General features: G+C 30.7%; 4 protein-coding genes and 1 pseudogene across 5 annotated transcripts; 1 reads left to right on the top strand and 4 right to left on the bottom strand.

Annotated features, from left to right (window-relative positions):
* Positions 1 to 1,429: 1,429 nt before the first annotated feature.
* LOC129290908 (uncharacterized) lies at positions 1,430 to 18,929 on the bottom strand. The gene is made up of 13 exons (XM_054927976.1): positions 18,634 to 18,929; positions 16,554 to 16,842; positions 16,331 to 16,446; positions 16,221 to 16,250; positions 15,980 to 16,116; positions 15,451 to 15,627; positions 14,410 to 14,473; positions 14,176 to 14,283; positions 7,973 to 8,126; positions 5,791 to 5,880; positions 5,370 to 5,425; positions 3,739 to 3,796; positions 1,430 to 1,977 (listed from the first exon to the last, which is right to left on the bottom strand). The coding sequence occupies exons 2-13, from the start codon at positions 16,633 to 16,635 to the stop codon at positions 1,784 to 1,786; spliced, it is 1,266 nt and encodes a 421-aa protein (XP_054783951.1). The 5' UTR covers positions 16,636 to 16,842; positions 18,634 to 18,929; the 3' UTR covers positions 1,430 to 1,783.
* Positions 18,930 to 19,108: 179 nt separating this feature from the next.
* On the top strand, positions 19,109 to 20,710 carry LOC129290909 (probable ribosomal protein S11, mitochondrial; annotated as a pseudogene).
* Positions 20,711 to 21,098: 388 nt separating this feature from the next.
* On the bottom strand, positions 21,099 to 25,383 carry LOC129291481 (quinone-oxidoreductase homolog, chloroplastic-like). Its single transcript, XM_054928851.1, has 4 exons — positions 25,271 to 25,383; positions 24,074 to 24,215; positions 22,680 to 22,771; positions 21,099 to 22,011 (listed from the first exon to the last, which is right to left on the bottom strand). Exons 1-4 carry the CDS (start codon positions 25,331 to 25,333, stop codon positions 21,322 to 21,324), a joined length of 987 nt encoding a protein of 328 aa, XP_054784826.1. The 5' UTR covers positions 25,334 to 25,383; the 3' UTR covers positions 21,099 to 21,321.
* An 8,408-nt stretch (positions 25,384 to 33,791) lies between these two features.
* On the bottom strand, positions 33,792 to 38,944 carry LOC129291394 (chloroplast envelope quinone oxidoreductase homolog). Of its 2 annotated transcripts, none has more exons than XM_054928703.1 (4): positions 38,814 to 38,944; positions 37,899 to 38,040; positions 37,180 to 37,271; positions 33,792 to 34,712 (listed from the first exon to the last, which is right to left on the bottom strand). In XM_054928703.1, the coding sequence occupies exons 1-4, from the start codon at positions 38,874 to 38,876 to the stop codon at positions 34,026 to 34,028; spliced, it is 984 nt and encodes a 327-aa protein (XP_054784678.1). In that variant the 5' UTR covers positions 38,877 to 38,944; the 3' UTR covers positions 33,792 to 34,025. The 2 variants fall into 2 exon arrangements, with proteins under 2 accessions (XP_054784678.1, XP_054784680.1); XM_054928705.1 differs by having other exon boundaries at positions 38,842 to 38,940.
* Positions 38,945 to 48,393: 9,449 nt separating this feature from the next.
* Positions 48,394 to 51,533, bottom strand: LOC129290404 (UV-B-induced protein At3g17800, chloroplastic-like). Its single transcript, XM_054927164.1, has 2 exons — positions 50,905 to 51,533; positions 48,394 to 49,404 (listed from the first exon to the last, which is right to left on the bottom strand). Exons 1-2 carry the CDS (start codon positions 51,315 to 51,317, stop codon positions 48,603 to 48,605), a joined length of 1,215 nt encoding a protein of 404 aa, XP_054783139.1. The 5' UTR covers positions 51,318 to 51,533; the 3' UTR covers positions 48,394 to 48,602.
* Positions 51,534 to 60,948: the final 9,415 nt, after the last annotated feature.

Raw genomic sequence — 60,948 nt, 5'->3', positions numbered from 1 at the left:
CTCTGTTGCTTGGCAAGAAACAAATTCAGAACTCTCAACTTGCAATTTTAAGGGGGAGAAAAAAAAAAATAAGAAGAACCGCCTAAACTACTTGAATTGGCGGTTCTTTCGATTCTAACGATTCAAAAGCAGTTCCCTCTTCCTCTGGTTTTATATCATTTTTAGATTGACTACCTGACCAGTTCTCAATCAAACGATTGATTCGGCTTAGTTCTAATAACCATGGCTTAGTTCTTTTTTTTTGATTGGTATGCAATGTTTGATGAAAACTTGATTTTATCCCATGCATTAGACAAGGAAAAGGGTGAGATATTTTAAGAAGTTTGATTTTTTTTTTGTGTTAACTTTTTTAAAAAAATTTAAATTGATTATTTTGCATCTCATTTGTATTTTTTAAATTCAATCAATTTGAAAGTTTGACCCCAATTTTTCATGTTTAAAATCAAATTTAATAATTTTTTCAAGTAATAATATGGAACAAAATAGTGTTGTAAGTTGCAAAATATAATTTTACCCTACGTTCCTTTGTATTAGAAGTTATTTTAAAAAACAAATTATTTTTTATAATTCGTTACTCTTATACATATTAAAAGTATGAAAATTTATTCTATTCTATAATTTATTATCTCGTTCTTACTAATAATAAAAACAAAAAAACATTTTATTTAGAATTTATTATCATGCGTTAAATTAATTTAACACTATTTTTTTTATAGGATTGCACCCGTATCTTTTTAATAAAATCTTTATAAATCAAATTTGGCATTTTAACGCTGGTTTCACACCTACTATTTTTAAAATATCCATCATCTAATTTTTTGTTGTTTGTCTTGTACATAGCTTTTTGACTGGGATTGATACGGGCATCTTCATTGGTCAACAAAAATATTTAGTAGCCAACTACCTGTGGGTCAGTGGTTGGAGTAAATTTGCATTCTTTTTTATAGTTTCAAGACAATATTATTTTAATAAAAAAATATAAAATACCAAACACCCCTCACCAAAAAGTTCGAAGACAATTTTATCTTTTAATCTTAAATATTTTTACCCTTATCTCTTTTATATGTGACGTAGTAAATGAAAATCACAATACTATCAAGTATCAACAAACGTTTGGACTTCATTACAAATTAGGAAATTTTTACACAATATTTTGGGATTCAAGAGTAAAATTACACCATATTTAAATGCTTTAGTAGCTGCTCAGATAATTCTTTACAAGTATCTTTATAAATTTATATCATAGGTCATATATATTATAAATTATAAATCATTGCTACGACCAAAACCCAAGACTCACTTTTAATTTTATTGAATTATTTATTCACGTATCATTTTCTGTGATAACATTCTACAGAAACTGCAATTGAAATGAAAAGCATAATGACCGCTATTTTCACCAGATCACGCAAAATAAGGACCGAAAAAAGAAGCGAATAATAAACCACATCTCTACTCGTGAGTCCAACAAAAATGTGCCCCTCTGAATACTTGGTCAGAAATACTTCAGGAGATATGATTTTACCTACCCTATGAAAAATAAATAAAAACATAATTACTTGTACACAAGCAATTCACAAAATTGAACTACATCATCAACTGGATGGTTTCTTTTCAAAATTCATCTTCAAGCTGGTCCGATTTCAGAATGACCAACTCTACTTTGATCTTGTTTTCAGATTTCCACGTGCCATCATGCAGAGGTTAATACATCTTAATCACAACCCTTCACCAGGAATTTCCAATTCTGACTAGCTTTTTTTTTTCTTGCATTTGACTTGCTTCATCTCGTGTCGCTTTGACTATCTTCTTTTGATTTCTTGTGATCTTTGATCTTCTTAGATTTCTTCTTTTTTCTATCTTTTGTGTCTGCAATGGTTTCCTTGCTTTCAGAATTCTTTCTTTTCAGAAGTAATGCATCGAATTGTTCACCACGCATGACATCATTAGTTTGCTCTTCGTTTGTGAGTTGGTTTTCTATTTTGCACATGAGAGACATTAACATTAGTGCTAGCATTAAATGTCAATCAACAACAGACACTGAGAAATGATGTCCCAATATATTATTATATTATAATCATAAAAAAAATTACTTAACCAGATTCATCAAATAAGAGAAACAAAAATATTAGGGACTCCACAAAGCAGGTTTTGGGAGCCTTACACAAAAACTAGGACCTTCGAAATGTCAATCTCGCATGGATCCCAAACAAAATGAAATCCTTCATGTTTAAATCCATACACTGTTGACCCAATGGTACCAAACTTCGCCTCAACTTCGTTAAGGTGGTAGAGGTTGGAGGTTCGAGTCTGGAGAGGTTCCAAAGACCCCCGTGAGGGTGGGGTGAGAAATAACCACTGTACCACCAGTGGGAAAGCCGGCAATCATGTGGTGACATGTGTGTTAAAAGACCTCGGAGAGGCGGGGTGACCCAGAGGGCTGTTATATAAAATCTCACCGTCACCTGAGGCGCTGGACACTCTCCCCCCAGACCCACAACAAGACGACCCCACCCCTTACGGTGAGCATCAGGAGACAAAGGCTTCCCCGCAGTAGTGTGCAGGATTATTCCCCTTGCAGAGAGCCTCTCCAGGTTCGATCCTCCAACCTCTCTTACATAACAAAGTTGAAGCTGAACCTAGTACCATTGAGTCAAGTTAATAAGGATTTGCCAATGTTAGGACTTTATTGGTAGGCAATCTATAATTAACTATATAAGCGCTCCTTGAAATTAGAAGTATGCCCTAATTCTGATGAATCCCAAGACCCAACTCATCTATGTTTTTCTTCTATTTAAAAAAAAAAAATTGAGAGACAACTTCCCTCGTTTTTTGCCACAAGAACCTATTGCTTTGGGTGTATCTTGCTCATCAAGTGCTCTAAGTCGCAATATTCCATAATGAAGGAAATTCCTACCCTATTTTTGGCTTAGGTACCAAAACCAACGCCCACTTCTTTTCTCACTGACAGTTCCCTTCACTGTTAAAAATGACAACTTGCTTTAGGAATCCATCAGGTGATATGAGAACCTCCCTTCAACTATTTACTTAATGGAAGTCAACTAGAAGTCAGAAGTCATAAAACAGGCTGATGAGTGGATGATTTGGAATCTAAACCTGCATGTCATGGCACACACTGGAGACTTGGCTTTGGCACCCTTTGAAGTTACATATAACTCATGAAGGTCCTATGAAGTTCTTCTGGGATAATTTGGCTACCATTGGAATTGTCAAAAATCCTATTCACCGTGATAGGACAAAACATATTGACATGGATAGACCTGTCATCAAGGAGAAGCTTGATGGCAAACATGTTGAAGTTAGATATACACCAAGGTTGCAGATTGCAAATATGCTCTACAGCCAAGCCCAAGTTTGAAAACTTAACAAGCAAGCTGGGAATAATTGACATCTATTCACCAGCTTGAGGGAGAGTGTTGGAAGCCATCACTATTTGGCTTAGGTCCATTATCCTTAATGGGTCTGATTAGGGCTTAAACAAATTTATTTTCTGCTATTATTATCAGCAGATTTTAGGGAATAAAATATGATTACAATCTGATTAGATTAGATTATATTCTATGGCATGTAACCCTAGTTTCAGCGCTATATGTACTCTTTATTATTCATCAAATAAACTAAAGCAGAGCAACAAATTACTCTGTCGAATTACATTCCTTGATATCAAAAGGACTTTAATTTGCAACATTAAAAAAAGAAAGCAAGAAACAGACAAACCTTCACTGATGAAGTTATAGTCAAAAACAGCATGCATAAGATGTTGCTTCAGGAAGACCTGCACGAAGAAAAGTTTTTCATGATGATAAAGTTCCTAGTTATTTGAAATTTTTCTAATTTAGTAAACCGATCATTATGATATGTAGATATAAAAAGAAAGAGGAAACCGGTCAGTAGTTTGTTAGCGACCATGAGAACAATAGGCTATAAAAAAGATACTTAGACATTTGTAATTCCGCTGTTGTAAATCAATGAGTGAATTCATTCAGTATCTCTCATCTCATCGCTTTTTGCCTTCCTTCTCTTCCCCCTCCCCCCTCTTCCTCTCTCTACTATCTCTTCTCTTTTCTATCTTTTCCTCATACAATTCAGTATCACAATATGATCAGTAAATTCTACAAAGAGTTTGGACAATCAATCACTAAGTAACCTGCCTAGTTCAAGTTAAGAAATGATGCTTTTTAAAAGGTAACAATACAACAGGTAGTTTCAAAATAAAACATTATTAACCATAACCAGTATTGAAATTGTCATGCGATCCAAAAATGCCATCATATTTCTTGATTATCAAAATTGCAATTATTCTTCATCAGATCCTCTGACAAATAATTACTTCTAAGGAAGTTAGCCCCATATAAATGGACTCTCAGTGAATACGTAATCTAAAAGAGGATCTGGATTTTAGCTAATAGGTTTTTAATGGGGATCCAGAATCAACTCTTACATTTATTTCCCTATATCTTTGATGTTTTATTTTCTGTTTTAGAAGGACCAAGATGCACCTGTGATGAAATTATCTCTAGAAAATTGTCATATTAAAAGAAAAAAAAAAGTCAATTTTTACATAAAAATTTGCCTGACCCGCTCTGATATGAGCTGTTCTTTTATTTTTTAATTTTTTTTAATAATCTGAAATGAGCCGCTTTTGCTTTAGAGATGTATAGTTTTATTCAGTGAAAATTATAAATTAACATATATAAGCAACTCCTTGGCTGAAATATTAAAAGCGTGTCACATTCAATCAATAAAAGGGAGGTGTACTAAAGGGAATAAGAGGTCATGGAGAATGCTTTAGACCCAATTCAATGGCAAGAAAGGACACCAATGGATCAAAGGGGAAGTGAGCTTCATCCTATGGATTTTACCTTTCAAAGATTTTTCATAACTTCCTAGAATTTTAGAGCAAAAATTTGGATTTTGATGTGCAATAAGTAGCAAGTTCCAAATCCTTATAATTTCAAGAATCAGTGCATTAAGCAAAACATTTGTAAATGCATTATTGCAGCTTCAAAAAATAAAAGTTAACATATAATTTTTCATAGAAGAGGAGATACACAAGGCAACATTCTCTGCAGGAGAAATATTGGAGCACTTCACACATTCTTGATAAAATAATAGGATATGGAGAGAGAACAGCAATCTTCCCTTGTTTTAAATAAAGGCACATTGAGGGTTTTGATGAAAAAATAATTACATCAAATTGCTGAATAAGAACAGTAAATAAGGTCAAAATATTATCCACTTCTTTTACATTGTAGTGGCATAGATACCCCTAAACATTTTAACATGATTTGAAACACATGGTCCATTGCCAATACCATAATGATAATTAAGACAAGGGTTAAGCATACCGCAGAAAGGAGCTGCCTGGTCTTTGTATCCCAAATACGAAGATAAGCATCCAGTCCTAAAAATTATTGTGAGATGAGCTTTAATGATGAATATGGAGATTTATAAATGTCATTATGATAGTATAAAAGCTGAAATGTTCTTATCAGAGCCAAAAAATGTGAAGTCAGCAAACTACAGACCAGTGCTTCTTCAATTGATTATGAGCTTGAGCAACAATCATTTAGAAGGAAGAAAAGGACGACAAAAACCTATGAATAATAGCACAAATGATAAGACCGACAACTAAATAATTTTCACTGACAAGAAGACCGCACATAGCACACTATAATTAAAAACAAGCAACATAGATATAAAAAGACAGACCAAACTCTAATAAACTACCTGCTCTGCAGGTTTTCACAAAAAAGAAAGCTCACTAACCACATGAAGCTATAATAGGTAGCTCAGGGTGCCGAACAATGGATCTGATGCTTCCAGAGCATTTGCCAATAAAACATCCTAGCAACTTTCCTGTAACAAATTGTGTATATTGATTAACATGATAAATTGAAAATAACTCATGCAAAGAGATCAACTCAAAGACAGGAGATGCAAGAAGATATCATATAAGAATATGTATAGCGGCTTAAACTCAATGCAATTAGATCTGATAACTACAAAGTCAGAAAATCCAAGAAAAAATACCAATACAAATTGCGGTTATCAAAATTCTCAACTTATAAAGAAAACAAATGTAAGCAAGTCCCAAGAATTCTCTCTTTATTACATTTATTTAAAAAAACAAATCAAGTACTGCAACAACGGAACTGATTAGAACCCAGCTCCTAATCCATGTGATTCAGAGTCGTTCACAAGCTTAAACAATTGTGAAGGCATTTTCATAAAGTCTAAAAATGGACCTTAGGCCCGCATTGAATGCCTTCTCATGCAAATAGCAAACAGTTGCTTGGGAAATGTGAATGAGTAGTTACTGCACAGAAAGCACAGCAAAAGGTCTAGGAAATTATGCATACAAAGAAAATGTCACATCAAATGTTAAACATAAAATGCAAGCAATGCAAAAAGGTCTAAGAAATCCCCTTCCATTAAGGAAGGAAGCTTTAATGAAGTAAACTGCTATATTGAATCCAAAAATAGGTTGCTTATCATCCCCAAGATTAAAGCTTCAAACTCAAACTTTCTCCTTTTGTCATTTCAACTCTTCAACCACAATGTATACAGCTCAAAACCCCAACATGTCCTTGAGACCTTTACATTTTCATCTTCGCCATAACCCTCTCCTTTGTTCCACATAACAAGGTGCTACATGTTTTAGGTATAAGCATTCATAAATATCAAACATTTAAGCAGGATTTTTTCATAAGATATTTTTGTTTTCAATAGGAGAAATTTGTTGTATATGGTAAGGCAGAATACAATTCTGTAGGAGATAATATCAATAGAAAAAGGAGGGAAGAGAAAAAGCAGAGAACAGCAAGAAAACAACATAATCTCAAATATACAACTAGGAAGACTGACCTCTGCAAATAAGAATAGGAAGTTACATGTAACCACTCACGCTGATATTGAAAGCAAAGTCAGCAAAACTACTTTTTTCCTCAGCAAATGAAGCTCCAACCAAATAAACCATAGAACTTTGAACATTCCACGTTGCAAAAGAAGTTAAAATTTATTTTGACACAAGCATTGGTATTTAATAAATTGCCCAATGAAACTTATTTTACTTAGAATGCCCATAAGCCCATTCCATGAATGTCAACCATATGAAACAACTACACCAACCAATCATCTCTATAACCAAAAGATACAGATCATAAAAACTACAATGAAACTTCTAATACTAAAGGGTTGAAATTAGAGGTTGCATCAAAATCCTACTTATGGCCAACCCAGGCTTGTTTACAAAGTATGAATTACTTTTTCTTAAGAGGAGAGGGCACATTTAGGATCATCCTGCATCTGTCCCTGCATGCCAATACTAATATGAAATATTCCACAGTCACAGATTTACTCATCCATAGTTCTTAATAGAGAAATTTCAAGTTGTAACAAGAAAAGATCATAAATGGTTACTAATGTAAATATTAAGCTGTAGACTGGCACTAAAATATTTGGAATCCCAAAGTTGATTTTTCCATTAAATGTTACAATACGGCACCTTACCCTCTCAAGTATAAGGTGCAGTTTTAGCCACAAAACAATTGACAACAACGAGCCAATTTATATCATTGCCTAAAATCAAATAAATTACCCTAGCAAATTTAGTCTTGGAAGTAGAGTCCAGATAATTTAGTTATGGAACGAAGAAATTGATAATCTATAGAAATAAACGATAAGGGAGAAGAGAAGAAATAAATAAATAAGGTGAGAGCAGGAACTGAATTCACTTTCTGATTATGTCAAAAGCTAAGCTACAAACTACCAAGGTCATCTATATATAGCTAACAGCTTCATATCACTACTAACGACCCTAAGCATCTCTCTTCTTCATACAATTATAATTCTTGGATCATAATCACTTCAAGTGACAGTTAAAATGGAAGCACAATGAACAAAGCCTTCATAAACTTAAATAACTATATACTGAAAGGTTTGCACATACCTGTACGTATATCAACAGAAGCAAGGTCACCAGACCCATTCCCTATAAAGACTGAATAACCATCTATATCCTCAGCCACTGCTTTAATTGGTGTCTCACGAAAATCAAATGACATAACAGGCCTTCGCTGAGCAGAGATGTCATATAAACGAACCTGTTTGAAAGTCAATCTATTACATGAAGAGTGATTGAATGCATTCAAAATTAAGTAGCTTCAAATGGGAGTAGATAATAGAACCAATGTGATATGTAAATAATAGATAACATAAGAATTAGTTAAATACAAGGGTCTAGTCGTTAATTAGGTACTGTTACTGCTATTAGTACTTAAGAGTCAGTCTATAAATATCCCTAAGTCCAGTTGTGTTGCTGTTGGCTCATTAATAATAAAGCATACTATCCAGAAAATCTCCTTTGTTCCCTGTTTCTCTCTCCTACCTGCTCTCTTCTTCTCTCTTCATCTCTTTCAACCATAATAGTGGTATCCAAAGCCATTCTTTCCTCCCTCATATGCCCACCACCCACTCCCAATCAGTGTCACAGAAGATGGCTGACCAAACCAATACAAGACTCCATGATGTTGAAAACCATATTGAAGCACTTACAGCACAAATAGCACAGCTTGTTCGCACCATTGATGAGTCTCACAATAATCATGAGATAGGCTCCAATGGAGGGGAAGGGAACCATTGACAAAGACCAGAAAGGGAGTACCAACCTCCTACTAGATTCACCAAGATGGAATTCCCAAGATTTTAGAATGAGGATGTTCTTCGGTGGCTTATGAAGTGTGAGCAGTATTTTTAGATTGATGACACCCTTGACGCATGGAAGGTCATGATGGCCAGTATTCATCTTGATGAGAAGGCCTTCCAATGGCATCAAGCCCTAACAATTGCGAGAAGAAGGCGTGCGATAGGGTGGGAAGAATATTCATAAGCTATGAAGAAGAGATTCAGACCTACCTATGAAGCACCTATGGCAGAAATCATGCGACTATGATAAACAGGGAGCTTAGGAGATTATAATGATTCTTCCGATGAAATTGTGTGTAAACTCAACTTAACTAAAGAATATTCATAATCTTCATTCGCACCAAGCACAGCATCTAACGCAACCAAAAACTCATCTTCTTCTTGCCAATTTATTTTTGGGATTAAAATTCCCACAAAATTAACACCACAGGAAGAGGCAAAACACAGAGCCCAAAACCTACATTTTTATTGTCATAAATTTTTTTCTAGATGTCACAATTGCTCTCAGAGATGCAAGATGCAATTGCGATTAATAGAGCTTGATGAAAATCTTGATGAAGAAGAGCAGGAACACAAAGAGGCAGATTTAATGAGCAAGAAAATACTCCTGAATGCCATCAAATTTTAGTTCTATGAGACTTCAAGGGCATGTGGGAAGGAGACCCATTCAGATTCTCATAGATCATAATGGAAGCAGCCACAATTTTCTTAACCATGACTTGGCAAAGAAGCTGGGTTGGAATGGAGAAGAAGATGGATAGGCTGATACAGTGGTTGCGGGTGCTGGAAAATTGAAAATATATGGAGTCTGGAAGGAATTTTAAAATGGATAATGCAAGGAGAAGATTTTTGCAGAGACCTCCTGATAATGAAAATATGCAATTATGATATTGTGTTGGGCTAGGAATGGCTTAAAAGCCTTCATTATGCTTTGTGGGATTATCTTTCTTCTACTATGTATTTCTGGAATAATGGAAAAATGCTTGTTTCGCAGGTACAACCTCCATCAAAGTGGCAAATGGTTGTTTCCAGCAAGTTAGAGATTAAAAAAAGGAGACGGGTGCCAAGTATTTCTACTCCAATTGGCTGAAAATAGTCAATCTCAGTCTCAAATCCTTGCTGTACAATCAGAAGAATCACTTCCATAAGCTGTTGGTGACCTTTTGGAAGACTTTAAAGGGCTTTTTGATGAATCCAAGGGTCTACCCCCTTTTAGAAAGGGCCATAATCACCCTTTTCTTTTGTAAGAAGTCACGGATCCTATTAATCTCAAGCCCAATCATTATTCTTCTGCACAAAAGGATCTTATTGAGAAAATGGTGGAAGAGTTGCTAGCTTCAGGTGTGATTCAAGAGAGTAGCTCCTTTTTTGCTGCACCTAGTGTGTTGGTAAAAAAGAAGGATGGCTCATAGCACATGTGTATCAATTACGATGAGCTTTAATAAGAAGACAATCAATAATAGATATCTTATTCCACTTGTGAAAGAATTATTGGATGAATTGAGGGAAGCTAAATGGTTCACTAGGCTGGATTTGAGAACCGGGTACCATCAAATTCGAATGGAGCCTCAAGGCACATTCAAAACAGCCTTCTGGTCTCACTCGGGTCATTATGAGTGGTTGGTTATGCCATTTACTTTAACCAATGCTCCAGCAACATTTTAGGGAGCAATGAACTCTATTTTTAGACCTTACTTGCGCTACTTTGTTCTTTTTTTTTTTTTAATGATATTTTAGTTTATAGCGCAGATTTGAATATGCATGTTCATCTAAGAGTAGTGTTTGAAATCTTGCAGAAAAACCACTATTTTATCAAGAGGAGCAAGTGCACATTTGCCAACAATAGAGTAGAATACTTAGGTCACATCAAATAGTGGTGGATTGGCTTACACCAACTACTGTTAAACAATCGAGGTCCTTTTTAAAGCTTGCAAGGTATCATAGAAGGTTTATCAAAAGGTATGGGCAAATAATCAAACCCTTGACAGACCTCTTGAAGAAAAATGCATTCACATTGCATGAACAGCTGCTGTAACATTCAGAAAGATGAAGCAAATACTTGTTTCAGCGCTTGTCTTAGCACTTCCAGATTTCAATGGAGTTTGTAGTAGAGACTGATGCTTGTGGGAAGGAAATTGGGGCTATTTTGCTTCAAAATAATCAGTCCATTGCATTTTTCAGCAAGGCTTTGGGCCCAAAACAGCTCCAGCCAGCAGTTTATGAGAAAGAACTATTGGCTGTAGTGCTAGCTATTGAGCATTGGCATCAATATCTAGAAAGAAGGAAGTTTATCATAAAAACAGATCAGCAAAACCTCAAACTTTTGCTTGGTCAGAAGTCGAAGACCCCTTTTCAAATGTATTGGGTCGCAAAGTTAATGGGTCATGATTGAGATTCATTACAAGAAGGGGAATGATAACACAGCAGCTGATGCTCTTTCTAGACTCTCAAGACCTCAGTTACTGCAGATTGCTTTAGACATACCATCACCAGAATTAGTACACAAGCTTGAGGAGAGTTGGGAGTTGGATCCAGATTTAAAGGCTCTTTACAAAGGCAAGATGGCAGCAGTAAAGCCCACTCTTGGGATGGTAAATGTGGAGTTTTGTAGAGAATAATATTTCTCATTCGTATGTTTTGATGTACAAACGGGTCCTATATATATACATCAAGAGATATAAAACCTAATAAATAATAATAAAGCTTGATGAATAATACTAACAAATGCTAACTATTAACAATAATAACGTAATATTTCCACAATAAATTCCTTAGAAGAAATGGTAAGCTGGTGGTGGGTGAAAGTCCAACTTTGAGACAATTTATACCATTACCTATCCCAAGCAAGTTGTGGGAGAGTGTTACAATGGATTTCATAAAAGGGCTCCCTAAATCAGGTGGAAAATAAGTCATTTGGGTTACAGTGGATAGAATGAGCAAATATGCCAATTTTATGGCTCTATCTCACCCTTTTTCAGCTTCTACGTTAGCTCAAACATTTTTAGATAACATTTACAGATTGAATGGAGCCCCAGTTGAGGTGATAAGTGATAGAGATCTGGTGCACATTAGCAATTTTGGAAGGAGTTCCTCAAGGTGATTAAAGTGGAGCAAAAGCTCACTTTTTCATACCATCCTCAAACCGATGGTCAATCCAAGGTACTCAATTGATGCTTGAAAACTTATCTACATTGTATGTGTTGGGAGAGTCCTAAAGAATGGAGTAAATGGTTACCACTTACTGAATGGTGGTATAACACTAGTTTTCATGCTTCTATCAAGGCTACTCCCTATGAACTACCTTATGGGCAGAAAACTCCTATATATACTCCTTATTTTCCTAGAACAGCAATTGTTGAAGCTGTGGATAGGAGTTTTGAAGCAAGGGAACACATATCCTAAAACATCATTTACATAGGGCAATAATGAAGCAGAAGGCTGATCTAAAAAGAACTGATTGAGAATTTGAAGACAGCCAATGGGTGTTTTTGAAGTTACAGCCTTATAGACAGATTTCTATTGCATCTAGAAGCACTCAAAAGTTAGCGCCAAAGTATTTTGGGCCTTTTAAAGTGCTTAAGAGAATCGGGAAGGTTGCTTACAGGCTGGAATTACCTTCTAGTTCCAGAATTCATTCAACTTTTCACGTCTCTCCTCAAATTATGTCCTAACACTTCAGTAAAGCAGTGACATCTGCCTGATGATTGGCCAGAAATTCCAGATTTGCTTTTTCCCAAAAAGATACTGAACAAACGAGTGGGAAGGATGAAAGGAAAGATTACTACTAAAGTGTCAGTTCAATGGAAAGGATTGCCGTATGAGGAAGCTACATGGCTGTCTCAGTTTAAATTTTAGAAACAGTTTCCAGATTTTCATCTTGTTAACCCTTGAGGACAAGGGTGTTTGGGGAGGGGAGTATTGATATGTAAATATTAGAGAACATAAGAATTAGTTAAGATACAGGGGTATAGTCGTTAATTAGGTACTGTTACTGTTATTAGTACTTAAGAGTCAGTCTATAAATGCCCCTAAGTCCAGTTATGTGGCTGATGTTGGTTCATTAATAATAAACCGTATTATTCAGAAAGTCTCCTCTGTTCTCTCTCCCTCCTACCTACCTCTCTTCTCTCTTCTTCTCTTTCAACCATAACACAATGACTTCTTTATTTTTCTTAAATAGTAAGATATATAGGAATTAAATAACGCATCTGCAATTTGATCACTCCACCTTTTTTCAATTTACCCATGTATACAATTTGACAAAAAGGACATTTAGTAGAATGTATGTTATGCGTTGTAATGTTAAAGGCTATGTATGCTCATCCCTAAGAAAGAAACTACATCCAAACTATTATATAGAATGTGATATCAGTAACTAAATTGTGTAGACAATTGCAGTAACCTTGGCCTCCACAGCCAAATGGCATGGGCAGTTTAAAAAATCCTCCATCCAAAAACAAGCCTTGGTGACTGCTATGTTATGGCGAGCATCCTCTATGATGAGTGCCTGTATTGAATGTAGAAAGCAGACGGTATTTGTCACATCATTCCACAATTTTCTTGATCTCTAGCCAATAAATTTGTTGACTTTTGGAGGACTGGTCCATTGGCAATGTCTCTGAATCTCTGATAAAATAATGCAGCAAAGTGCAAATGAAAATTATGGTTGTTCCTCTACGTTCTCTAACTATGAAGCTTTGGACAAGTGAGCTCTATCAAAGGATCCTCATGCTTTATATCTTCATACAACTGGCTGACGTACTCTTTCTGGCTTTTCATAGCACCACTAATCCTCCCTTTTTTTCACCCCATCATTCAATTTTCTCCCAACACGTCTCCTATGTCTCTATCCTTCCTCTATAGATAAATGACATTATTTACAGCCTCCAGCAAAAAATAATGAAGATAAATTATTTTAGACTTGTGCTGCGGGCTGCATTAATGGCACTTTAATACATTGAGTGCTGACTTTTTTTGGGGTCAAGAGTGCTGACTTCATCTGCTAGGAAATTACTTTATCCTAGTTATTCTCCCAATGTGCCAGTTCATTTTCTTTTCTTACGTGTTTTTAAGAAATTTTTTATGTTTAAAATATTTCCTGAAAGAAATGGCAGTCAAGCGTCAATATGGTGCCCAGCAAACCATTCACCATGGCACCACAAAGTGGAGGGGCTTGCCAGTTACCATCATACAACCATTGACAACACCAGCATATAGTAGTTCACAAATAACACGTTGATACATGACTTCCATAGTAAGAATATCACCTATAATTCTAAAAGGTAGACAGTGAAAGTAAATTATAACCCTTTTCAAGAATCTTAAATATATTACGGTACAAGGACATAAGCATCAATGGAAAGGAAGCTTCCCTAGGTATTAATGCACATTCCAAATATGTTTATTGGTTAATTTCAAATTTTCAAATAAGTCACTGCTTAAATTTACCTGATGGCTGTTGGTTCCAGCAACAAATTTACGGTGATTATCTCTGCTTAGAAATGTAGCACATGTAAACCAGGTAGGGGTGAAAATACCGAGGCTGTTCTTAGGAGGCTGCATAGCACAAAACAAATGGTAATATTACACATGTAGGAAAAAGCAAAATATGATACAGTAAAAGATAATATGGGTGAGAAAAAACATAATTATTGAAAGAGCTAAAATTCAACGCAGACTCACAGGTTTGGCATTCCATATCTTACTGGAGCTGTTGAGATCCCAAAGATTAACTTCAATGCCTTTCCTAAGCGATAGATATAAGCAATGGTTAGAATATTTCAGCTCAGAAATCTAAAATAAGATGACAGACATTCACTGCTAGTGCTCATATTGGTTTCTCATAAGATTTTAAAAAGCACCTCTCTCTCCATCATTTTCTTTTGGCTTCAAGCCTTTATTAATGCAAAATCTTGCTATTTTATATATTTCTTCTTTGGAGGTCTAATATTTCGTAGAATTTTTTTTTTTTTCTCTGGTAGCCTTATCAAAAATACAGTGGAATTGCTTTTGCTTCTTAAAACTCCCAAATAACTATAATACATTGCAAGTGCAAGACTTCTTCACACTTACGATACTAAGAAATTTAAGCAACCACAAAATATCAAAACTTTCAATTTGGTCTATAAACTTGATAACATTAGCAAAAATGAACAGTAGCCATTCCAGAAGCAGCATAAAACTTTATAAAGTGTGCCTGTGATTTCATATGATGTGTTCTAGTAACTCCAAGCTAAGTAATATATGTCTACATGCAGAATTAAATGAACATTTACTTCTTAGAGAAAGATATCTGTAATTATTTGCCTGCAACTTTTTCACAAGTTTCTACAGATTCATTACAAAGGTCGAATATGAATGCACAATATATGGTTAAGGTAGTAAGCCAGGACTTATGCAGAAATTCATGCCCTAGCATCTGCGGCAGCATATGATAATCTTTAAAACACAAACATGATTATCTTCCAATAGTTATTTTAAGATATACAGGTTATCAATCATCCAAGAGTTCACAACATTGTTTTTTTTTTTTTTAATGTCCTTGATTCCTTCTAGTTCATGAATTTTACAATATTGAGGGAGCTATCTTTTACTTCGTTCCCTTATTTTCTACCCATAACACCCTTCTTCATAAAAGTTCAAGATAAATAATTTGAAAAGTTTAATACTGATTGAATTTAATTAATTATTACAGCAATACTCATGAAAATTGCAATGACTCACCCTCCAAACAAAGCATACTTCTCACTTCCATCCACCTTGCAACATGAGATGTTACCGCCAGCACATACATTCCATGCTGAAGAACTAACACAAGCAGATTCTGAAGATGAACTGGCCACATTAATGGACTTTACACTTGCATTTCCCTTGGCCGTGCAGGCAAGCAAAGTACAAGACCTAACAAAAGATACTAAATCTGAATTACCTTTGAAGCTGCAGAAAAGAGACACAGCAAAGACACACATGCATAAGAGCATCACATGACATTAAAACATATCAACCATGTAAGCATGAGCATACAACCAATGCACCACCAATATGAAAGCCAACAACCTTTTTGACTTACAGTTACATAACATGAAGATAATGAGTATGTGTGTCAAGAACTATCAAAAAAGGCAAAGGAAAAATAAACAAAAAATCACTGTGATAATCATTTTTTTAACTAAATTGAGCATAAAAATATAGCACAAGGAACAAGCATAACATACAAATTTGAAAAGTTAAATGACAATGGCACAAATAATACCTGGAAGCTAACTCCAGGTTTTGCTTTGCAAATAAATGCAATCCAACAATAGCATTTTCTTCAGACCGGATATCTGTAACATTTGAATTTAACATTGCAGCCTGAAGATCTCCATTTACAGGGTTCAGAACCTCAACCTATAATGGATGTGTAGATTGAGGCACTTGAGAATCTAACAATAAAGACTGAACACCAAAACATGGTAAGGAACCTTCAATGATATTATGAAAGAACTACTTACCCGACCATTTCTCCTTGCTACAGCTAATAACTGCAATGCCAGAGAAAAGAAAATAATGAGAGAATAGTAATTCATGCTTCTCCTTTGTATCTTTTCAACATAGCACATACCGGGTCAGCCTTGTGGTGAGTGGTAGATACGGCTGAGACGCAATTGGAGGAGTCTGGTTCACCCCATCTATCAACGACCCGTGGAACTCCAGCTTGCCTATCACGGGCTTCAACAACTAACACAAACAAAAGAACCCAAAAGCGAACCAAAAGAGTGAAGCAAAACAAGATGCGAATTTGGAAGAGCCAAGAGATGAGTACGAATATATGATCAATCAACCACCTTTAATGAGCCCAAGTGCGTCGAAAGTTAGAGCCCGAAACGGAGGGCAACCAGGGCAGTCAATGGTGGTGGTTCGCGGCATCGTTCACGGCGCTGCCCGCAGAAATTTCAGTTCGATTCGCTTAAATTTGAAAGTAGCTCTTTGAGTTGAGTGGAGGTTTTGAGAGCACCTTGCAGTCACGGCCAGGCTTCTGTAAACGGAAGACGGGAACTTCGAGTTTCAGATCCTCTACGGTTTGAGCGCCAACCACATGCGTGATGTCGAAAGAATCTGGACCGTTCTTGTGATCTTGCGGAGAATAGAATACCACTTGCTATGAATATGAATAGGAAAAGAGAATCGAATCGAATATTAAACTGGTTGAGGCACAGATTCACCGTTCAAAGATCGAATCAAGGTTAGATTAAGGTGGGGTCATTTGTAATTAAATTAATATATTTTAAATATTATATATTAAAAATTAGAGAAAGTGGTAAAATAAAGAAATCTAATTTAGATATAAAGTGATAATCCCTCCATACTTGCTTATGGAAAAAAAATCCCACCATAATTCAACATTCAAATGATCTTTTAAATTAAATTTTTCAAAATCATATTGAAGATAAAAACATCTCCTTCAACTCTTATTACATTAGATGAATCCAAAATCAAAGACTACAAAACATTCACATATTCAACAATACTTATACATATATTGGAGAAAAAATAGTTAGTATTCATATATAAATAATGAATGAATAAATCATAGATTAAATTCTACTTTAGGCTCCATTTGGTTCGACTGAATAATTTTTAATAGAATTAAAATTAAAATTAAAATCAAAATTAAAATAGAATTAAATTTTAAAAATATATTTGGTATATCAAAAAAAAATAGATGAAATTCTTGTATTAGTTTTGTTTGGTATGTAAGACATGAAAAAAAAAATTATACTTAAAAGATAAAAATACTCCTAAAAATTAAAATCAAAATTAATATTGTGATTTAATTTCTCATATACTATTTAATATACAAATGAAGTATTATATAGATTATGGATATCAAAAATAAAAAAAACTATTTTTTAAAAGAAATATTATAAATATATAAATTATAATATATATATATATATATATTTGAATTATTCGAGTTGGGCATTTTAAATGGGGCATTTATATATATATAAATAAAAATATGAGTTGAGCATTTTCAATTGTCCACGACTATCTACATACTCAATTCTTTTGATATTAATTACAAATGAGCAAGGGCACAATTGTCTTCTCTATTTTTATATGAGGATAAAATTATCTTCAAAAACTATAATTTCATAGAATTGCTCCAATTCCATAGCTCCCATCAAATAATTCAATTCAGCTTTTTTTTACTTGAATCAGGAGTCTTGAAAATTTAAATTCACATGTATCAAACATCATTATTTTATGATTCCAACTTCAATTCCTTTTCCATACTTGTAATTTTACTCTACCAAACATAACCAATGTAAAAACTAAAAAGAAGAGAAGCATTTTGCCATGTCCACATATCCATAAAAAACTACTAAACCAAAATTTACAGAATTAAATTGGTCTCATTTGGTATGATGGAAGAGTTTTTAATGAAAATGGAATCGAAATCAAAATCGAATTTGAAATCGGAATCGAAATCAAAATAGAATTGAGTTTTAAAAGTGTGTTTAATATGAAGATAAAATTTTAATATAATATTAATTTGTATATGTACTTAAAATAAGAAAAGACCAAATTGTACTTTTTTTTCAAAATTAAAAAAACCTACTTTGTTATAAATGGACAAAAAAGATGAGGATAGTGAGGTCTACAAATTGAATTCAAGAGAATTGAAACAATTTCATGATTAATATAATAGAATTGAATTCTAACATTTTTAATAAAATCAAGATTTTTAAAAATTATAATTCTTACATATTAATTATGTTTAAATTAAAATTTTATTTTTAATTTTATTTTCACCTTATCAATTCAATTCAATGCTGCTAAATATCACCATTAACTAATAAAAAATAATTATAAACTATGAAGCATAAATAACGAGCAGTCGAAGAAATCACGAGCTCTGACCTGTTAATGAAGATATCACGAGTTGGAAGTCACGAGCAGTCGGAAATGCTGAGAAATCCCGACCAGTTGGAGAAGCTGAGACATAACGAGCAGTCGAAGAGATCGAGATTCAATACCAGTCGATCACGAAGAGGCCGAAGAGATTCTCGAGAACGAGGAGTCTGATGACTGAGACGGTGAGACGAAGACCTGAGATGAGAGTGAGTTTGCGAGATTGAGGAACAGAGGAGAAGAAGATGCCGTAGGGTTCTGCTTCAGCCGTTCTGGTTCAGTGGTTCTGCCGCAGAACTTTTGTGTATGCCTCAACGCGAGCAAGATGAAGATGAGAGCTTTAGGTATAGGAAATTAGGAATTTACTCATTTAGGATCCGTTTATTTTGTATCTGAGTCTGACTACTAAAAGCAAAAAGAAAAAGAAAGCAAAAAGTCGTCGTTTTGCAATTTTGCAACAAAACGGTGTTACCGCAAAGCAATAGTAAATTTTTATTCCTTCTTAGTTGATACCGAGTGTTCTGCAAGGAAAATTATCGACCTGAATTTTGAATCTGGCATAGATTAGCTGAGAGTTCCCTTGTGTGACTGCCGAGATTTGAGGAAGTGAAAAATGATTTGGTGAAATTAAGATAATTTAAGAGTTGTTGTTTGTGCTAATAGCTGAACCTGGCTCATCTACAAGCTCACTTTCTTATTCATGTTGAATGATGGCCTTCGTGAGAAGATGATTTTTATCTGGGGCTTGGAAGAAGGTTAGAACTCAGATTTTGTAGACTTGGTTGCAAACATTTCAGTAGCGGCCTTTAGTTGGTATGATATTATAATACTGATTTCGCTTTGCCAGAAATTATTGAGGTTTTTGTTTTTGTTTTTTTTTTTTTTTTGGTCCAAGTAAAGTATTAGGAATTCAAAACAGGGGTTTGGGACTATATTGATATGCTGGTTGATTTTATTGTGCCACCTTTGCATTTATCACTTGCTTGAATTGACTGTTTAAATTCTAGATTGAACGGATCAACCTTTATGAAGAATGGGCAGGTATGTCCGATAGGACACAACAGTTCAAATTACTTTTAAACATCGTTTTTTTTCTTGGAAAAAAAAATGTATATTGATTTTAGTGTCATTTCAAAAAAATTGTTTAAATTGTTTCTTGTATCTATTTAAATTTTCCTGCTTCTTAGTCCATTCAATTTACCTTTATTAAATGGTTAAATTAGATTTCTGAGAATGTGAAATTAGGGAAACAGGTGTGTTACACACCTAATGAAACGCGTGATGTTATTTTGCTAGTGAATAATCTATCCACAACATAAGTTCATTTTGAACATGGTTGTCTGATAGGGATAACTTGATCTTTTGAAACTGCAGAACGTGCTAGAGCATTTTCAAGTATGAATTCTGCGTGGAACACTTCGGACAAAAATTTTAATGCTTCCCATGGTTTTAATCCGGACTCTCAAAGAAGTGTAAACCTCCTCAGCGAGGATGATTCTGAGACGAAGACGAGTTCCAGGCCTATGGACTTTGTGAGAAGACTTGTAGGGACAAATGGTAAGGGTGTTATGGGGGCTGCTGAACTTTCTAGCTATATTTTAGAGCATGATCATGATGTTGTTCATATAAAGCTATTGCTTAACAATACCTTTGTTACTGTGACGGACTCTAAAGGAAATGTAAAACTTAAGTCTTCAGTTGGGTGTTTGAAAGACATGAAAGGAGGACAAAAGCTTGCCAGGTGTGCTGCTGAAGCTACAGCTGAAGAAGTTGGACGAATGGTTAGGAGGTTGGCACTGAAATCTGTTGTTAAAGTGAAAGGATTTAATTATTTTAAGAAGAAGAGGCAGGCAATGGAGAGCTGGAGAGGGCTTTAGTAATTCTCGAGCAGCTAGAAATCCAATTGTGTGCGTTCAAGATACGACTCGAATTCCCCATAACGGATGCTGGCGCCCTACGAAACGACGTATTTGATTGATCTCCTGAAGCTTTATGTGCAAAGTAGTGCCATAAATTCTTCTGAACTTTTGTTACATGCTGAATTCATCTTGAAATGTTGAATTCCAATATACAAGTCCTGCTTGCATATCTTGTTTACGGTTTGTACAATACTGAGGGATAGTTCTGCGGTAAACAAAATATCTGTAGAAGTTATTTTTAAAATAACAATTTGACTGTGAAATTGGAAAACAAATATTTTCTTCTTATTTGAGATTTAAGTTGTATGCACATCTGTACATATATTAGGAGCAGAAATCCATATGCGTGGAACACGATAGTTAGATCTTTTGGGAGGTTAAAACCCTGCATTTTCCCCTTGGAAAATGTCCATTATTATTTATTCAATAAATTAAATAATAGAAAAGTTTACTTTTACAATAGATTGTCTGGCTATCCCAATTTAGTTGTGGAATTTAGTTAACTCCAAAATTTTTGCCGTTTGAATTAATTCATAGCCAGCTTCAATAGCCTCGAACAACAATACCATCGCAAGGTACAAGGCACTTTATTTTCTAAATAAGAGCACATCATTACACAATTTCTCTTAGAGAAAAAAACAAGAAGAAAAACACTCAATCTTAGAGACCAGCACAAGAAGAAACCACATCAATTTAGTTCATTTTATTTCTAATATTTGCAGGCACTTCAAATCACATCACATGTGATTGCTGCACTATGGAGTGCCCTAATACACATCTAGTACTCCACAATGATCTTCCCAGTAGCATGGCCATCCATAATCTTAGCCCAAGCATCCTCAACGTTACTTAAATGATATTTAGAGTCTATTACAGTCTTAAGTTTCCCATCCTTGACCAAATCAACCAGGTATTGAAGATTTTCACCTTTTGGAATCATTACCATAGGCACAAGTTGCTTCTTGGAAAAGCTAAGTTTCTTTAGAACAAATGTCATCAATCCACTGAGAGTAGGCGTTATATCTATAACCTTCCCATGAGTACTCAAGTTAGGCTCAAAAGTGGACCATGGAATCCCCATTGCACAATGTATCACAACATCATATTGCTGACCTGATGGACTCTTCAATGCAGCACCATCTGGGGTCTTATAGTCAATAACCTCATCAGCTCCTAAGCTTTTGATTAGTTCAATATTGCGAGCTCCACATGTGGCTGTCACATGAGTGTTTCCCATTTTTGCCAGTTGAACGGCATAGTGACCTACACCACCGGATGCCGCAGTTATCAAAATGTTCTTCCGGTAATGATCGCTTCCGTCGAGTTTGATCCCAGCTTGGATGACTGCCTGGTGAGCTGTGAGACCAGCAACAGGTAAGCCTACACATTCTGAAGCTAATACTTCATGTGGCCTTAATGCTGTGACACTCTCTTTTGCAACACAAAACTCAGCTAGCCCACCACCATTCTATAATAAATCAATATCAAGAACCAAAAGATAAGTCTTTTAACCTAGCTTGAAAGAAAACAATAATAAAAATCATTGTTAACTAATTTACATTTCTTAAAAAAAATAAAAACTCAAATTTTTTTGAAATTTTCATATCTCTTTTGTCGTACTCTTAAGTAAAATAAATATAATATTTAATTTATTTAAAACATATTCATTAATTACTTGAGTGGAATATAATAAAATATTAGTATATTAGAAAAAAATATAAAAAATATTTAATTTTTATATTTTGGATCAAGCAAGGCTTTTAGAAGATGCTCTATATTATAGTTCGAAGAGAGTACAAGGCATTAGTAATTACTTTACAATTATAAAAAAAAATTTAGGTGAAACATAAATGTCTTAAACAATTTACATCTTTCTAATTATATCCTCATTAAATATTTTATATAAGTGTTTTAGTAATGATAATTGAAATTCCAATGTTGTAGTATCATTTAAAAAAAAAATGATATAGGGGTATAGTTAGAAAAATAATTATAAAAATTATTTAATTCCCTATATTTTAGACAAAATAATGCTTCTAAAATATATCTTATATTATAGTGCCGAGAGAGTATAGCATGAGCAACGTGGAAGTATAGTTATCATTTGTGTGCAACAAAAAGACTTGAGGTACTTACAAAGGAGTTAATCCAAGACACAACAGAATCACCAGGCTTGAACTTTTGAACACTTGAGCCAACCTCAATAACCTCTCCTGTTACGTCCAATCCTGTTCCAACGAGGAATAGCCTCAATGCAATTATTCTTAAATATTTGCAATGCATAAATTAAATTAATTTGATATTATTCTTTGTGAGATGTGCAATAGAGATAACAGAGATATTTTTTTTTGCCCACTTTTTCAATATTTAAATTTGGCTAAAATATGTTCAGCATTTAAAAAAAAAATGCAGGGATTTTCATGAAAAAAATATGTGAAGAAAAAAACAGAAACTTCATCCATGTTAAAAAGATTATCCTATTTATAATTTGTAAATAATATGATACACTACTAATCTCATACAGTATATTGATGATTTAATCATGAAAATTTAAGATTATAAACCTCGTACTTTGTATGGATTTTGGTGTGAGCTGTCCTATTCTTGATCTATGAAATTGTGTGGGTTTTATAAATTTTTTAGAAAAAAATATAATAGTTGGTTGCTGTATTTTATTTTTAATCCTTCTAATTTTATTTTATTATGTCTAGTCCTTTAGTTTGATTTTCTTTTTACATCGTTAGTTCTTATAATTTTAAATATATATATATATATATATATATATAAAAGGACCTTGAGCTGGCACGACCAAGTTAATTTTGCTTAACTATGTTATTGGTTTTATTGACATGTACTTAATCTCATTTTCATCTTTCACATCCTGTTTAAGCTAGATATAAAATGAAGCTATTTTTTCTCTATATTTTTTTATTTTTAAGATTAAAATATATAAAACTCCTTTAAATTATGAGGAGCTGCATTGAACCTTATATCTTTAAAAGTTTAAAATTAACCTATCTAATTTTTTATTATTATTATTATTATTATTTACCACAGACAGTCCCCTTTTTTACTCCTTAGTTATCTTCCTAACATGGAAGTCTGTGGTTTTGACCCAAAAAAAAAAAACATGGGAGTCTATGGTAAACAAATAAAAAAATTATACAAATTAATTTTAAACTTTTAAATATGAGAGATTCTATGCAGTTAAAGTGAAAGAAAGTTTTATATATTTTAGTGTATTTTCAATCATAACCAGTCAATTTATTTCTATGACAACATATTTTTACCGTGTAAATAAAGAGGGTTAACAGAGTTACAGTGAAATTAGTCAATGATAACTCATAGTCTTTACATGCATTTGATTAACATTATAAATGGATCAAACTAAAAAAACCAATAACAACGAAACAAAATAGAACTAAAAACAAAACAAAAAATTAAAATGCAGGATTCCTGCTATATTTTGTCAAGTTTAAATTATGGATGAGAAGCTGAAATGATAAAGCAAAATAAGTGTGAGAAAATACCAGGAATGTGGGGAAACTTGCGAGGAAAAAGTGGGCGATAAAAGCCTTTCTGAACTTTCCAATCAAATGGATTCAAACTAGCAGCTTCCACTTTTATTAAAACCTCATCTTTGTTGGCTCTGGGAATCCCAACTTCTTCATGCTGCAATCATATTATATTCATTATTAGCATATCTGAATATTACAAAATTACAAGTAAAATTGCTGGTAGTACTTTAAACAAGGAAGTTCATTTCCCAAGCCCATGCGCACATGAATAAAACTGCCAAATAGCCGCGTAGCTTAAACGGCATGTAACTTCATGCCATTATCAAATCACATGCCATTCTAAATCAATAAAATATATATCAAAAATTATTTTTTTTTCTAAACTTTTTTTTTTTGTTCAGAGGAGCGCCTTAAGCATCTTGTACCAAAAGTTGATGTAATATCCCCTCTAAACAATTTTTCACAAGCAAAATTATCCTTTTGTCCGAGACCCTTCATCTTTTTTGTTATTTGTTGAAGTTGAATAGTTATAGAATTCATGCACAATAACAACAAGACATCCTAACACATTTTGCTGCCATTTTGTTGTTAAAATTAGGCAAGTTCCTGCCACTGTTACTTCCAAACCCTTTGGTTTTTGTCAAATGATTAAAATGAGTTAAAATGCCTTATTATCATAGTACCTAAGCTCTGTAACTATTCAACTTTAGAAAAATAACAAAGAAAATAACGGGTTTCTAAGGGTAGGATAATTTTGCTTGTAAAAAAATTATTTTAAAAAAATATTATCCTGCTCTTTAGTACAAAATATCCAAACTCCTCAAAAAAAAAAAAAAGGGAGACATGATTTTTAGCTCCAAAAACAGAGAGAGAGAGAGAGAGAGAGAGAGAGGTCACGAAAACTTCTTCTGAGTTGGAACCTGACCCGTATCGGAAATGAAACAACAACAACAGTTAGAGCGTATGTATGTTAGGTTTTGTGTTGAAAACCACCAACAGCATAATTTTAGCAAGAACAAGTAACAAGAAAACCATAATTTTAACGATTTACTCGCATCACATGAAACCAAACACGCAAGCATCAAGTCTTGATTGTTTTGTTTGTCAACTAACTATTCAGATATATCAACACAAAGGAACGTGAAGAAGAGGAGAGGAGGAGGAGGAAAATGAAGTGATGAGAAAATGAAGAAGAAGAAGAAAAGATACCTTCAAGCCAGAAGGTCCTCCGCCATAGGCACTGTACCGAACCGCACGCATAAGCTTCGCCATTTTCAGATTCAGTAATGGAGTCCAGCAAGCAGGACCACGCTGTTTCCAACCCAAATCATTTCATACCGACATATCATCAATAATATAACATTATGTGCAATTAAAATAATCTGTAAGGCCCCACATGATTCGGAAATAATGTCAGTTGGGACTACATGACAAATTTGAAAATTTAAAAATTAAAGTTAGATCCGCAGGGAAAAAGATGGATTAAAATTAAAATTGAATCCTAGCTAAATTACGGTTATCAATACATTTTTTTGTACAATGTTGTCACGAGTACCATATCCAGAGGCTACATTGGTGAAATGTGGTTTATAAATTAGCTAGGCATCCTCCCCTTACAAGGTGCCTTTTGGGAGTGAGTTCTACTCAGATGGTTTGTGGTTGTGACATTGATACTCTTGTTGAGAGTTGCTTTTTGCGAAAAGGGCTATTCATAGAGGGGCTGATCAATCGAAAGCCGAGTGAAGCATCGTGGAGTGTAAGCCATCGCGGATGTCGGCTCTTAAGGGGTGGGCTATGTCACGAGTTTCATATCGGGAGGCCACATTGATGGAATGTGGTTTATAAGTCAGCTGAACACTCTTCTTTTATGAGGCGCCTTTTGGAGATGAGTTCCACCCAGATAGTTTATGGTTGTGACAAATGGTTCCTTTAATTTAAATTTTTAAAAATGATATAATGTGACTCATACTGCTAGTAAAAGTTAACTTTGAACTATTAGTTGGTTAAAAAAAAATCAAAAATTATAAAACAATAATCGATGAAATTTTTTGAGTCATTTTCTGTAATTTTTATATCATTATTTGTAATTTTTAAGCCTTTTTTTTCGTAATTTTTTTATTTTTGAATCAACTAACAGTTAAAATTTATTTCTACTAACTTAGATTGTATTATTTTCAAAATTTAAAAAAAAAAATTATATCACAAATGAATTTAGGATGTGAGAAGATGCTGATTTTATAAGTTAGCAACTAATTTTTCTTTCAACAGACAAAAAAAATTAAATGGACTTTTTGATAGATGAATTTAAATTTAGATGAAAAAAAATAATTTTAAATTTTTACATTCTACTCAAATTTTATTATAAGTTTTTATATATATTTTTTGAGTATTTTAAGTCTCCTATATCTTTTTTAGTATTTTAAATTTTTCTATAAGTGATATTATAGAGATCTAAGGTGTAAAGGAATAAAAATGTAAGGAACTTAAAATATAAAAAAAAATAATAATTTATAATTATATTCAAGTAAAGTATAGAAATGTAAAATTATGTATTTTTAATTTAGATTTATCTCACATTTAAAATTATTAAATGTAGACCCAATGTAGGTCCACAGTTGATTTGATGGGAAGAAATGATCTTTTCGGGGGGGTAAAAACAGTAAAGCCAATGAATGAGGCAATGTGCCCGACAAATGCACCTAATCATCTAATAATCCAACAAAAAGAAATATATAAAAACTAAATCTGCGATCATGCTTATTACTTTTGATTTAACTAAATCGATATGCATCTCGATAATCTAGAATAATTATAATTTTTTTAGAAAAGAACAAAAATATGAAAAGTTATTGAATTTTAAATCAAAACAACTCAATTATTATTATTTTACTTAAAATAACTTAATTATTATAATTTTTAACTCATAATTCAAAAATTTTAAAATTTAATTTTTTAGATAATCTTATTTTTTCTTTCTTAAAAAATATAAAGCATGTTTAATTGAATATCACCTCTAATAAAGTAATTACTTATTTTTAAACTAACTATATTATTTCATATTTATCTCTATTTAATATGGTATTTATCCTAAAATAAATATAAAATGATTCATTCTATAAGGACACTTTAAAAAAAACAATGATTATATCTTGAAGGATTCAACATATCTTATATTTTTACACATTCAACTTTTAAAAAAATACTTTAAATTTTTAAATAAAGAGAGTATAATTTAATAGTTTCATTAACTTTATTGGATCCTAATGAATCAAACTAAACTTATTAATCATTGAGATAATCCTTACATTATCCATTTTCAACCTAGAGTTTGTTCAAATAAACAAACAATCGGATAAAATACTCAAACAATTTATAGCTACTATTCCAACAACAATAATATATTTTCAAAAATTTTATTCCGTATAAGGTTTTTAAAACTGAAACTTTAAAAACCCCCACATCACACTAAAAATATAATATAATGTAACCTAACAATTAAAATCTCCTCCTTCAAATGTAGAGCCGGAAAAACGGGTCGAGCCCATCGGGCTAGCTTGTTTAAGCCCATATGACAGTAGAACCGAGTTTGTAAATAGAACTTCAAAATGATAAATCGGGTTTAAACGGGCTGGCCTGTTTAATCTAGGGCTTAAAAGGGTCGGCCTTGCAGGGCCGAGGGTCAGCTCGTTTAAGCCCACATATACATTTTTTAATTAATTTTTATAATTTTTACTCTTTTTAGATTTGAAAAAAAAAATTAAACCAAATCTTACCCCACATCACATATTATCTCATATTTACTGAGGATGGAAGGCAAAAAAAAAGAAAAAATAGCAATGAAGAATCACTGATAAAAAATTATATTAGTTAAGGATCACTTGTTGTCAAAATTTGAGTAGATACTTGTGGATTTAAGTTAGCCTTTATCAATAAGTATTCATTTAGGTTTTAATAATAACTCATTTTAAATTAATAATATTTTATTGTAACTTGTTTTTCATTCAGGTTTTGACAACAATTGATTCTTAATTAATATAAATTTCATACAAAAATCCTTGACTGCTATTTTTTAAAAAAAAATACAACCTTAAATCCACTAATTCATCTAGATCCATGATAATAATTAATTCAGTTTAACATTTACTCTTTTAATTTTGATTGGGTATTTGTCAGCTTAGCTGATCCATTGCTTATTGCATTGCTATTATTTTATTTGTGTTTTTAGTTCATTTAGATGTTATTTAATTAGTTTTTTTATACCTTTCTTGATTGAGTATTATATTAGAATGAAGTAATTTTTTATTTGATTAAAAAATTTAAAAAAATAAAAATAGTTAAAAGGGCCTAAAGCTCGCAGAACCGACCCTGAGCCCATTATATCAAGGGTCGGGTTTCGAATATCAGGGTTCTAAAGAGAACTCAGGTTTAAAAGGGTTGGCTCTTTTAGGCCCGAGTCTTTTAAGGGCCGACTCTATAGGGTCGAGCTGACCTTTTTTGCCAGCTCTACTCAAATGACATTACGTAAATGCCCAAAGTTTTTAGAGTAAGTAATTTGAACGGGTCAAACTTATTTAAATTGGACCAAGTTCAAAGTATGCGTATTCAAATAAGATTTAAAATATTTTAATATATAAAAAAATTTATATAGTCAAGTTTGACTTTTGCCCTCCATACCTTTGGGTTTATTCAAGTTAATCCAAGTACTTGAACCATTAAATATTGTCTTTTTCATTTTTTATTTTATATTATATTATATTATTTTAAAAAATTAATAATTTTATTTTTATTTTTATTTTTATATTATTTTATTGATAATTAAAAAAAATTAGGTATTTAAGTGAAGTCCTTCGAGCCTGGACATAATCTGAATTCTTTGGATTTATTTGAATATCTCAAATAAATTTGGAGTAAAAAAAGTTTCTAAACTCTTAAATCTGATTATAAAATTTTTCAAACTTATTCAAATTGATTTATCAGATTTGGCTGGACGCTTTTTTGTCTGTTTTGAGGTTTCTCTGTGGTGCGTTCGAGAAGGAAAGAAATGGGAGAATAAAATATTGGCCACCTAAAAAAGGCAACTGTAACTGTGGGCCCGCTATTAAATTCTCATTATCATTCCTTTTTTTCTCTCTCAAATTATTTAAATAATCTTACCTTTTATAAATTGCATTTTTTCACTGTTTTTATTATAGTGTGCTTCTCCAATTTTTTTATAAATTATTTTTATCAATATTTTAAATATCAATATAAAAAAATGAAAATATATAAAATATTAAATATATTTTTATATAATAAATTTAAAAAGTAATGTTATGTTATTTTTATGAAATATTATTTTAAAAATATTTTTTAAATATTATTTAAAAAATTAAAATTTAATTTATAAATAAAATTAAATAAATTTTTTAAATGTATTTTATAAATAAAATCGGATGGAATAATTCCTCAAATAGGCTTGTATGGTGTTTACCCCCGGTTGTTTGTTTATTATTGTGGGTCCTTTTGCTGCTGTAATTTGTCTTTTTTTTTTTAATAAAAATGACTGGTTGTAATATCTGTCCATGCGTCCTTGTTTAATAATAAAAGGCAATTTATAACTGTCCTGTGTGCAGCATAATTTAATGTCCTTATACATATTTATTAAATTCCAATTATTTGTTCGTTGTTGGTTACTTAGTGCCATAATTTTCCAACTTTTTTAGTCCGCCTTTTTCATTTCCATATTTTTTATTCTTTTAAGAACATTTATATAATTTATTGGCTCTCTATATTGGCTTCTCTGATTTTTCAACAGCCATGCTCTCTCTATTTTGTGTAGAAATAGTAAATTATTATTTTTCTTGATAATATTTCTTGAATAATCATATTTGAAATATAATCGAATACTAAATATTGACACTTCTATTAACGAAAATTTGAACTTCTAGCTCTTCATATTGTAAGAAATTAATATCTTCTGCTAGATCTAAATCTCATGAATAAAAAAAATATTTAAATAAAAAATATAAATTAAATTCAATCTATATTTATAAAAAAATATCCCCTTTATTCCATAAGAAATGTAAACAAAAAAAAATATTAATCCAAATTTATTTACAAATCAAATGCTAAGATATTAACACTATTACGGACACTTAATTGTAGCCACCAATTTACTTGTTTGATCACAATATTAAAACTGAATGATAAGTGATTTTATTTTTTTAAAAAAACTGAATGATAAGGATATTTTGATCGATTTATACGAATTATAATATGTGTGTGTATTTATATAAATCCTAAATATTTTTTTTTAAAAGACTTCATTGTTATCAAAGTTTATAACCATAATTTATTTATTATTTTTTCCACGATGTGTAACAATAATAATTTTGAATTTATAATAATCTGATAAAAAAAACTGTAATTTTTTATACCAAAAATATTTGAGTAAACTGTTTTTAGAAAATAAAATAAAATAAACTTGTTTTATTCAGTTTTTAATGAATAATTATATTTTCCAAATCAGTTTCTAATGAATAATTGGATTTGTATTTAATTTTATATTTAGGATTAAATGATAATTTATACCCTAAACTATAGGCCTATGATAATTTTAATACTAAACTCATATTTAATATATTTAAAATTTGAATAATTAAATTTGAGATAATCTAACCCTACTAGAGAAATACTTAGAAAGACTAGGTACACCATGTCCTTTGTAATCTATCTAATTAAAATGCCCCAAGCAGTCTAAATAAAATTTTGTGTGATATTTTTTTAATTAATTTTATTTTTATAACAAATTACATATTTAATTTCTTGTCTTTTTTCTTTTTACTATCATTAATTTCAAAATCAATTTATATTTAATATTATCTAAATATTATGTTTTTATTAGATAAATCACACACTATCTAATTTTAAGCAAATGCCTGTTATGTTTTGAGCCTAAGAATTCTCTCTCCCCCTTTCTCCCTCTCTCCTCTTTAAAGGTGTTTAAAACTGACTCAAACCAAAAAGAATTTAACCAAAACCAAACATCAATCATGACTACTTTAGTTTTTATGATATGAAAATCGATTGGTTTGATTCAGATTTCAGTTTTGAGTGCTTGAAACTAAACCAAACCTGAATCAAACCTAATTAAAGAATTACTATTTATTTATTTATAAAATATTTAACCTTAGTCCAACTAAATTTGAGTTTAGAAATAAACCCAAACCCCTTACCCAACCCATTACCAAGGATATAAACCTAATAGCCCACTTCCCCGAGCCTAGATGAAGCCTATTTGCTCATAAGCACTCGGGCAAGCTCTAATCTTAATTAAGAGTTGAATAATTTTAATCTGTAAAATTGATATCAATTTTTATAAAGCGTGGCTAATTCTTATTCTATACTAATTATGAAAAAAAGTTAGATATTTGGTAATGATCAGTGTAGCTTTAATCTCTCTCATAAAAGATCAAATAAGGTATCAATCTGAACCAAATGAAAAATAAAACTGAACCAAATCAATTAAATTCTAATTGTGAGTAAACTGAATAGTTTGATTTGATCTAATTTTTATTTAAAATTAAACTAAACTGAGCTTGTGAACAGCTATACTCATCCCTCTCCACTCCCTCTTTGCTGTTGGGACAAGGTCACATGGACAAAGTGAACTTGTTGATAGCAAGTGACAACTGGGGAGGCACCGCATGATGATGAGGATTATGATCGGCATGTCCTCCCATGTGCCAACAGGCTTGCTTGGATAGGACCCAAGATAATGTCTAAGGGGTCGAAGAGATCAGGAGAATGGTATAGAGATGATGGAGCCAGAGTAAAATTCTAGAATGGTGAAAAAAATGTGAATATTTGTAATCTTTTAAGTTGTTTTTGTTTGACTAAATATGAAATATTGTTCAAATAAGTTACAAGACTAATTAGGTTGAGTAATTGAAGCGTCAGGTCTACTATAGCCCGGCCCCGAAGATCTATAAAGGTCATAACAAGTAAACATGGCGAAATTTTGTTAGTTACAAATATTAGACCGTTGGCACGAAGACACAATCTTAAGTAATGCTGAAATCTATGTCCAAATAGTTTGGTGAAATAGGCTGGTTATCAAAATTGAGAAACTGTGCCATAAGTTTCGCAAGATTCTTGATTTCTCTACAGAACGTGTTAAGTTTTAAAGAAAAGGTTTCCGCTATTTTGACACTATAAATAGAAAGAAAAAAAATATCAAAGGAGACTGGTCAACACTTGATTAAAACTCGCACATTTTACATTCGTTAGTCCTTTTCAGTTTTTAGTTTTTAAGTTTGTAATCTTTTACACTTCAATAAAATCATACATTTATTCTATCAAAACTTTGTATCTTTTTACATCCGAGCGAACTGTGGCAAGGGAACTTGAAACTCTTTTCATTATCTATTAAGACTTAACGTCTCTAGCACGCCTGATATTTATTATTCAACTACGAACAATTCTTTGACATCCTCCAATTAAAGATAGATAATCTTCCACATAAATGGCCTCTTGGGAGTTCCCCATTATTAATACATATGTTATATATTCTACAATTATATAGATTGATTCTTTGTATGTACTCTCTCCGTCCCTATATATAAGAAATTACTTAGAACCTTTTTTTGTCTTTAGATATAAGAAGTTGTTAGTACATTTTTTAATGAATGAATCATTATACTTTTATTAAATTAAAATAAAAAAAGATAAGTACTCTCATTAATTTATTTTGAAAAAAGAGATTTTTTTTTATTTACAATAATTAGGGACAAAATTAAAATGTTGCTATGCTTTTAATTAGATAACTAACTTTTATTCGTTTGCGTGATTCAGTTAAAAATATATTACATATAGAAACAGATGAAGTAATTCTTGTAATAGAATTTAAGGACTTATGGCATATGAAATGAAGCACGTCCAATTGATTGTAAGCTTGTCATGAATGAGAATTTCCACCTATTTCCTCCCCTAATTCTTTCTTATCTTGTTCATTCCTCTCATCCCAATCCCTTATATTTTTGTAATTTCCATAACAGGCCCACTGTACTTAAGCAACAGACGTTAATTCTAAATTAATGAAAAAACGACATCATCCCATTTTAATTGTTCAGTTCAAGGTGTACTAAATATGAATCTAAATATGAATATTAAATCACCCAAGAACTTATGATTTATTTCTTCCATTTAAAAATGCAATGCATTTTTTAGAGTTAAATGTTAAAAAATATAAGACATTTTTAGTCTTTTTAGTCTTTTGAGATGTAATTATTACTCTTTTTTTAAAAGTACCCATATTGATTAATGACTTTATATTTATTATAGGGTGTTTTATAAGAGTAAATATGAAAAGATAGGGTTAGTTAAAAAGTAGGTAACTATTTTATTAAAAGATAAAATTTGATTAAAAATGTTTATATTTTTTAATGAATGGAGTAAAGTTTTTGAACCTGTGTCATACATTTTCAATACTGCTCGCGACGTGCATAGCTTTTTAATTTTTATTTTTTGTTAGAAAGTGTGCATAGCTTTCCAAATAAACATATCCTTCCCTTGCTCAAAAATATAAAACCCTTTTTTTCCTGAAATTATATATATAAAAATATAATTTTTTTTAATTTTCAATGCATAATTAGTGAATTTTTTTCAAAAATATTTTTAATAAATAAATCACTTAATTATTTATCTTTAAATGAGACACAATTAAAAAAAATACAAACATGAAAAGACGATATTAAAATAAAGATAATTAACTAATTTATTGATATGTAATTCAATTAAAAATACTCTATATTTTTTAATGGAGGGAATATTTGATATATATATATTTTTTGGCACAACGCTTCTTAAAAATACACCATCTGAGACTGAGACTACATAAGAAACACCGAAGGCACAGACAAATCAAATGAGATCTTGTCACAACAAATCTCGCGATAATAAACATAGTTTTTGTACGCTTATGTATCTACAGCTCCACAATGATCTTCCCCGTAGCATGGCCATCAATACTCCTAGCCCAAGCATCTTCAACCTTGTTCAGTGGATGTTTAGAATCTATTACAGTCTTAAGCTTACCATTCTTGACCAAATCAATCAGATACTGAAGATTCTCTCCATTTGGAATCAAAAGCAGAGGCACAAGTTGCTTTTTGGAGAAGGTAAGTTTCTTGAGAGCAAATGTCATGAATGCACTAGCACTGGGAGTTACATCTATAACCTTCCCATTAGTGCTCAGGTTAGGCTCAAAAGTGGACCAAGGAATCCCCATTGCACAGTGTATCACTGCATCATATTTCTTACCTGATGGACTCTTCAAGGCAGCACCATCTGGGGTCTTATAGTCGATAACTTCGTCGGCCCCTAAGCTTTTGACTAGTTCAAGGTTTCGAGCTCCACAGGTGGCTGTCACATGAGTGTTTCCCAGCTTTGCCAGTTGAACTGCATAGTGACCTACACCACCTGATGCAGCAGTAACCAAGATGTTTTTCCGGCCACCACTTCCATCAAGTCTAACTGCTGCAGATTGGAGAGCCTGGTGAGCAGTGAGACCAGCAACAGGCAAGCCAGCACATTCTGATGCTAAGAGTTCAGGTGGCCTTGTTGCAGTGACGCTCTCCTTAATAACAGCAAATTCGGCCAGTGCGCCTCCATTCTACAATACAAAATTAAATTGCAAGAGATTTATGAAAATGAAGGACCTCTAAAAGAATTTAATATCACAAGACCTTGGACAAATCAGATATTTGTTAAAATAGTAACTTCACTGGTTAATTTGTTCATGTTTACTTGTTAGAAATTATTGTTAGATATGAAATTCTTTTAAGGGTTCTTCATTGATATTCTCCCATCATCAAATATGAAGGTCATGCTTGATCTTGGCATATGACTCAGACAGACGTCATCAACACTATTTTGGTCATCCAATGACAACCCTAGTTTTAATTAGTTCTATTCAAGATTTCATGTAATGGTTTAGGCTTTAGTAATTGTAGGTCCAATTTTTCCTCCAAGTTGATCCTTTCAAAGTAGAGAACTAACTAAATATTTCAAGGAGTCGAAACAAAAATAAACTTCCAAGTACAGAAGTGATGAAATCTTTGCCAAAGAAAATTGATACCAAGGTCATATACAGAGAGTATACCTAAATTAATAGAGCTTTACTCTTCTATAAACTACATGGTCAAGAAAAAGAAACAGCTAATGATTGATTCGGAAAATCTAAAAGAATCAACGCATCCAAGTCGTTAACCAACTACTGTTATGCCCACATCATGATTACATCAATTTACTAGCCTTAGTCTTGCTGAATGCAGGGATCAGATGCCTTAAATACAATCCAAGCAGGTGTTTTCTTGGTCAATACTAAGAAATAGGTCACAGGCAGAAACACAACATAGAAATAGGAAAGCAAAAGAATATTTATAATTTAATCCAAACAGATTTACTTGCCTTATATGTATCAAAATTATTTTTCTTTTTACCCCGGACGAAATATCAAACACAAGAAACTAAAAAATATACAAAGAGTGAACTGAAAGACAGAGCCAAAAAAGACTCGGATACAGCGCTGACTACTCTTTAATCAATGTCTTTCAACAAGCAAAGAGCAGAAGAGAGTCGATAGGATTATCACCACAATCCCATCCCATAACATATTCCAAACCATAGATACATCGTAGACTGCACACATAATTTTCTTGCAACAATGAATACATCAGATTTTAAAATTGTACAACATTCCCATGAATGATTTATAACAAATGCTGTTATCAAATATTTGATTAATATAATCAACTATCAAATTACATATATAAATAAGACACTTAAAAATCAGCATCATGTGACCTGTTGAAACCTAGATTTCCGCCAGTAGCAAGTTCCCCTGGCAACTAAGACAGTATCTCTTAAAACTCATTCCTTAAATTTGACCTACTAGCCTTATGTCCTACAGAAAAACCCATCCACTTCTAACTAATTAAAAAGAAAAACCTTGACAATTTTTTTCCTCAATCCTAATGTCCCTCAAAACATGTAGAATCCACTCTTTTAACCTCTCTTAAGAAACTCCACCACCAATATGTATATTTAAATTAATTTAACTTGCAAGCTTCCATTGCAGTTTTTCAGAAAAGGCCCTTGTGCTTAAAACTCATGCAAAGAATATTTACATTTGCGAGGAGTGTAACTCTCTGAATTACTCATTTAAGCATAAAAACCTAAGAAGCTAACATGTGAGAGGAGTGCAATGCTTTGAATTAGCTGCTTTCTTTTCTTTCTTGTATAGTTTTAACATAGCCGTCTAGTGTTTTTTTTTTCTTTTTTCTTTTAAAGGAATATGCCCTTCAAAAACTTTATGCTAAAATTTGATTTTATTTTCAGGAGATCACTACTAACCACTTAATGAAGGAAGCTATGATACATATGGGGGAACCACTAATCCTGAAACTTCAAGTAGTTAGGTGCATGCCTACGAATGATTTTCTTTCACAATTCTAATTCTAACACGATAGTTTTCTGAACAAAACAAAATCAGCTATGCTAAAAGACCATGAGCATGGTACTGTGAACCAAGAGCACTTAATATAACTCCAAAATGCAGTACGTGATTAGATATGGGAAACAATCAAGATAAAAAAGCAATAAATAAATTGCCTCAAATGATAGAATAGATAGTAGGAATTAATGAGAAAAAAGTTCATTTAAAATATACAAAAAATGTTGCTGTAATCTCTGTTTTGAAATACTATAAACTACAAATCATCATGGAAACTGAATTTTCTCGCAAAGATATTTTGATCAATCTATCAAACACCATAAAAATATATATGGCAATCCAGGAATATTTTTATAGGAAGAGGAAGATCTAAAATTGCCTCAGCATTTACTTATTAATTCTAGAGATACCCTTCCAACTATACATGTTTTCCTATGCATTGCATAAAAATCTAAAAGGTGAGATGCATTATTCATAACTTGTGAATAATGCAAATAGATATAAGTTCTTTTTTGTTAAATGAGATAAGTTTTATTATAGATATTGACGATAGGAGTGCAGATATTAGTGCTCAGCTTAAATGAACAGGATGGACAAACATAAAATTATTGACAGGACAACTTACCAAGACATTAACCACGGATACAACTCTGTCTCCAGGCTTGAATTTCTGAACACCTGAACCAACTGCAATAACCTCTCCAGCCACATCAACTCCTGCTCCAGCATGGACTAGTTTCAATTCAATGTTTAACAAATACTGGTAGTGCAAAACTTGATTTTGTAAAACATACAGTAAGTTGAATTGATAAGCCACAACAGAACTAGCTGCATTTATCTGAAGATCTTGATGCCAAGTTGGATATGAAATTGTGCAGTTGTATTACGCAAACAATATGATGATAATCATGTACTCTTAACTCTGGATATTTTACTGAACTTTTGTACAAGTACACAGCCTGGCAAAGTTTGACAAATGTATATCCATGCACATCCTATCACTAATATTTTATACAATTAAGTACACTTAGAAGTGAACGTAGATAGGCCATTCATGATAGATCAGATGCTTTTTAAAATAGAAGAAAATTCTGTACATTGGCACAAAGTAGTTATGATATGCAGGAGATAGGAATTAACGGTGCAGTGACAGATGTCACTTGAAAGGGAAATATATCATCACATACAAATCTCATATACTTCCTTAAGCATAGATAGACTCATTAGTTCCTATCGGAAGACTTCTTCATGGAAATACTACAGGAAGAGATATGTACATTTTTAAAGCATAGATACTAGAGTATCTTTTACATGAAGATCCCAGAAATGAAAAGGGGAAAGTACCAGGTATGTGGGGGAGCTTTCGAGGTAATAGTGGCCACAACATGCCTTTTTGAACTTTCCAATCAAACGGATTTATACTAGATGCTTCCACTTTGATCAAAACCTCATCTTTGTTTGGAGTGGGTATTGGAACTTGGTCATGCTGCATTAAGTGTAAAGCATAAAATATCAATAAAATTGGTAAGTGGTAAAAAAATTCTCATAGCATGGACAACATCAATTCATAGGATTTCAAGTAAAGTGATTTTCCTGCAGCATGCAACACATGAATGGAAATTATATGTCCACCTATCTCATGAAATCATTCAACCAATAAAACCATTTTTCCTGCCCCACTCCTTTCGTTTGTGTCTATCGATGCTTATCATAAAATCTACTCGATCTCCATCTAAAGAGATATGGTTTCAAACACAACTAAACAAATCTCAACAAATGCCGTATGAATGATCCTAAACCAGGGAGTTGCATTTTCTTTTTCTCACGTTTTCCCCCCTTGATATCAAAAGGTAAAAGAGAATTAGGGCTTAAGTAACTAAATACTGCACTAGCTTAGCGTGATTTGCTCTATCTAAATACATGTGACATGTATGACGTGACGATTCCTTAATGCAGTTATTCATACTAACTGAGCATTGCAATTAAGCTTCCACTTTACAACTAGCCTTCTTATTGATAAAAGAGAAAATCTATACAGACCCATGTATTTCTGACCACCCTGCAAATACCCCCAGAATACAGATATTGCATATCAATGATTACATCCAAATGATGTATAAAATACACATGATTCTGATTCCAATGAGAATCCATGGACTTTCAAAGCACTGAGATCTTCCACCATAAAGGAATTCCATTAAACATGAAGTGGAAGAGAAAGAAAAATGCAGTGAAGAGAAATCTATGAGGCTGAAAAACCTTCAAGGCAGAAGGGCCTCCGCCATACCCATGGTACCGAACCGCATGCATAAGCTTCTCCATATCCACACTAACTAGAGAGTACAGAGGGAATGTGGTATTGTGGTGACTAGCAAGGGCCGAAAGGGGCAACATACTGGACAATAATATAATTAAAAAAAGAAATAGACAGAATTATTGGGGGGAAAAAATATTTTTAATGAAATTGTCAATTTAATACTCCCTTTCAAATTACAAGATAGCTTTAGATAAAATCATACGTATTAATAAATTTGTTAAATATATTTTACAATCTTATTTTTTTAACATAAAAAATATAAATTTTTAAAAATAATTTTAATTTAAAATTTTATTTGTAAAAAAAATATTAAAAAGAGAATATATAAAAAGAATAATAATAAAAAAATATCATTATATATTTTGATATTTTAAAAATTTTAAAAAATATTTTATAATTTAAAATAGAGATAATATATTAAAATTATCCACCATTGTTGATGAGTTGAGAGTAAAAGTGTTTAATTTACAACTAGGTAATAATAATTAACCATTATTTGATAACGCACATATGCTTCTTCTTCTTTTTTTTTTTTTTGTGTGTTGGTGGGTATTAAGAGACCACGTGGCTGTCCATGCAGCCAATCACTTTCTTTCGATTAGAAGCGAGGCTGGAGGCCAAAAAGGCGTGTAACCAATTCTCTTCTCCCTATTTATTGTATTTGTCCCATTTATGGGTTGATTTATTTTGGTTGGTAAAGGATTTGGCTTACAATTTAAAGATCCTATTTGGTACAAGAAAATGAATGAGAAATCATAATTAGAGATCCTAATATTAATTATAATTAAAGATTTTAAATTATTAAAATTTCAATAACAGGTTATAGTCTTTATTTTATAATAAAATACCTTTTGTTGATTGTTTAAAAATTTACATCTGTTGTAAATTCTCAACTAATATTATAAATATTCTCGAGCATCTTTGATTAATTTTTTAAACAATTTATCTATATATTAACAGTAAAAAATACAATTGATTGGCCTATGATTTTATAACAAATTCTCATAAATTTTCAAGTGATATTACAAATAATCACAAACGTATTTTGTAGATCTCCTAAGCAATTTATCTATATATTAATAGAAAAAAAATCAAAATTTATAACTAATTCTCATAAATTCTCAACTAATATTATAAATAATCTCAAGTGTATTTTATTAATGTCTCAACTAATTATTCACATTTTTTAAATTGTAAGTAAAGATCGTGTTCTATTATTGAGATTTTCAATAATTTAAGATCTGTAATTGTAATTAATGTTACGAGACCTTCCATTGTTCCATACATATGGCTTATACACACAATAACCCTCTGTATCAGCAATTGTAATATTTTAAAAATTTTAGTAGAGGTTAAAGAAGAGTAAAATAATAAATTGTGTTTTAACTCAGATAATTTGAGGTTGACATAAGGCTTTTGGGCCTACCAGACCCTAATTGAGTTTAGAATCAAGTTATGAGGGATTATTGGGCCACTTTGGGCCCAGATTAGATGGATGAATGTGGGCTTAACCTATTGCACTATTTGCAACAACAGAGGACACATGCGCCATAGTGGATCAATGCAAATTCTTTTTTAAAATCTCTAATGTAATAGTGTCTGTGTGAGGAGGGAATGAGAGAGCTCAAAGGGGGGAGCCTTCCTTTGTTAGGGTTTGCAAGTTTCAACCCTTTTGATATCCTTAAGAGATATGCAACTTTTAGGTCACCTCCTACACTCTCTCTTCTATACTCTTCATGCTCTTCTTCTTATTACTTTAGGTGGTGGCGGCTAAGATCCAAAAATGGTAGGAACTATGTTAAGTTTTTGACATGATTTGGATTAATGGAAGTTTAATCAAGTATTTTAGAACAACCACTTGCAAAGGTCTTGAGTAGTCTAGTGTGATAAACCCTAGTATGGATTAGCTAATAAATGGTGATTTGCAAGTTGAATGCTCATTGTTGGTTATTGGGAGATTAAATGAGGTATTGGAGCTTAAGCAATGAAATAGATATACATAATGTATATAATCCTAGTAGAGGTCTTGGGATTTTGAATTTGATTAAGGGAATTAATTGTGATTAGTAATAATTAATCCCTAATGGCAATTAATGCAATTGATTGTAGATGTTGGCTACTCTAAAATACTTGAGCTTGTTGGAGGTTCTTTAGGTCATCAAAGTATACTTTTGGTTGGTAAAACTAAGGGTTGAGGTAACTAGTAATTAAATTTTTGTATATGTTTATTGTTTGCAAATTTAATATGTGATTAAGCTTGGCATAATAATGAATGAAATTAATGAATAGCTATGTTGAAAGTTGATAAATAATAATTTTATATATTTTTATCCTTTTAATTTAGATTTTTAAATATTTATTTAAGTTAATTGAATTTACTTGGATATTATTTGATTTTATTAACTAATATTTAATTTTAAAATTTTAACTAACTAAATATTGAATTTTAAAATATAAATTATATCTTTAATATTTTTACACAGTTATTATTTAATTTAATTTTATTTGTTTAGATATTCTAAATCTAATGTAAAAGATATTGATGGAGATTATTTTGAATAGAAGAGTGTGGATATATTTAAAGATCAAGTTAATAATCAAATTATAAAAATTTTATTTCTATTTATTTTGAGTTGTTTAATATAACTTTCAATTAGGGTTATTAAAGGTGGTTTTGTTATTTTATTAAATTATTAATTTTTATATATGAAGAGATACAGTGGAGGACGCACAGTTTTTTAGGAGACGAGAGCAGGCGGCGCATCACTTTTAAATTAGGAAAAATTACAATCAAGTACTATTGGAGGAATCTATTTACAGACAACTATCAAATAATTCTAAAATTATATTGCAGTATCAAGGAATTAAAATGTAATTAATTTTTAGCATGGACAGACAAAACTACTCTTCAATTTTTTTTAAAGAAAAATCTCAACCACCAATTGTCGAAGCTCAAACTTCGGTGGCCAAACTACATCATCGGACCGACCATCTGAGCTCCAGCAGCGATGGCTGGACCACCGTCAAAGCTCCAAAGTCGATCACCAAACTAATAAGGGAGGCTAACTATTTGTTTTAAAGTGATCAAGGTGGGGTTTGAACTCACATCCTTTTAGCAATTAAAAAAGTTGTTAGCCACTAGGCTAACAAATCCTTTCAATTATATAATAAAAAGTTATATATATATATATATATATATTCAACTTTGCTTCCATTTTTCATGTCAATATTTATTAGGAGCTTAATGGTTACTTATTATTTTATAAATAATTACTTGTTAAACTATTAATGAGACTTGTTAAAAAATTTAATACGCATTGATTTTTATAAATGCTTACTTGTTTTTATTACTAGGAATGATAAGTTTTCATTAACAATTTAATAAGCAAATATTTGTGAAATGATAAGTCCCCGTTACTAACTTTGAAAATTTCTCTTGATAGCTTGATAAGAAAATTTTAGCAAAATAATAAGTTTCTATGAGCTTTTGACATGTAAGCTTTCGATAAAAAATAAGTAAATATTTATAATAAAACATTTCATATTAAATTTCTTTGACCAGTCCCCATTAGTTATTTAACAAATAACTATTTGTGAAATGACAAGTCTCGTTACTAGTTTTAAAAAGTTTTCTTGATAAATTGATAAGAAAAATTTAGCAAAATAACAAGTTCCGATGAACTTTTGTCGACATGTAAACTTTTGATAATAAAAACAAGTAAACATTTATAAAAAAAAACACTCCATATTAAATTTCTTTGACAGGTCCCTATTAACAATTTAACAAGTAATCATTTGTGAAATGACAAGCCTCATTACAAACGACTACTTTTTAAACAACGTAATGGGACTTGTCATTGTTACTTAATTTATCATAACAAGTCCCGTTATTTAATTTAACAACTAGCCGTTTATAAAGTGACAAGTAACCATTAAGCTTCTGATAAGTATTAGCATGAAAATTGAAAGCAAGTTTTAAAATATAACGAAATTTCTCATTTCACAAATGATTTTTTATTAAATTATCGATGGAAACTTGTCAAAGAAATTTAATATGAAATTTTTTTTTATAAGTACACTTGTTTTTATTATCAAAAGCTTACATATCGACAAAAGCTCATAGGAACTAGTAACGGAGTTTGTCATCTTACAAATAGTTACTTGTTAAATTGCTAATGAAGACTTGTTAAAGAAATTTAATATGGAGTATTTTTTTTATGAATGTTTACTTATTTTTATTATTAAAAGCTTACATGTCAAAAGTTCATAGAAACTTATTATTTGCTAAAATTTTCTTGTCAAGTTATCAAGAGAAATTTTTAAAACTAATAACAGGGTTTGTCATTTTATAAATAGTTACTTGTTAAATTACTAATCGAACTTGTCAATCCTAGTAATAAAAATAAGTAAGCATTTATAAAAATTAATGTGTATTAAATTTTTTAACAAATCCCATTAGTAGTTTAACAAGTAGTCATTTGTAAAATGACAAATAACCATTAAACTTTTAATAAATATTGGTATGGAAAGTGAAAAACGAAGTTAAACACACACACAGACACAGACACACACACACACACAAACTTTTTATTATATACTTGAAAGGATTTGTTAGCTTAGTGGTTAACAATTCTTTTAGTGGCCAAGAGGATGTGAGTTCAAACTTTACCTTGACCACTGTAAAAAAATAATTAGCCCCTCTCGTTGGTCTGATGAGCTTTAGTGGTGGTCTAGTTATCACTGCTAAAGCTTAGATGGCTGGTCAAGCAATGTGGTCCGACTACCAGCGGTCAGTGGTTGAAAATTTTTTTAAAAAAAAAATTGTGGGGCAATTTTGTCTTTTTATGTTAAAATAAAAAAAATAAATCATGTTACCATTTTTACAATAATTCATTTCATATTTATCTTTATTTATAATTAATTTTTTTGAGAGAGAATTGGCCGTGATTTTTTCCTTTAAATTAAAAAGGGGAGCATGGGTGGCAAAGAATTGAAAAGAGCAAGGAAATGTCCGAGCAGTAGCAATTGCTATTCGCGTCTTTCCTTCAATGTAATTTGCCCAGGCGATGGCTTCTCATGCTTTCATACAGTATTATTTGATTTTTAGTTTTATGAAAAATTAATTTTTTTAGTATGATTAATCATAAACTATAATCTTAAATTTTAATTAAAATTTTTAATATTCAGAAAAAATTTTATTTTAACTTTATTTTAATTTATTCTTTTTCTCTTTACCTCTAAATTAAAGTCAAATATTAAATTTTTCTTAAAAAAAAGTTTTGAATGTAATAAAAGAATAAATAATACATTTTTTTATTATAAAAATGTGAAAATGTAATCTTATGAAAGTCAAAAAGGATTACGTGGTAAATAATTAGGTATAGATAAAATAAAAATATAATTAATGATTATATTTTATGTGATGTTATTAGAAAGGATCATATATGCATGCTAATTTAAATATTTTCTAAATTAAAATTATATTTTTAATATTCTTTTATAAAAATATATACACATATAAAAAATGTACCATATTTTATATTTTTAAAAATTAAAGTATTGATATATCGGATATGTATCAATATTCGATACATATATCAGTATCTATATAACATAGGTTAAATGTATAAGCTAGTTAAAAAATTATTTTAATAATAAATATAAGACATCAATCTTCTTTTTTAGACATCAATCTTCGTTATTTCCTCATTTAATTTGTCATGTAATGCAAAGGAATGGGCATCGTATTTAACTTGTGACTCATTGAATGGAGACATTTTAGGACACTCGGTCCACATTTTTTGCAAATAAATAATTTATCTAATTTCATATTATATGTAAATCACTTAATTATTTCTTTCAGATTACAATATAGAACATTTTTAAAAAACTTTACTTGATCTATAATATAAAATATTAGATAGATGTTATGCATTTTTTTAATTATACATTTACTTTATTATACTCCACTCAAGTAATTAATGGGCATACTTTAAATAAATCAAATTTTATATTTATTTCTATTAGAGATACAATTGAAAAGATGTGAATTATTTAAAAAAATTAAGATTTTAACTGACTTTTCTTTTTAAAAATATAAATTGCTCACACGTGTTTTTCTATTGGAGTGAATCATATTTGAGATACAATTGAATAATAAATATGAACATTTTTTTTATCAAAAATTTAAATTTTAATTTATCATGTTATGAGAAATTAATCATTTTTATTAAACCCAACATCTATTGGTCTAATTAGATTTTTTTTAGAAAAATATCAAATAGCTCCATCAATGAGTTTGGCATCAAGGAAGAGAATGTATACCAATTGTGGGGAGGCATTATATAGTTATAGCAATATGTCAATGTTTTATAAAGTCTTTTTCAAAATTTTGAATTTATATTATGAGATAAGATAACATAAGAAGTTGTAGCATTTGTTCATATTCAAAGAATATATCAAAATTGAAACAGACAAAATAAATCCATTTTGGAAATTGGACTTTATTTCCAATAATCATAATATTAACTAAGGCAGGTTTCGATCATTTGATCAACTTCCCTGGATTGTAACGACTTGGCTGGATATTATGCACTGACAAAAATTACGAATTTTCATTTTGAGTTCTGTGACCAGGACAAAAGAAATAATCATGCCATAAATTTTTTTAAATTATTAAAAAATTATATATAATACCCGCTCTGTCGACTTAGTTGCCAAATTCTTGGAAAAAAATTCAATTAAAACACGCTATGTATAATTTTATTTTGTCTTATTGGATGTAGAGATCCTAAAATCATTTATTGGGAGGGGGCACATTATATTTGGAAAGATTTTCTAAAATTTAGAACAAAATCCAATAAAAGGAGATAAAATAAAGGTCCGCCAGTTATAGTGTTGAAAAAAGTTTTCTAAACTTGATGAAAAATAGTTTTAAACCAACTCTGAAACCGTTTTGGTAGGGCAGATTTAGAAAACCAAAGGCTTTCTTAAAAGAAAATATTTTTTTGACCAGTTCATCGAGATAGGGTTGCGAAGTATATATGAAAAAAAAGAAAAAAAATTATATAGATCACATCCATATTTATTATTATACTCACTCATGTTTCAAATTATAAGACACTTTTAAAAAAGATTCAGCATCTCAAAATATAAGACATTTTAATAAAAATAAGATTTCATTAATGATATTTTTTCAATATTACCCTTCTCATATATTCTCTCTCTTCAATATTCTTTCATCATTGGAGTATTAAATAAAGGATATTTTTAAAAGTTTATATTTTTATTTTAAAAAATAAGATTGTAAAGTGCATTTAATGAGTTTTATTGATATATGAAATTTGATTTAAAAGTGTTTTATAATTTAAAACGGAAAGAGTATTTTAATATTTTAATTAACATGAGCCATCTAAATTTAACTGGATAATCCATTATTGAATTGAGAGTGAAACAAAGAGCTGAAGAAGTGAGGAGGAACAATTATTTTCAGGATAAAGGTATAAATTTGGTCACCAATTATTTTTCTAGAATCATTGGGTAGTTTATACTATGAGGTGATATAAAATAAATTCTCAACTTTCAAAAAAGAAATATCTAGCACCCACCGTTAATTTCACTCAATGGATGCTAGGCGGGATTCACAAAATTTAACTGAAAATGACATGTGATACTCCACTTCAGCATAAGAAAAGGTACAAATTTAATCACAAATTATTTTTTGAAAAGCATTGGGTAACTTTTACTATTAGGTGGTGTAAAGAAAATAATCAATTATAAAAAAAAAAAAGACCATCCAAAACCTTCCTATCAACTTTGACCATACATCATTTATTTTTAAATTTATAGCATCCACATTGCATCAATCTCAACAAGAGAAGAAGAGATTTAAAGAGTTTTTATCTGAAGATATTAAAAACTCAAAGAGTCTCAACATGTCAATTTAGCCATGAATGATTTTTATAGAAAATGAAATGATTGAGAATTTTTTAAACTTTTTCTTCTTGAGCTAAGATTGAAAATGAAGGCAAGAAAATTAAAAAGATTAACATGTTATGGGTCTTATAAGTCTGAAAACAAACAATGTTTGGTCAAAATTGATGAAAAAGTATTGGATGTTCTGTTTTTTATAGTAGAGATTACCAAATGCTTTTCAAAAAATAATTCATGACTTTATTATCATTTTTATCTGTTGAAGTGGAGTGCTACATGTCATTTTAGTCAAAATTTGTAAGCTGCATGAGTTGTTAACATCTGTTAAATAAAAATTAATGAAGGCTGCTAAATGATTCGTTCTTTAAAGTTGAGAATTTATTTTGCATCATCTTTTTTTATAAGCTACTCAGTGCTCTTGAAAAAATAATTGAGAGTTAAAATTACACCTTTATCCTTATTTTTATTAAAAAAGTATCTGCTTTCTAGAATATTATCAAAATTGTTATTCATACACGCATGCGTATACATGCGCGATCGAAATTGTTAGATTATATTTGAAGTTTATTAAGTTCAATTAGAAATAGCTCTCCAAGTTTTTTCAAAATAAGACATCAACTTTATATGCTACACTGATATAAATTGTGAACTCCATATCTCTGTTAAGACTCAAGAGCTCAATTTTTTAGCGTCATGAGATTTCATCAACAACAACATTTATTTGTAAGATTCAAGGATGTCAAATGATTCTAGAATATTTAAAATTTGACACCCAGCAAATTTATATCCAAGAACAGCACTCTTGACAGCATAACAGCACATTTGTCAGCAAGACTTAGATCTCCAAAATTATACGTAGATGAAACTCTATGAAACTAGTTGTTCTCGCTATTTTAAAATAAATAAATAGATACACCCTTCATCATTAACCCTTTATTACTATTCTCTCATAAAATACAACCTTACCAACTTTCCAAAAAGACTTGGGAGCCCTTTTGTTGCAGGAAAAGATGGAAATTGTATGGGTTAAAAAAAATGAAAATAAAAATAAACTAAATTACTCTCTATCTTCATAATAAGCATGACAAAATTTAATATCACATACCACAAATGTCATAATTACCACACCCTCCGTAAACTTCAAAAATCATGATTATTAACTTTATGAACTAAATTACTATTTTTTGTTGTGAAAATGATTGACTTATTTTTTCTCCACATCTTGATCATTTTACTTTTATCTTTATTTTTTCAATCAATTTCTTTTAAAGAGCAATCGGGCTCCTGGAGAGACACAGTTAGGACTGTCACTAATTTGACTCCATCTTCAAAGTGGCAGCACCAGATACACAGTTAGGACTCTCACCAATTTGACTCTCCATCTTCAAAGTGGCAGCACCAAGTTAACAAAAGACAGGAAAATGTAAAATACTTCCAAAGTACAAGAGATGAAAAATAATGACAACATGAATGAAAAGGTTGAGGGGGGGGGGATTCATACGCATTCTTTTATTCCTCATATATTTCAATTCAAAAAGTGCATAACTCAAAAAGAAACCAAGTTACTTTGTAAACATATCATAACCATCAGATGAAAAGCTGAATAATATTCAAAGATAGATTTCAAGTCAACTCTGATAATTAACTTCCAGAAACACCCCTTGTCAAAACTATACAAGGAAAGGAAGATGTTAATTGTCAAGCCACTCAAGCTGAAAATGGTAACTCACTGAATATACAAAAGAGCATTCCTCCATCAACCAAGTGATTTTATTTAGCCATATGTGCCTGTACACTATTTATACATCTCTAAGCTTATATACATTATCGACGTAATCTTCTACCTCCCAAAGGAACGATCCAAAAGCAGCAGCTTCCATGACTAACCTCCTCAAGCTAGAAAATGAAGTTACAATGACATCATCATTCTCAACCAACTCGCATTTCTCATTTCCGAAAAGAGCGAAACTATAACGATGTATCAATTTCAGAGCCTCCTCAGATCTCAGTTTAGCACATCTCTGCAGTGACTCAGGGTGAAATCCTGTTAGATAATCCTTCAAATCTTCAATTTTCTCTTCCTTCCTGGTAAGCCCTTGACCAACAGACGGCAGGTTATTCCTACGGCCAAAGATGATATCGCTGTATCTATAATGAGATGGAGACGTATCATGAAACGATGGGCCAGTCCTTCCACTGAAACAAAGATCATCATGACCCAAAGATAAACTTCGATCCAGGTGGTACCTCAATGCAACTGACTTCAGAAAGTAACCATATAATATTGAGGCAACATAAATTTGGGCAAGCTTGAAATGTCTAATCTTAGTTGTTGCCCAAATATCTCTCACGCTGCAGTTTGCTTTCAAGCCCGTTACAGTGGTTACATGTTCCTTTAATAAATCCAAAGCTCCCAAACTGTGAATGGAGTCTAGTTGCCAGTCCTTTGAAGGCAATATCTCTAACCTACCATTATAAATGCATCTGGACAGCTTGGGAACCAAAGGGACCCTGATCTCAGAAAACTTGTAGAAGATCAGCAAATACATGATATCTAGTAAAATAGTTCGACACTGATTCTCTTTTACTTCTGCAATCCTCCTGGCATCAAGTAAAACTTCAGATCAATTGCCATTCCAATAATATAGTAAAGAGTATATACAACCATCAGGGACCAAAGAAGTTGGTTACTATGCTGTTTAACTTGTTCGAGTCTATGACTTTAATGCCAAGTAAAGAGTATCATGCAATCATCTTGAAAGACTACTCAAGATCCACAAGTCAATAGATAATGTGAACACTAATCAACCTGATTGACAAGAAATAATTTAGGCTAAAGCTTAAATCTTAGACAAGGAAAATAGAGTTTGAGGTAAGTTTCATTGTTCATGACTTTTAAATGGCATGGCTTCTTGCAACTTTTATAAATTAAATTAATAATTTACTATTGATTCTCAAGCTATCATTTCTGTAAGTTACTTTATTCTTTGCAGATAAAGATAAGGAAAGGCACTAAATGACTGCCATTACTCAAAATCACCTATTTTAAACTATATATAACATTAAATTCTCCCAAAAAAATTCATTCAAGAACAGAGGAAGTCCAATTAGTTTTTTTTTTTTTTTTAAATGGATGCTGATTCCACAAGTTCGAAGTTTTGGCCTAATTAACTTTCATTAATCAAGTTGCCAGTGTTATATATATATACATGAAAATATAAAAAAGAGGGAAAAGCTCATATCTCACTCCAAACAAAATGGTTTGTAGCCAATCTTCGGCAATATAGGGACCCTGACTATTTCAGATGTACCAACTGTTCCATCCAAGAACAAAAAATCATTGAAGAAATAGTCCTTCACAGGGTTTCTATATTCTGAGAGCTTACCAACCACAACAAAAAATTCAAAATGCTATCTATTTATCTAATACTTAAATTATAACACTCTACACCCAAATACATGCAATGACATAAATTTACCACTACCCGAATTTTGATCAGATCTATTCCTGCAAATAATGTTAAGAGCAAAGTTATGGGCACAGCTCATCTGAGTCTTTAGGCATACAAAACTGCTCAAGAACAAGCTCATATTGGTTATTGGAAATTATCAACAAACTAAGAATAAACAACAGATAAAATGATTCAATTGTAACTGGCTTTCTAAATTACCAATATGAAAGTTGTCTGATCACGGAAAAGCCTATCATCAATAGAATGAAAACTTTCACTGCAATAAGTGTATTTTATTCAAGGAAGGACGGAGGGACAAACGTGTTATTGATATCAGTCTTCTTACTAGCCATAGTTATACCGTCAACTTGACAGAAAAATTATCGTACTTTCCACCATATTCATAAGCCACGAAAACCATGAGCGGTTCAGTAAACCACATAATATTTATAAGCATGTCTCTCAATGGTGAGCAGAGCCACTGTCAGTCGCAGAGTTATCCCTTCACAACTCACAATTGAGCACATTGCGCATGAAGGCGGATGCAAAATTTTGTAATCAGTTGACTAAAAGCGTGGAATAGCAGACTCTTTTGTGTGTGTGTGTGTGTGTGTGTGTGTGTGAGGAGGATTTGAATAAAATCGCTAACCTGTGAAGAACTTCCTCATCAGAACCCGCACTAAGTGCCATGCGAGCAACTGCAGCCTCTCGATCATCAGACAAAATCCTCAGTTCTTCATTGACGGAGAGGTGAAACAACGAACGATGGTTCTGCAAGATGCTGGTGAGAAACTTACCCACCGGCGTTTTGAGCTGAAGGGGCGAGTTCGAGTTCAAGGTGCTGAACTCGCATGGACTCGCACCGGCACTCGCTACAACCTTCATCGGTCCGCGGCTGCTTAAGCGGTCAAAAACACCACACAAGGACCTGAATGGAGGAGAATCCACGGGCTTGCGAGGGAAATTACATGCCAATTGGGGTTTAGGAGAAGAGAGCAACGAAGAAGAAGAGGAAGAAGAGGGAAGGGTGAAGTTGGGGAGGTGGCGGAGACAATTATCCATGAAGAGAAGTCAAAAACAGAGAAAATAGAATTGAATTGAAAGAAGAATTCGGCGAAGGAATAGTGATTGAGAGGATTGAGAGAAAGAAAGATCAGAGAATTGGAGACGAAGGAGAGAGAAGTGAATTGAGCTGAGTGGGCTGTGGGAATGGAAGAAGGGAAGAGAGTCTTTAAGAAGAGAAGCGTAAAGAGGAATGATTTCCGTGGCAACTGGGAAGCAAAATACAGCCAGTTGCATAGAAGGATGACAATATCCTTACACATTACTTGATTGATAGGGTTGGATTTGAAATCTCAATTTATTTAAAAAAATTTTATTTACATAGTTTAAATAATAAAAGTTAAAAGTTAATACTGTTAGGTATTATTTTATAGAAATCTGAAATAATAAAATTCTAAAAAAATTTTAAATATTATATTTAAATACATATGAATTTAAATTTATATTTTATCTAAATTCAAATATAAATTTTATCTTAATTTTATTGTAATTTAAAATATTTTTTAAATTTTTATTATTTCAAATATTCATGTGTGTCCTTGAAATACTATCTATAGTAGTAATTTATCTTTATTATTTAAATTATTTATAAATAATTATATATATATGAATTTAAAATTTAAGATTTTAAATCTAAATCTACTAATTCAAATATTATTTAATATAAAATTTGAATTCCAATAAAATTAAAATTCATAAATATAAAGGATTTGGCCCAAGTTCATATATAGATATATATAGAGAGAGAGAGAGAGATATATATATATATATATATCTAAACAAAACATGGTGTTTTTAAAGATTTTATTTATCAATTCAATTTTAAATTAATATATTAAATAAAAATATTATATAAGTATTGCCACGTCACTCTCTCAGCTGACAACATGACGTCAAAACTCAAAAGTGCTGGGTTTGCGAACCCGCGGTCATGTCCGCCGGGTGCCGGCAAACAAAAAATGCACTGGCAATCCTGCCGGCATAATAAGGCATAAAAGGGCTAAAGTATCTTTACCTCGTATATTTTTTTTTTGAAAAAATTAGGTATCATGTATTAATAAATAAAATATTTTTTTCATAGATCATTTTATTATTGAGTAAAAATCTCTGCTCATTAGTTAGTGATCCATGGCAAAGGAGCTTTTTTCTCCTCTAAAAATAATTTAATAAAAAATTCACTTATTAATATAAGATACTCAATACTTCTTAAAAAAATTTAAAAAAAAGTACTTTAACCCTAATGACAATGAAAATAATATTTTTTAAATAAATTATAAAAAAGACCTTATAAAAAATGATTAAGTCCTTTAAATATTTTATGTCATTCTTTATAATTTTTTGATTAACTAATAATCTTCTTTCAAAATATCACACCATCCAAATTTAATATTTTGATATTTTGTAACTTTATATTAACAAATAAATGGATAAAAAGAGTATTATCTTATTGAATTTGTAACTAATTTTTTTAGTTTTAAAATGAAAAATATATTGCATTATATGAAAATATTAAATAATAATAAGTGATATTTCAATTCTAAATATATATTAATTTGACCGTTAGTTAATCAAAAAAATTATAGAGAATGGCTTAAAAAATTTAAGTAACTTAATTAATATTAATTTTCTTAAAAGGTTATCTTCTTAATAAATATTAAATATTTTAACAATATCTATTAAATTTTGTTTTAACAAAACTTTAAGGTGTTTAACACTTAAAAAAAAAAAAGTTCAGAGACAAGTTAATATCAAAGAACATCATATGTCAACAAAAAAAATGACAGAGTTAATGAATTACTGATAAAAGAAGATTTCTGCTCTATTCTAAGAAATAATTTATAAAAATATCTTATTTATTCGTATAAGATGCTCAAAGCTCAAAGTAAAGTAACTCTAATTTAAATAGGATTTCAATATTCTTTTCCTTTTTTTTTTCTTTTTTTAAAACATAGGATTCAATTGAGTAAGTTTGTACAAATTAAAGCATCCGTTTGTTTAAAAATAAAAAATAAGTGCTCTTCATATAATTCATAGATTTTATAATATATATTATTCTATGTTTAGTTATAAAAATAAAAAATGATAATTATTTAGTTATTTTTAGATATTTTCATGAATCTCTATTTATAAAAAATAAATTATTGAGTTATTTTAAAATTTTATCATATTTTCTTATATCTATATATTTTTATCACATTTTTTCTCATCTACTATATATGATTATTTCTTTTTTTATAATATAAAGAGTAGGCTCTACCAATAATAGAAATTATCTCTCCTCAGGGACTGAGTGCAAAGAGTAGATTTCTGTAAATTAAATTGTTACATGTATGAAGACTGGGATTTTTTTTATGAAATACATATTTCTTTTGATGAAATTGGCTGGGATATTTCTATAATAAAGTGACTTATTAAAATAATTAGAAATATATTTTTTTAGATTCTAATCATTTTTAAAATTTAAAAAAATATAATAAAATTTCACAAAAATGAATTGTAAAAAATATAAGTGATTTTTAATTAAATAAGCTTAAACAAGTAAGCCCAAAATCTGATTAATCACTTCAAAAACAATTTTTTGAAAAGCTGATAGCATTTAATAAAGAATTAATTTTAAGACATTATAATTTTAGATAACTTCAAAAACAATTTTTTGAAAAGCTGATAGCATTTTTATGCAAAAATGGATCATAAATCTATTTAAAAATACTTAAATGTTAGCACCATTGATTTTTTTTAAAAAAATTAATATCAATTTTTAAGTTCGGATCTGGGGGAGCCAAACAACTTTATTTGAGCACGTAAAGCAAGTACAAAAGATAGAAGTAAACAGGCAAAAAACATAAGACACCACCCAGGCACCCACGAACCAAACAAATGAGTTAATGCAATATATTTGAACGAAGCTTCCCAAAATTTTTGAACCAATCAAATTCGGTATGTTAGGCCACGCATAATAAACCAAAATAAATAAATTTGAAAAGATTTACAATCAAGCCTAATAAAATACTCCCTTCATTTTAAATTATAAGACATTTAAAAAAAAATTCATCCCAAAATATAAAATACTTTAAATAAATTAAAATTTTATTAAATGCATCGGTTTTAATATTAAACTTGCCCTCTTTATAATTAATTTTCATTCATTTTTTAATATATTAAATAATGAGTATTTTTTAAAATTTATATTTATATTTTAAAAAAATACAGTTATTAAGTACATTTAATGAAGTTTATTAATGTGTAAAATTTTCTCTAAAAATTTTTTATAATTTAAAATAAAGGAAGTAATATATTTTTAATGATTGGCAAATTTAGACCGGCCCTAATAGGTCCAAATACAAACTAAAATTTTAACTTTTTTAAAAAAATATAAAATCTGTTAAATATAAGTTTTAGTTTCAACAATATATTTGAGTATATCATTATATATAGTTTCTTAAAAAATTAAAAATAATTAATATGATTATATTTTTATTATTTCAAATTTATTAAGCAACTTAAAATAATGTTTAAAATATATTTTAATTTTGATTTTTAAAAATTAAGATCCAAAAGTCTTTTACTTTTTTAAGCATTTTAAAAAAGCATATATTATATTTTTTATGATAATAAAAATAATTAAATTTAAAATGAAAATGAAATTTTATTTTAAAAATGAAAATGAACAATTCGGCAGTTCGGCAGCCTGAAGTCCAACAATGTTTCGACAATGTTTGGTTACATAGATCTTTTTATAAATTTTATCTAATCTGGATCCATCAGAATTTCCAGCTTTACAACCAATTCTCTTAAAATTATAAAATTGATATTTAAAATTTTGCAAAAAATGATAATTGATTTTAAAAAAGTAAATTTCAGACGCATAACCCATAACACACATTGTAGAGTGCTCTATGTCACAATTTTTGAAAATTTGCTATATTAACCATGTGGTTATAGCATTCAAATAAGGATTAAAAAATTATTTTTCAAATATTCTAATTTGAACCATAATTTTTTGTTTATTCAATTATTTCTGTCCTTTTTCGGACTTGCCTATTCTAAAATATGATTTTTTTTCCTTGAGCTTTTGTTTTGTCGAGTCATCTGTTAGAAAATGTTACAAATTTTCATAATATTATCTTTATTAATTTTAGAAAATTATTTAAAAGTATAACCTCATCAATTTTTTCGCATTTCACTTTTCTAAATAAAACAATAGGAATCGTCTTAAGATATAAGTATTAAGATTTTATTCTATGTTATTGCCAAAAAATAATATTCTTGGTACTCTTGAATAATTTTATGTTACAATCCCAACGATTATGATAATTTCGTATAGACTTATTATTTTTTTTTTTTTGTAGGGATTTCGTATAGACTTTTTTCCCCTGTTGAGATCACAAACGACTGGAGACCAGTGAAACATATATTCTTAAATTCCATGTCTGTTTCGGCTCATGGCCGAATGATGTTGATTGCATAGGTTTAGAATAGCCTTTTTTTTAATTAATTTATTTTGGTAAGATTGCAAACAAAATAAATAAAATAGAATTGTTATTAATCATTTAAAATATTATCCAAAACACTCAAACGTTTTTGTCTCTTGGTTAAGCGAAGAGATACTGAATTGATTTGCATATTATTCAACTGGCCTTGTTGAGTGACCAGACGTTGAATTTATCTAAATCGATTTATTATTTCTCCATTGTGTTGATTCTTCTCAGTGGAATTCGGAATCCTGCTTGTGCACTTGTGCTCAAAGGTTACATGAAAATATCATTCAAAAACTGTTGTGATAGTTTAATATCAAATAAAAATTAAAAGATTCTGATACATTATTGTAGGGTCAGGAATTGATTTAAAAATAATTTAATATAAAAAAAGACATAATAACCTCATTTTTTTTAAAAAAAACTTGTTAATCAACGAATGTTTTTTTATTAAATACAAATAAATATTTATTAATTAATAAATAATTATTTATTGAAATATGATCTCTCTTTAAAGAGAGACACACACACACCAACATTTACGATAGAGAGAGCAATTGCCCTGATTAACTTGAGGAGAAATTACTTAAAATTATCCTAAATAATTTTAATTGCTTTTTTTAAAAAATTTCAATTGCTTCCCTCACTTCAAAAAATTTCGCTTCTCCCCTCATAAAAATTTACTTACCCTGTCATCTAAAATTATGTATGTGTTTTATAAACTTAAATAGCAATAGTTTTATAATGAAAAAGAAAGAAATTGTTTATAGAAAATTTTATCACAAAAAATTTTCTACCAAACAAAAGAGGTATCTCAATTTTATTTAATGAAAATTAAAAACATGGTTCTAATAGATATAAAACTTGTTTATATAAAGAGAGTATTTTATGTTGTTATAATATTATGTTTTATGTATTTTTTTAACATTTAATTTTATTATCTTATAACATTAATATAATTTAATATATATTTAAAATTATTTATTTTATAAAAATATTAATATTTATTTTAAGTATAAATTAAGCTCCCATTGATTTATTTTTCTAGGCCTGTCACTGTTTACACTTGTCCTTTTCTATAAACAAACTCTTTTATATTCTTAAATTTATCAATTAGCAAATAATTTTTTATTAAATGTACATATGTACTTATTAATTAATGAATAGTTACTGGTTTAAACATAATATACACTTATTAATTAACGAATGATTATTTATCAATTAAAAATGTAACCTCCCTGAGGTTAAACCACAATTAACTCTAAATTATGATAATCCAAGGATTAACCTTTATGGATTACCAAACTGCAAGGTTTTATAAAATATTTCAAAGAAATTCTCAATTTCAATAATTCAAATCTCAAACATGTTTTAATAAGTTCAAATCAGAGTTTTAAAAATAAAGCGGAAGTTTGAAATTAATTAGAACCCAAATAATGAGTTTCAAAACTCAAAATCAAATTCTATGTAGAAAATGGCTCATGTGCAACGGTGTGTCTTTTCTGTACCATGTGTCGCGGCGCATTGTATGAAATTTGATAGGTCAGTGCTATCATTTAATAGCACAGGGAGCGAACTTCCGACGCATCCTAAATCTCCATCCGATGTCCGATTGAGGTGGTTTCGATATCTAACACAGAGCTTTCTTCTAGCTCTAGCTAATAGCACAAGTTTCACGTTTAAACTCATTTTCTATAAAAAGTTGGATACCAAAACTCATTTTGACTATATTTCCACAAAATCTCCTAAATGAGGTGTCCCAACTCAACCACATGTGCCAATAGCTTACACAAACCATTCGACTACACTCAATGGACTCTTACAGACTCGTGCAACACACTACACATAGTCAAACACACTTATTTCATAAAATTACCTCTCAACCTCAATTTTCATGAAACATAAAAGAGGGAGGAATATACACCAAGTCAACCATTTCATTTTATATTTCTTAAAAATACATTTGTTTTTACTTGTACAAGTATTTTGACCCTATCCACGAGTTCACAACAAAAACTCACTAACCCAAGGCACAAAGTATACTAGTTATATGCAAAATCATGCAATTAGTGCACCAACCATAACAATTAATCCTAGTTGGCAAATATATTAACAAATACACATGTAAATAGCAAAAGAGAGGCATATAGAGGATTACTCCACCAATCTTAAGCCTCTGTATGTTTTTCTCGACTCGGATCCGATAAGCTAGGTCCTGAAAATATTGAGAATTGAAGGGTGAGTACAACCACTTAGTAACCAAATTTTACTTAACCCATATAGTTACATATCAATTGTAAATAGATGCAATTAGGCAAATAAACAAATATTTCACATAACACTAAGCCACGATTCATAAAACTAATAACCATGTGATCAGACTTGCCACAAGACACCATATTATGTTATTTCACAAAAACATAACTTAGGGTTGCAAAAATAATAACCATGCACCCTCAACACGTGCTGGACCGCAAACTAACAACCATGTGGTCGAACTTATATATATGATCATATGCCAACCTTATATTCTCCTACTACCTTTGACATGAAATCGGTGGCTATTATATGGTTACGTCCTTCACGAACTAACCTAGCCTTTCACTTATGAAGAGCTACCAGGTCAGGGTAAACTTACTCACTTATGTAATTTGATTTTTCTCAATACTAAAAATCATGAGGCGTCGTACCCTTAATCTAGCCTTCTCATAAACCGGTGAAAACTAGTTAGATTTGAGTCTCTCATAGAATAAGTGGGACAGTATTGAATCAATCATGAGATAAGGGCTACCTCCCGATTCCAACGGTCGGTGCCAAAGCTAGTTTCCAATTCCAACGGTCACTGCCAAATACCATATGAATTTCAACCAATCTACTCCTCTTCCTAAGCGAACTCCCGCCAATGATCATGCTATGCATATTTCACACATAATATGCATTTTAATAATCATTTTTCAACACATAAACTCACATAACATAAATGCTCCACAATTTAACATATAATTCATCACAATTCTCTACCCATAATAATAAATCATAAGTAATTTCATAAAACATCCAAGAGTGGTAGAATTAAGATTTTTTTTCCCAAAACCATTTCACAATCAAGCACTTACTAACATGCATCATCAAATTAACCATAAATCACATTTCACAAACACAATTAACAACTATAAAAATTAAGTTTCCCCTGGTTACATCAAATCTTTGAGAGGTTAAAGGTTTACCCTTTACTATAATAATTTTTTAAAGCTTCAACAAGCTCGAATGGTGTTAAAATGAACCTCTCTACATCCATATCACACGGATATCATCATTATCTGGCTCTTGAAGCTTTCTCAACATAAAACTTCACATACACTATTTTTAACCAACTCATAATCACTACCTACTCATACCCAATGAGCTCATTAAATTTCATTAATGCTCCTTATCATTAATAACACCTTAAACTATCATTAATGCATATTAACCTCCCTCAACTATCTCATAAATATTAATTTTCGGATATTAAATGCTCCCATGGACCAATCACTTCCAAAATCATCAATGTGTTGTTCCAATACATTAAACAACTTCCATTTAACTTATTTTAACTAATGGAATCAAACTCATACTCTTATGGACTGAAAATCCATCTCCTAACTCAAACTCTACCATTAATCATCATAAATGAGGGAGAGAAAGGAGGAAGAAGCCACCATAGCCTTACCTTGGGTGTTTATGAGCCTTAATCTATCAATAATGGGACCAAAGGTCGTGCCCTAACAGAGTCAAAATTGAGCTCTTTATTTTCTTCCTCTTTTTCTCTTTCATTTTCATGCAGCTCATAAGCTGATTTATCTGATTGTTGGCCGTGCGCTATGGTGCACGATGCCCTCCACCGCAACGCATGGCACAGAAGAGCTCGTTACGTTTAAATTGCCTTTGTAAGCCGCAACGGACCAACCATGCACCGTGGCATGTGGCACAGAAAACATCTCCTCACTTTTTCTTCCTCTTTCCTTGTCCAAGTGCCCGCCATCAATTCAGATCCACTTTTAGGGCTGAAATCATAACAATTATGCCAAGTTAAGCCCTTCTGGTCATACAGCTCATTAACTCACTAATTACCCTTATTAGGTTAATAAAATAGGATTAAAATTTTTTGGATGTTACAAAAAAAAGTATAGGTATTATAGTATTTTTTCATATAAAATTATTTTTAAATCAATATTAAATAAAAAAAAGTAAAGGCATTCCTTGAATGATATTTTCCCTTTTTTTTATTATATCACTCGATATCCTGAAAAATTTGGAGATATTATCACCACCCACTCAAACTAATTTAAACCCCTATTGTGTGAGATTGTTATTACCAATTGTGACCTTTGTTATGATTTTTTAGACCATTTTTTGTAATTTTTTATATCTTTTTTTTTGCTAACTAACAATAGAAATTAATTTTTGTTAAATGCAAGAGTTGGATTGCATTGTTCTCAAAAGTTCAAAAAATAATTTTTATAATAAATAAATTTAAGATTTATGATGCTATTAAATCTAAAATTTAAAAGATAATTTATTCATTCATCCTAAAATCAAAAATAGGGAGGGAAATAGGGAAAAACAAATTTAGGAGTCAAATGAAGATCTGATGATGAGATTGCCAGATTTAAAAGGGTTGTTTGATTTTGTTCCCATTTCTTTAAATTGGGCTTGATATTCATTTGGGCTTCTGAGACTTCGACTCTTCAAGTTGGGCAGGGCAATGGTTTTTACATATAGTTCAATGGCATGACAAGTTGCTTTTATGGGCTGAGGAGTTAAAGTTTTTAGTTCATAAAATTATTTGAGCTTGTTCAATTCCGTTCTCATTTTTTAAAAAATTATTTTATAATCCAATGTTAAAATTTTTTTAAAAAAATGAAAACTATTTAATTATGTTAATTTGAAAATAATTTGAGTAAAAAAAACCATGGATAGCAGTTATTGCTAATTACCCTCTAATTAATGATGGTAGCTTATAATAGTAGTTGGTCATAGTTAAAAATAATTTACAATAATTAAATAGTGTGCTTTGAAAATAAAAAAAATGAAAAAATTTTTAAAATTTTTCCCTTAAAAGAGTAAAAATAATTTTGAGAGCATTTAAATTCAAAAATACTCACCCCAACAAT

This window comes from Prosopis cineraria, unplaced genomic scaffold, assembly GCF_029017545.1.
Source record: "Prosopis cineraria cultivar Desert tree isolate PC_DT_omini unplaced genomic scaffold, ASM2901754v1 PC13, whole genome shotgun sequence".
NCBI lineage: Eukaryota > Viridiplantae > Streptophyta > Magnoliopsida > Fabales > Fabaceae > Prosopis > Prosopis cineraria.
The sequence above is the reverse complement of the archived record's forward strand: the minus strand, read 5'-3'. Positions and strand labels throughout refer to the sequence as shown.

Coding starts and splice junctions, on each gene's coding strand:
- LOC129290404 (XM_054927164.1), bottom strand. CDS start 51,317: ATGGATAATTGTCTCCGCCACCTCCCCAACTTCACCCTTCCCTCTTCT. Junction 49,405..50,904: donor GATGAGGAAGTTCTTCACAG/GTTAGCGATTTT, acceptor ACTTGATGCCAG/GAGGATTGCAGAAGTAAAAG.
- LOC129290908 (XM_054927976.1), bottom strand. CDS start 16,635: ATGCCGCGAACCACCACCATTGACTGCCCTGGTTGCCCTCCGTTTCGG. Junction 14,284..14,409: donor AGATATGGAATGCCAAACCT/GTGAGTCTGCGT, acceptor TGTGCTATGCAG/CCTCCTAAGAACAGCCTCGG. Junction 5,426..5,790: donor ACCTATTATAGCTTCATGTG/GTTAGTGAGCTT, acceptor AATAATTTTTAG/GACTGGATGCTTATCTTCGT.
- LOC129291394 (XM_054928703.1), bottom strand. CDS start 38,876: ATGGAGAAGCTTATGCATGCGGTTCGGTACCATGGGTATGGCGGAGGC. Junction 37,272..37,898: donor AAAGCTCCCCCACATACCTG/GTACTTTCCCCT, acceptor ATGCTGGAGCAG/GAGTTGATGTGGCTGGAGAG. Junction 34,713..37,179: donor TATCCGTGGTTAATGTCTTG/GTAAGTTGTCCT, acceptor TTTGTATTGTAG/AATGGAGGCGCACTGGCCGA.
- LOC129291481 (XM_054928851.1), bottom strand. CDS start 25,333: ATGGCGAAGCTTATGCGTGCGGTTCGGTACAGTGCCTATGGCGGAGGA. Junction 22,772..24,073: donor CAAGTTTCCCCACATTCCTG/GTATTTTCTCAC, acceptor TCGTTGGAACAG/GATTGGACGTAACAGGAGAG. Junction 22,012..22,679: donor TGTCTTGGATTAACTCCTTT/GTAAGTACCTCA, acceptor GATTTATTATAG/AATGGTGGTGGGCTAGCTGA.